Source organism: Gordionus sp. m RMFG-2023, chromosome 3 (genome assembly GCF_954871325.1).
Source record: "Gordionus sp. m RMFG-2023 chromosome 3, tfGorSpeb1-WG-v2, whole genome shotgun sequence".
Classification (NCBI taxonomy): Eukaryota; Metazoa; Nematomorpha; class Gordioida; order Chordodea; family Parachordodidae; genus Gordionus; species Gordionus sp. m RMFG-2023.
The window spans coordinates 6999870-7071958 of record NC_088777.1 but is presented as its reverse complement, the minus strand read 5'-3'; the positions used below and the strand labels follow the sequence as shown (position 1 = coordinate 7071958).

The window sequence follows — 72089 nt, the reverse complement described above, 5'->3', positions numbered from 1 at the left end:
TTTTGTTTTAACGATTTAGAACGGCAACCCTTGAAAAGTGGCTTGGCATTATAAATTAAATTATTACACATTTCCAATTTCGTAAACAACTTTTATCATCAGATTATTATAATCATTTTTTTCTTTCTGTTTAAAATTAGGTGTGCAATAAAAATATTTTAATAAATTTGTTAATATATTTGCTTATAATATTTTTCAAAAATTGAATTATTCTTATAAATTAAACATAATACATATAGAAAAATTTTATTATTCCTACAGATACGAATGATGAATTATTCAATTTAGTTTGTCTTACTAATCACATTTACACATTTAAAAATAAAGATATGTTCATTTATTTGAGTCTTACTAGTGAGGCTATCATTTTGTCTTTATTAAAATGTATTAATCAAGTTAATTTGAAATAATTTTATTCATTCAATTAATCATTATAACTTCTATTCTTAAAATTATAATGGTCACCCAAAATTCATTATTATTATGAAAATTAAATTTATTAGGTTATCACTAATCTTTTTTTTAAATATAAATTTATTACGTAATCCCGTTAATTTTTATATTGAACACTATTAATGTATTAGAAGAGTATTAAAAAAAGAAATTAGATAAATATATTTACACGAAATATAAAAAAAATATAATTTACTATAAAATGACTAATTAATAATTTAGCTATCGTGAACAAATAAATATTATTGGAATAAACCCCCTTATTTTTTAATTTGAGCTGAAAATGGAGAAGGATTGTTGGAAGAATTAGAGAGGATTTCACTAGAATCTATGGATGATCGGCTGATATCTTTTTCCGATTTTCTATTGCTTTTGTCATTGGTTCGATTTGAGATATCGCCGGGAATAGCGGATTTTGACTTATCCAGATTCTTATTCGGCATATTAACATATATGTCTTGCTCATCTACCATCATTTTGCTTTCATTGGTAGAAAGTTTAGTTGTTGGAATCATAGAAGAATTTAAATCTAGCCCCATTTTCTATACACCAGATAATATAAATATTATAAAAAAAGGGTTATTATGGGTGTATAAGAAAAAAATGATATGATTACAGTAATTCAATCTAAGATAGAAGGAATATCGTTTTAAAAAAATTGCTTAAAAATTACTTTTTCAAATACAAAAAAAATTATTCAGGCGAGAAATATTTTGAAAAAAATAAAATTTCCAGTAAAAATATAAATATACCTCTTTCGATTTTTGTGATGTCGAATGAAAGGGGGGAACGGATTTATCAAACTTTGCATCAGTCGGAGTGTTGCTAATCATGCTAACATCGCGACTTTGTAATTTATTTTGAGATAACATGTTAGTAGCCGATACTTGAAGTGGCCCACTTGTGTATTTAGTCTTTTTGTCTGATATTTCATTTTTTTGATTATTTGGGCTGTATCTACCACTAGACCTGTGATGATTTAAAAATTTGTTCAAGTTATTGCTTTTAAGGGGAGTTTCATGTATATCTTTTAGATCTCTTATTGGGGTTTTTACGGTTTCAATATCTAATCCAGTGCGATCTTTGTTGTGCAAAAGATTGATATGCTGTTTTTTATAAGACAAACCAGCTACTGAATTACGTTTCGCGTTTTCTTTGGTTTGTTTTATCGCTAGAACCTATTGAAGATGAGAAATAAATTATATAAACTCTTTGGAATATAGTTTTTTATTCAATATATAAGCTTTATTTTTATCCACACATTCTTTATAACAATTACAAACATGGTCGATAGAATCTTGATAAAAGAAGGTGGGCATCTGGTAATAAATATTTTGCGAAAATCAAAATAGTGTCTAGGATAGAGCTCTTAAAGATAATGATAGTAGAAAGAATAATTGCTTACTAAAGTGTGCTATTTTTTTATTTAATTATCAGTAACGTTCAATTAAGGAGGTTAAAAAATATGAAGCTTGAAGAACTAGATGAGACGTGAGGAGCAGTAAAATGTTGAGGAGAATGCTACGAGATCGGTGTAGGATTTTCTTTTGCTGGTGGAGTATAGGTGTATTACATAAAGATAAAGTAGGAATAAAAGTTGTGAATAGACTTTACAAGTTGATTATATAATATGAAAAATAAGGGTGTTAATTATTGAAAGTAAAGATAAGTTACAGCTAATGCAATGAGAAAGAGGGTGTGATATTAAATTCTAGAGACTATAGACTTTCAGAGCTTTTTGAAGCCTGAAGAGAATTTTAAGTAGGGGATTTAAATGTAAAAATAATAAGTATGCTAAAATAAATTTATGGAAGTTACATACATAAAATATAAGATTAGGAACAGATTAGAGTGGTTTAAGCTCAGATCGGAAGGAAAGAAGATATAAAAACAAAAATTTAAAAATAGAAATAAAAATAGCAGGTAGAATTCGGCTAGTGGGGATTTGACAATGATAAAACTGTCTTACAATATTGAGTCGGCAGAATTAAACAAAGAAAAAAAAAGAACAATTCCTAAGTGAATAGCAACAGAATTTAGTTAAGACCATTTATGTTTTTTAAAATCGTGTTGTTTTATCGACTATATGCAAGCAGCGTTTTAAAAAAATAATGGACTAAATCATCATTGTGTAATTAATCATCATGTTTTAACTTTAGGAAAATCAAATTTAGCTTGAACCAAATAGAGGGAGGTTATATAAACAGATAAAAACTTGGATAATAGATAAAATAGAAATATTAGCTAGATGGTAGAGATTTTGCAAAGTTAAAACTTAAGCCAGATAGTGCAGACAGAACTAATTGAGTATGAAAAAGGAAGATAATTTTTGACACTAATTTTTAAATGAATGACAACCTAGTTTAAATTAAGACAATTTATATTGTTTAAGCTTTTGCTTTTATTATAATTTTTTTGTTGCTGTATTTTGAACAAAAGTTCCAAGAAAGACTGGATGAAGTATCTTATGAAGTTAATGGGCAAAACCACCATCCTTGGATTGTTATAATTTTTGTAAATATTTGGCAATAAATAATGACATAATGAATATTATTAATTAAAGATAAACATATACCAGAACAACCAAAACAGCCATTAACAACACGAAAGCTAAAATACCGACAACTATAGACGTAGCCTTGTAAGCTGGATAGTATACTTTGGCCATTTTCGGATATATTTTATCTGAAATATAAAATCAAAATATCATAAAATTTGTAATGTTTAGTAATCTACGCACCATACAGGGTTATATTATCTATCGCGTACACACCACCCAAATGTGTTCCATTGATCAATCCATCCTTAAAATCTTTTCGAAGGATAACGCTCGTTATGTTATTATTACCAGGTGTTTCTAAGTTCAAATTCACAATAACACTGCCGGGTCTTGATTACATAAATAAAAAGATAACAATACTTCGAGAATATATAAATCCTTACTGAAAAGATATATCGTTTGTGCTGATCACAGATTTCCCATATTTTTTTCCGTATAATTCCTCCAGCTTTAAAAATAAATATATAAGAATTCCATTTAAAAAAAAATTATTTTAAATTTAATTCACCAATGATTTAATTATTGAACTGGTCCGATTGTATGCGAGACTCTCTGGGTTTAGCATATCTTTCTCGAAATTCATTCCGTCAGTTATCTTGAAGCTTAGTTCAAATTTTTTCTTAGACACCGGGCTCGCTCTAGTAGTGGAAGATGTAATTAACGAAATGGAAGAATGATTATTAGTGCTTCTCGGAACAATTTTTTCGGTTACCATAAATTCTTTATCTTTATGCGACATAGTCATGTTGGATGTCGTTGATATATCTTCCCTATTCGGGAGGGACCAATTTTCATCTAAGGTTTTATTTCCGATTGTCAAAATTACGATTAAGCTCTTATTTTGAATAATACTATTTTGGTCATTATTAATAATCGACTGGCCCATGTCTTCCCACCAAATAGCAGTCGATGATATATTTTTATCGACTTTTACCGCCTCCGAGACGGAAGAAGATTTTGAGAACTCAATAGGAGTAGAAATTAAAGGGGATACTTTAACCCCGGTATCATTTTTAATGGATACAATGTTTATTCCTTTTGTTTCCGGTAAGGTAATGGCTTTAGATGATAATGTACTGGAACTGGTGGTAGAAAGTGTCGTGACGACAACAGAATCTGTTTTCTCAGTAAAATTATCTTCCGTGCCCAGACCCTCAAGAGAGATATTATATTTAGATAAGGCTTCCTCTATAGTAAGCACTTCATTAGAACCGTTTATCACAGTGCTTTTATTAGAGCCTAGTGCTATTTTTTGAACATGCATATGAGTACCATTAGAAGATATCAATATCTTTATTCCATCTACATGATCTATTATTGGAGCTAGAGTTATGAAGAAAAATTCGGTTGAGTTGCTTATATCGTTAGCGATTTCTATATTCTCGTCTACAGGCACGATTGTAATCGTTTCTCCTTTAATTGGAACTGCATGTTTTAGACAATTATATAGAAAATTATGTTTTTATAAAATATGAAACTTATTATATATCATTTCTATTAATCGCTAGAATTGGGGTGCACTTTATGTAGTATATTTAAAAAAAAAATAAAAGGCCTGATGACGTCAAATTTTTAAGAAGGGCCCGAACAAGTTTTAACAAATTTTTCCCATTGATTTTTATAATATTTTTTGGGATTTTTGAAATTTAATAATTTTGCTTATATTCTGGCAATAGGTTTCAAAGGGAAATAATAATTCTGATCAGAAAATGAATGTTAAGTTGTCCAATATAAGATTTTACAATAGATTTGTCGAATAATTTAAGTTCATTTTTTTTTAAAAAATGAAAATTCGGAAAGTTCAGGACTAAGTTTTGGAAAAAAAATAAATCTTTTCAAGGCTCGGCTCGGGTAAAATTATTGTAGCGTTTTAACCTCGTTCCGATATTTTTAAGCCCACAGATCTCTGAAAATAATTGATCCCGAAAGATTAATAAACAATTATAAATATTATATTTTTTTTGCAAAAATCTGTCTTTAGCTTCTAGAGACAAAATATAATATCGTTTTATCTACACAATCTTTTTAAAATATAAAATTTTTATTAAGCGCACTCCAATTTCTAAATTGACATACACTTAATATTTCGAAGTAATGTAATTTTGAGAGATGTAAATTAACATTTAAAAAAAAATTACTAAGTGAACTGGATGATACTTTATCCTTAGATTCCGATAATCCCACTAATCTTCCGGCTAAGCCATCGTTGGCTAAACCTTTATAAATAATATGAAAAATTATTTATAATTGCTGTAAGATACTTCTTAAGAAAATTCTTAAAATTTACATTATGTCTTAAGTGAGTAAAGAGTAAATTGATCATTGCCGTCCTAAAAAAGTGATTATAATTTTCTATTGATTTCTCTCTAAAGAAAAATATTCTAAATAATAGTATACCATTTAATAATATATATATATATATATACTTATATCAGCTGTGAATATTATCCAAACTAAAATGTTCCAAGAAATTGATCTATTAAGAATTTTAAATAAGCATGTCGTGAACATAATACGCGAATTCATGATGAATTTTTATTTTGGGAAATATTAAAAGTAAAAATAGCGCAAAGATATAAAAGAATTAAGTTAATCTTTCTTTTTTTCTTGAAGAATTCATGATCCAGTTAAATTTAACCAAAGATTATGTTTTCTAACCTATATGGAATTAAAAAAAATTTGCACATAACATATTTACAAATTTATTCCACAATTAAGAAAATTATTAATAATTTAATTAATATATTTTTTTAAAAAAAAATATACATGGTTCTTGTTTACTTTTTCTTAAAATTATTTAGAAAAAAAAAATTTCCCTTATACAAAAATATATTTTCGTGAAATTTAAAAAATAAAAAAAATTTAAATGGTAATTTGATCGGTTTTCAAAAATGATTGAAAATTCGTAGTTATTTTAATATGTTTTTTATAACCTAAAGGATTATATATATATTTTTTATAAAACCTTAATATGTTTATTGTTTTTTTTAAAACAAAAATTGTCATTTTTTAATATAATACTTCAGTTTTTTCTTGTGCATAAACTAAAACGGATCTGTAGTTTAAGTTTATTTGATGAAAAAAAGGAATCTATCATGCAAAGTTTACTAAAACAGCTGTCCCCACTCTTAGAAGAACTAAGTGTACTCCTAACCCTAAAGGGTGGGAGGAGATATATTCTAATACTAGGGTTATTCTGCAAATCTGAAAGAAAAATAAAAAAATTAGGATATAATTTCCAAAGCTTTCTCGTTTATATGTCTTTTTTAAGAAATTTTTAATCTTTTTATATATATATATATATTTCGAATCGTTTTTATGGTTAAAAAACCCTGTTGTCGGTAAATGTACTCTTATATTAAATAGATATGTATATTTAGTTTAAATAAAATATTTAACAAAGCAAATGGGCTAAAATTTTTAAGCTCGCCCGCACCAGTTGGTTAATTTTTTTTTAGATCTAAGCCTGGCTATGGCCCTGCCTGAATTTTTAATTTTTATCCTAAAATATACCCGTCCCATTTTATCAGCCATTTTCCTGCAGTAATAGTCAAAGTTAGTATTGTTAAAGTTCGATTTGAGCCTATTTTTAAAAACGGCGAACTCAATATAGTAGCCAGAAAAACATTACGCAAGCCTGAAGATTTTGGTCATAGATATGGCACAATGATTGGACATCTATTGGCGAAATCTCGAGGTTTAAGCTATATTTTTCTGGCTAAAATATTGAGTTAGCCTGCCGTTTAACAACACGTAAAATTTATTGCTAAAAATGGCTTGTGTAGTTGATTTGAAATATAACATTTTCGATGCTATGTCTAGTATAATATTCCTTTGTACACTCACGTTCTAGCCTTCTTAAAGGATCTAGGACATCGCATTCACCTTCGACAAAGAGTGGCAATTATATATAATCGAGTTAGGTTTTTATCAAATTGGTATTTTGTTTATTTTGGATAGATAACGCCAATTATAATATATTTAAAAAATTGTGATTTATGGAAAGCGTCTGTGACCTAGTCGATATGAGCATCGCTTACCAATCGTTTCTGATGTTAAATCCTACAGATCATGTTTTTTTTTTCTGAACCAAAATGAAAGAAGGAAAGAAAGAAGGAAAGAAGGAAAGAAAGAAAGAAGAAAGAAAGAAAGAAAGAAAGAAAGAAAGAAAGAAAGAAAGAAAGAAAGAAAGAAAGAAAGAAAGAAAGAAAGAAAGAAAGAAAGAAAGAAAGAAAGAAAGAAAGAAAGAAAGAAAGAAAGAAAGAAAGAAAGAAAGAAAGAAAGAAAGAAAGAAAGAAAGAAAGAAAGAAAGAAAGAAAGAAAGAAAGAAAGAAAGAAAGAAAGAAAGAAAGAAAGAAAGAAAGAAAGAAAGAAAGAAAGAAAGAAAGAAAGAAAGAAAGAAAGAAAGAAAGAAAGAAAGAAAGGACAAAATATATATTATGTTTTCGGATTTGAATAATTATAACTAATCTTTATTTATGATCATAATCACTTAGCCCTAAATAAATACAATTAACCAATTTCTTCTTGAGTTTAAAAAAATTAACCTATACAATCATTTTCTAATTTTTAACCCATTTTTGAGATAAAATATATTAAATTTTAAAAATCACTTGTTTATACTTATTTACATTCTAAATATAAAAAAATATACATATATATATATAGAAACAATTGAACGAAAAAATAAAATAAAATTGAAAGCCTCGAGATTTAAAGAATATAATATACATAAAAACTTTACCAGTCTCCAGTTATAATTTAACTAAATCATTTTTTTTTACAGTAAATATCATATATTTTTTTTAAAAAAATATCAGGAAAAAAATATTCTTATCAACATTTTGTTTATTTTCCCACCCTCTACCTTAGAATTTTAAATGATAAATTTAAGCCTCGCCTTGTTATTTTGCTTGATTTTCTCTAAAATTGTCTATGGAATAAAGTTTCAATTGGGACCTATCAGCAATGGATCCTTTGACGCTTATAAGGAATGGGAGGAGGTAAGATTTGAATTGAATGATTATAATCCCTACTTGCATCCAGGGGAATATTCCGATACAAAAGGCTTCGAAGAATTGTAAAACTAAACATTTTTTATTTTGAAATTTATGTTACAAAAAATCACATTTATTTTCCCATTGTAAAGTTAATTATTAAAACTAATAATTTACTCAACTTATCTTCATAAATATATATTAAATGTTTTCTTAAATGTAATATAGTTTATCAAAATTTAAAGATTGATTTATTCAAATATTAATCAAACTATTATATGAATAAATAATCATATGAGTCTATTTTATGGTAAATAAGTCGGATTAGTATAAGAATTAGAAAAAAATAGCCATTTGATTAAGAATCATCTTATAATATTAATACTAGTATATATTTCAATAATTAAAAAAAAATATTAGAATTGAGAAAGAGATTATCGAATCAAAATGTAACACGATTAATCATCTCTGCCATTCCCCTGCATATTCTCTGAAGCACAACCTAAGAAGAGTTCAGACTATAGATTACAGGTAAAAATTTAATTTTAAATACATGAATTTATATAATTTAATGAAACCGGTAACTAAAAATTTGATAATCTGATCGTCTTTGTTCCAAATTTTTTGTTCTTTTGAGAATTGCTAAATGACTCTCTTATACTAATCTGCTGAATAATAATTCGTGATTCAACTAAAAGTTTAGTGTCTTTTGAAATTGATTTTATGTTCTAGGTCGATGGTAACCCTAAATCATAATTTGATGGCTGTAAGTTCAAAGCATTATATCCACACATGTTAAAGAGTAGTATTATCATTGTCCCTTTATTTAGATAAAGAAAAGATATCTGGCGCATAAATACTCTTTTCTTATAATGTTTAACTAAAGAGTAAAGTGAATCATATAACGTAAATGTCAAATACTAGTGGTGTGGCAAAATTGTGAAGACCTGGAAGAAAATAATTAATTATATTTCAAAATGCAATATTTTTCTGATCGGGGTCGAGCCCCTTAGTTTTTATTTGATTCAACCTACCTTCGGGCTTGACAGACCTACAATGTTTAGGTTCATTGGTTTTTAATAATAATATATATATATTATTTGGCAAAATAATATTTGCAGTTTTAGGGGAATGGACTGTTTTTTTAAAATATTTTATTTAACAGCTGAAAGATCGAAAATCAGAAAAGTAACCCGATTTTTCAGATTTTTATTTCATCTCAATGACAGTTACTTCTGCTATAGGGGTCCTTAGATTACCGGGGTTATAAATTTTTATTATCTCAGTGTTGTGAGACAATTTTATCCAAATTAAAAAATATTTTTTTAGATTTACTTGGTATTCTTTCTTGTCAGGTGAGGCAATTTTATTAGGTTAAAAAATGATTTTCAGAAATATCAAACTCCCTTTTTCTAGTAAAAGAAACAATATTATTTTTATTTTTTTTAAAAATCGATTGATTTTAATTAGAGAAGTATATAAACAAATTTAAAAATAAAAAGATAATTTATTTTTGTAAAACGTCAAACTAACTTTTATATTTTTCTATTTTATTTGGAAATTTTTCTGCCTTATAATTATATTCACATGAGTAATTATTAAGAATTAGCAATGCTTGCTTGCGCAAAATATAATTTAAGTTCATTTCAATTGTCAGCATTTGGAAGCGGATTAAAAATTACTCTTTTAATATTTAGCTTTATAGAAATTAATTAAGTCTTAGGAATTTGCGCATTTAATTGGTCTACTCGCTATATACTTTTGCGAGTATAACTAGTTCTCTCTTCAAAACAATTTTTTTTAACAAAAATCATCTTTCAGTATATTGGCTTAAGAGTTTTATTAAGTGTTTCACTACTAAAGAACTGAAGAATCATTAATTCTTATGTCAAAAATAAGATGTAACCAGAAGGTTTTAAATTAGTGGTAATATAAATCTAATAATAAATTATTCGTGTTTGAATTCTTTTGAAAGAATCGAATAATTTTCTATTCGTAATTATATCAGTCAACTAAGAATAGTATATTTCATCATTCATACGAATACAAATAGTGAATTATTTGTTTCATCCTAAATAAACTAATACGAAAATTTTTTTAAAAATCCTACCAAGGTTTGTGATTAAATGCATATGATAAAGAACCATTAACGTTTTAATAAAAATCAAATAGGGTTACCGGCGATTTCTTATCAAATAATATTTTTAAAAAAAACTATCATTTCTTTGAGATTGAAATTTAAATCAAATATGTATTTTTGATAAGAAGCTTAAAAACTAGTGTAAAAATGAAGATTTGTTTGGCTTCTTTTTTGTAAATTGTATTACAATTTTAAGTGATTTGTCAAGATCATATTTAAACAACTTAGTTAATTATTTTTTTAAAATTGTATATAAATAAAAAGAAAAGGACCAACATTTATCATTTCTAAGCAAATTTCGCTCCTTCACCCTTCCTCGAGTGAAGCCGTAATGAAGGACATTCATGCCGAGTTGGACACAGCTACCATTGACCAATCAATGGACGATCAAGGATTTGATGAATTCGATGAAACGAGTCACGATGAGAAGGAATTGGGAACATCTAATACAGATTTGTACACATTTCCTCATGGTGACCAATTTCATGTGATAGTTAGTCAGACTATAGCTGAATCCACATATCAAGTTATTATCTATCTTTTAAAATAAATATGATGAATGAGATAGGAACATGTTCTAACAAGAAAATATATTGGATATGAGACATTTCAAAAAATATTTTGAATTAAATAAACGAGATAAATTATTTTTTTTTTTTAAAAAAAAACAGTACCCATCGGCTCAGCAATATAATAAAATAATGAGTCATGTTTATAGCATGGATTCCCATTCTCAGAAAAGTGATTTAAAGCTCTTAGCTCACATTCACAAGCAACCATCATACGTGGGTATTCTTGCATCAGTAACTCGCAATAATGTTAAAGTCAAACCTATTTTTGTCTCTTCAAATTTCAATTTTTATAAATGGGCTCATTTTGAAACTCCCAATATAGATTCTGTCAAATCATCAACTTCTGCAGAATATAACTCTATGTCTGAACCTCCTCGGTCTTCGCCAATAATTGTTCCGGGATACTCTTTGGATAGTGCGGCTCCTAACTTGCTTAAGATTGACGGTGTTGGGTATGATATACCTGAAACGAAATTGTTTTTAGTTCTCTTGACTTCGACCACAAACACATTTAAGCTCCCTGGATCTCATGCAATATTAAACGGTACTCAAAAAAGTTCTGTTTATACAGAGAAAGAGACCTATTTAGAGCTTTATCAATTGATAACGTCTTCAGTCATAACTGTATCGGATAAGTCTAATCCGACCCATGATTCTAGCGATAAAGTGCTAACTAACGATGAAGGTCACGTTGATTTATACAAAAGAAAATTACTACCAGTTTGGATGGATAGCAAGAATATAGATAAATTTATTTTATTTACACTTGAATCTACTATGGCAAGTATAGCTGAGGAGTCTTTACCAAAATCCACTCCTAAAGTAAAAGAAGGAAGTGGAACAAGTTATCCTAATAAAAGTTCTGTGATCATAAAGGCTGCATTAAGCATAACTTCTACTAGTCTTACCCTAAGTGATCTGGCAAGGGTCTTTGTCGTTATTATAGGTACACGAACTACTACTTCCTTAAATAGTCAACAAGAATCTTCAAAGCCTGGTTCTTATTATGGTCCAGTGAAAGTAGCTAAAAAGAATGAGAAAGAGATTCCAACCTGCGTTTTGTCTATATACAAATGGAACCATAAAATTCAAGATTTTGCCAACATAGTCAGCGAATTCGATTTGCCCGATGTGAACATCAATTCTAGGGATGACGAGGAAAAGATTAATTATGACTATAAAGAAGCATCTGATGATAATGAAAATCTTAATGCTGAAGAAGGGACAATGCCTTTAGATAGACTGCTCACTGTTAAGCGTAATGTCAACATTAAAAGGTATAATCAAAAGGTTAAATCGGCGAAGTTAATTACATTGCCTTCTTACGATTTGGACAAGGAAAATGCGAATTCGATATTTGTTTTGATAATCCAAGAATTGTGGGAATCAAAATATGAAAAGGAATTGAAAGATGATCACGACGACATAATGAGAAGCAGGAGCAACTATGGAAATTTTGGAAGTGAGACCACGCGAAATAGTTACTATGCTACATATTTATATATTTTGGACTCAGCTAATCAAATGAATTTCGTACAGAACTTAAATATTCAGAGACCTACAGAGGTCTACGAGATATTCACAAGTATATCGAATAAGAAAACATTAGAATCTAGCCTAATTATGAAAGATCAAGCCAATCTACTACATATATTTAAGTTTAATTTTAAACTATATTTACATTATTTAGCTATCCAACCACTTTTTCTAATTCATTGTATCTAGAATATTTCCTATAATATTTTTTATATGGCTTAAACTATGCTATCCTCTTTCTATATGTCCAAGCAATATTAGTCTAACAACCAATGTGCTATAACTTTGTTTTTAATAAACAGATTTTTATTAACAGGAAAATCTCTACTCAGCACATCTTCATTTTCAAGACTTGCTCTCTCTTATTTTTCCATTTCCTTTTTTTAAAAAAATTAAAAGTAATTTAAATTTATTTTCTAATAAAATACATATAGATGGGATGGAAATAGTTTCCACTCTTCCAAAGTGATTAGGAGCGAAGAAAATAAAGGATTATCACAATACATGACTCTACTCCCAAATGCACTAAACGCTAATAGAGATAAAGGGCACACTAAATATTATGGCGATGGCTTATTAATATCCTTGTTCAAGAATGAGAAAGCGTCTACCTTTAGAATTGATTTCAGACCTTTGACTGATAATGAGATGACGAATGATAAAAAAAAATTTAAAGGAAAAAGTTATCTTGCCAGAAATGCAAGATTAGGAAAAATCGAGATCTCATACCCATCAAAGCTATCACGATAATGACGTTAAAATCGATAATATATACATCCTTCAAAACAAAGTATAAAAATAAACTAATAATTTCGAAAATAAACTAATAATATCGAAAATAAAATAAATTAATTTATTTTAATTTCTCCTAGGTTTATTTCGTGTTGGAGAATCGCATATTGAGTAAATCGACGAAAAACAGAGGGCCAAAAACGAATTATAAAAATGACTTATTAGGCAACATATGTGATGCGGATAAATTTTGGACATCAGGAAGAAATTACAAATGTTCGAGTACTGATTCTTTCACGATTTTGTCACTTGATCTTGAAGACAAGCCTTCTGTAGATCCTATTTCTGTAGAAAATTTGAAACTGTTGGCTCTTTTGGAGTCCATGGAGAGAAAAATAATGTTACTGGAAAATGAAATTACCAAGACCGAGGCTGCTTTTCAAGATATCTATTACAAGAGTAGTTCCCCTAATGATGATGACTACAGTGACAATAGTAGAGAAAAATTGAATTTATCTAACAAAAATTTCTTGGGCAATTTGGTGATTCGTGGAGTTGTCAAGACATACCCCAATTTAGAATATCAGCAGGGAGATTCCAGTAGACCTTCTATATCGGTTAATGGGAGTTTATCCTTCCTTCCAGAATATGCGCAACCATTATCCGACTATTCTACTTATAATGGAAATGATAACCAACCTCCCGTACCCAGCATGATATCCTTGATAGGGAATTTTGATTCTTCTTTGGTTAAAAAGGCTAGAACAATTACCAAGACTGGTCAATCTAGCCTAGACAAAATAGTCTCCAATCGCGATAATGTAGTACTGACTAGCGATAGAAATGTCAATTTTTCTCCTAACTCTGTTATCTACTTAAACAACTCAGCTAAATTAGAGATTGGTTCTTATTTGAACGTGGTAGACAAGCCTGTTTATTATGGCAACAAGAATCAAAAGATAAACCTGACTTCAATCAATGGTGTTGTTCTGAGGGATATTGAGAAGTTAAAATATTTGTTTATAATTTTTGAAAAGATTATTATAATATTATCCATTCAAGAGTACAGTTAAATTATAGGGTACAAATGATCATTTTATTTTTGTTCTTAATAAAGCAAAACTAAAGATTAAGGGGGCCAGCATTTCTAGGGAGTGCCACTTAAAAAAAAATCATTTAAAAGGTATAGGGAATTTTTTAGTCATTTGCTATAGTTGGTTTAGTAAAAAAATATATAACTTATTAGGGTAATCAAAAGTATTTAATAAAAATGACTATATTGCAAATCATCCTTCTAAATATTAATAAATAGGTTAAAATTTGATAAAGTTACATTAAATCCAAGTAAAACTTTCTCAGCCCATAAATAATTAAACACCATAATAATAATATAATATTATTATGTAATATCTAGCATTAGTTCAGCAGATAACCTCTCAAAGAAATGAGGGGAGAATTCAGCAATTTTTCCTTTATTTTTGATAGTGGGTACATTAGAAATTTACCTCTTTTTACGAGGTTTGGATCAGAAATATATATTTTGACGAAATTTGAGTCAGAAATCTGTCCATTATTTTAATTAAATATATTAATGAAGTATATATATTTGGTATCTTCAATATAAACAAATATTCACGTTTGTATATATACTTAATTTAAAATATCAATTACATTTTTATCTCAAAAAAGTGTTTACATCCACAATCTAAAATCTTTTCGACTTCATACTTCATTTGTATTTGCATCTATGATATAAAAAATTGACCTCAGCACCAACATTCAAGATCCAATAGTATGATCCTAATCTCTTGGAACTAAAGTGTGTCCGTTTCTTGTGATATTACTTGCCCAAGATCGTCCTTGACAGATTTTTTTCCTACCAACTCCATCATGAGAGTAGAAAACTTGATAATCAATAAATATAGCCATCTAAACAAACCCATTAACCATTATGTTTTTCTACATGTTGTATACTATTTGGGCCCCAAAACCTAAAATTATTCAAAACAATACGATCAAAATTACAAAGATTTTCTATAAATATTTAAAAAAATATATATTATTAAATTACGTTAAATCTTTAAGTAAAATAAAATAATAAAATAATATGCAATGACCTAGCTGGGCCTGGTTGGACTCGAACGTGTGGGAAAAATTTATGGGAAAAATTGCCGGCCGGGCAATAAGATTACTTAGAATATTTGGATTTTATATTATATATATTTATCTATCTATCCTTTAAATAAAATATTTGCATTTTATTCATACGGTCGAAAAACCAGAGCCGGACTAAGTGTGGAAAAGTTAATTTAGGGAGAGACAAGGAGGAAATTTAGTGGGCATAAAAAAAATATAACCCTATTGATGTTTCGCCGTTTATGTTTTATGATGATAATCTTGATATTTAATTTTATCAGGAATTAGGACATACACATGTAATGTTAAGCTGATAGAAGTAGGAATTCATAAAGTAGAGCGTTTTAATTTAACCCGTACCCAATATTATTTATAGTTGCTTATATTTTGTGTTCAATAACATATATTTCGGGTTAGGGCCTTGTATTTAAAATAACAAGGCCAAACTGGGATTTGATTTTTTCAGAAAGCGGGCTGGGCAACCTTAATAAAAAAATTGAACTGGACTAAATTCAAATTTTGCCGAAAACCAAATTCTAACAGAGCCTGACCGGATCTGAGAATTTTTCTATTTGCTATTTGCAAACCTCTGATATGTCGTATTGTGGTATGAAATTCATGGAGGATTTGGAATCTCTCAATTTTATGTCATTTGCTGAAAGAAATTTTTAGATTTGAAAAAAATCTGATTTTACTGGAATTGTTTTCCAGCATATCTAGAACCACCTACTCTATAAATTAAAATTTTTTGCTATAAACCTTTGAGTACCTTTTTAAAATTTTTTTGAATTAAATCTATATACAGATATAGATTAAAAATGTTTCAACAGTTCAATGCAAAATTGTCTAAAATTTACAATATGTGTAACCCCTTATTACAATTTAGAGGCGGGGCAAAGAATACAAATATTTTAAAAAAACTTTAAAATTACAATCATATTCATAATAATTTTATAAGGAGCGTCAAGCGACACCTCTTGCCCCTTCCTTCGGGTGCCCATGCTAAATAAAAAATTTGCTAAAAGGGCAAAATTTATTTATCCTTACAAAATTTGATGATTACTTATATATTAATTAAATTAATCTATATAAATTCTTAAAATAAGGTATATGATAAAGGCTTCTCACATCGACCAATCCGTGATCATTAATAACCCGGTTATATTTGAAAACGAATTCATAGTACTTGGTGACATTGAAACGAATAATGTAAACGGTTTAGACTTATCGGAGACAGCTATCACTCGAGACACTGCCCAAACCATCGATATTCCTATAATCATTTTAAAAGGTTTTTTTTTGTTTTTGAATAAATATAATAAAAACAAGACATGAACAATATAAGTGAGATGAGGCGGTCAACTTAGTCGCATGTATCTCTGGTTATGCTCATGCGAAGGGGCATTTTTAGGTAAAAATTTGATCTAAAAATTTCTGATTAAAAAAATATAGGATATAAATTATTTAACTCTGTATTAAGTTAAACCATTATTTTAGCTTAGCTATATTCCACCCTTTTTTTTTATAATTGCAGCTATTCTCTCTGACATTTTTAACATGTTTAGATATAGGTTGTATTAAATTACATATTTCTTAAAATATATATATATAAAGAATTATAACGAGTTTATATCATATTATATGATAATATATTAAAAAACCATAAACATCCTCACACCCCCCCCCGCACCGCCGAGTTTTTAAACAGTACATCACTGTTTCTAGGCTCTGGTTTAAGTAAGGCCCATATGTTTTCAACAAGATTGAAATCTAAAAAATATTAACAAGCGAATATTATGACCTTGCAAAGTATATATATATATACTCCTACTCATTTTCTGGCTCCAAAACAGAAATTTAATATCTGTTTTTTGCGTTTTTAGTAAATTGTAATCTTTAAAAAAATAATTAAAATTAATGTTACATAAATTATTATTATATATGGGCGCAATTCGGTCATAATAAAATGCTTACATAATATTAATTTATATTCTTAGCTATCTATTTCTCGAATACCACTTTAAAATTGATGAGACATTTAGAAAAGGATAATAGAAAGAATATACAATTTTTTTTAAGTATTCCCCCCCCCCTACATTACCACCCAAGCCAGCATTTTAATTTTAATAATCTGGATAAGACCGAATGATAAACCGCGAATTTGATGGAAAGATATATCAATTTGTAAGATTTATTAGAAAAAAAAAGAGAATTTAAAATCAAAATAGGCGATCATTAGGGATATTGAAGGGGGGGATACAATCGGGTGCCATTCCTGAAATCAACCCCTTTAGGTGGGTTTACACCCAATTGAGGAGACGGTGATCATGTTCTAGACCCTGACCAGAGGGACCTCCCTTAGCCGCCAGAAGACGTTGTCACTCCCCCGTCTTGAGGCTGAAGGTGAGATAAGATGAAAACAAATGTTAAGATAAAAGGGCTAAAGATCAATCCCGGTGACAATTGAATGAAAAAAAAGAGAAGAAATTAGATTTTATCAATTATAAATATTATAATAAGATATGGACTTGTTGTAATGCTATATTATCATTATGTCTCGATTTTAAAAAATTATTATATTTTATATTATATAGATGTCATAGTTTCGCCGAATTTACAACTGGATCACGGAATCAACGGAATAGAGTTATCGCAATTCTTAGATCTGAATCAAGCTCTCAAAGAAAATAGTTTAAACACAAAAAATATATATATCTAGATTTATTAGCCAAATTGTGTCTATTTTTAGTCATCTTGTCTTTTTCCTTCTCGCCTAGTTAGCATTGAAAAAGGATATTGTGCAAAGTTTGAAAATTTTTTGAAGATTATTGGCCCAAAATCTCTAAATGATAAAATCATAGATTATGCACAAAAAATCACAAAATATTTATTTATAATTTTTTTTTTACCAAATATGATTAGGTTATTTTAAGGTAAAATTTGATTAAAGATCTTCTTCTATCATTCTATTCTCAAAAATATCTTCTCTCAAAAAGATCAAAAATTTTTTTGATTTTTTAGAATATTTCAAACTCTAACACTATGTGACTGAAAAGGGACAATTTACCTTTTTTATTTTATTGGTCTTTTGTTTAAAAAAAATATATTTCATCTTGATTATGTTATATTTTATTTTTTAAATTGAAACCATTTTTTTTAAAAATAAAATTATTCCTAAATAAAAAATATAAAATTTTTCATATTAATTAACTATCAAAATATATATATATAAAATTTTTTTTTAAATGATATTTTCTTTAAATAATTTCTATACCATAGAAACTATAGTGTTCGAGAGATTGGATGTAAATGGAAACATTTTTGTAGATAGCGGTATCGTCAACGGTGCCAAATTCGTGAATTTCTTGGATAGCCTAGTTTTAACCGATAAATCGCCGCAACAAATTAAAGGTTTTAAACCATAAAGTCGGAAATTATGAACCGATAGCCATAAAATTCATATAAACTATTTCGAGATTATTTTAAATTCTGTCGATAAAATATTAATTCAGACGAGTAAAATAAAAGTTAATGTTGATTTAAAAGTAGCAAATTTTGGGTGAAAATATGTTTAAATTTTTTTATAAGCCCCATAAGGCTATTTATGATTTATAAACTATATATATAAATTAATCTAATTTTTTTTCGAGAAAATGGATTGGTATAATAAAAGTGCAAGATTAGTGTAATGGCCTAAGCCTCTCCCATAAAATTACTTTCGTCATCCATAACAGCTAACAGTTATTAATTTCTAATTTAAATTGGATTGAGGTTTAAAAAAAATTTTGTTTATATAACTTAAATATGTAAATTTAAATTTCTAGGAATTGCGAAAACGGGAACAATCTTATTATAATTATAAAAAATAAAATTATTAATATACGTTAAATTTTATTAAACATGTGTATTAGATGTCACCACGGGCCATTTAAAACCACCTTGGGAAATTTTTAAACAGGTGTTTTAAGCCCAGCTTAAAAAATTAAATTTTCCCCGGACCGCAAAAATTGTTTTTTAATAGTTATAGGGGGCATTGCCTTAGTTATTTTTTTTTTTAATAAAGACATAAATTTTAATTCTAAATATTTAAAATATTTTTGTAAACTTCACGACCGGCATGTACAACTATTTTGCACAAGTTGTTCGGCCCCGCTCCGCGCTTATCTATAATGTAAATATATATATATTTTATTATAAAGGACTCAAATACTTCTCCCAGCCCTGTACCTTTAATCAAGCTATAAACGTTACTGGAACTTTGAACGATAAAAATTTGAGGGAATCAATAGACTCGGCTATAAGAATCGACAATGGTCCAATCGATATAAAAATATCCGACATAACCTTTCAATCGCCTGTCGAAATCAATCAAGATCTGAAAGTCGGAAATCTCTTGAATAAATTTAATTTCAGGGAATATTTGGTTACACGAGGCATTCAGATATTTACCAGTAAAATTTTACAAACATTGCAAAATTAGGTGTTAAAAATAAAATAAAATAATATATTTTATATTTGTTGGCATTTTTTCTTTCTTCATGTTTATTAGTATTTATAGATAGTAAATAATAGTTAATTCCAGCAATTGGCCTTTGCTAAATTTATTATTTCCTCCTCATGTCACACAGATATAATTGTAGCATTTTTCATTTTAATTTTTTTGTATTAATCAATGAGCATATTTTACCCATGCAGCTTTACCTCAAATCTTCTATGTTTACTTGATAGTCTAGAGTCATTACAAAACCTAAGGAAAAAAAATATATGCTTAAAAATATTTTCAAATTGCTTTTTGGCTCACTCAGAAATATTTATGACATAGAAAAGGACTATAAATTAAAAATATTCTTAAAATTTGAGCATTTCTTTTTGATAAAAGGGTTATGAGCCACTGTCGTTTTACCCCAATTGTCTTTTAGCCCATGTCTTACATAGTTTTAAGATACCACTTTATAATTGAAATTACTTTTATTTCTTAATTAACTCTTGATATTTCTATTTCTATTTCTATTAGTTCCCATAACATTCGACAGGGACGTTGAGTTAAGAGGTCATGTAACAGTACCATCGTATGCTAAGACGTCTGGATTGAGCTATGAAAATGATCTTCAACAACCCTACGATATTATAAAGAACGACGGATCGTCTGTTATAACTTTGGATTCCTCTAAGATATTTGAATCTGAGGTCAGATTCGATTCAAACATTCATTTATCTAGTATTGGAAGTTCTTCTTATTATGGTGCAAACACTGTTTCTAGGGGAAATTTATTAATAGATGGAATATCGATTGATCAGCTGAGAAACGTATTAACCCATCGAGATGGCGTTGACACATTAGAATGGGCGGGTGACGCAGAGTTCGAAAAAGCTGTTACCTTTTCGGGTTCGGTCAACACTCTGGGTGGAACGTTTAACGATATAGATCTAGCTTCTCACTTTCAAGCAGCATTAAATAAATCGGACCTCCTATCATCATCTAAGCCGGGTGGTTATTACAGCGGTGCGAATAGCAAAAGTAATAAGGGCATTACCTTCACAGGCAGTAAATTCGTATTCCAAGATAAGGGGAAAATGAACGATATCTTATCGGGAATTAGTTACCCTTCTGGCAATGGCTACGTTGCCGTGCAAAGTCCGATTGAAATGAAAGATACTTCCACAATCAACGGGTTAAATCTTGGTTCCGATTTTTGGTTGAAAAAATCGGCGGACTCTAGATTACCAACTATATTATCGGAGAAATTATTATTCAACGTGACTTTCTTAGGTCCTGTGACATTCAAATCTGACCTGGATATTACTTCTAATCTGAACGATATCGATTGGAAAAGATTTCTTACTCATCGCATTTCTCTGTCGAAGTCGCAAGAGATTGGTTTCATCGACAACCAAGTGCCTACCAAATTAGTCTTCGGCGGTCATGTAAAAATTCAGGGAGATACGTATTTCCATTCTCATATAAATGACCACATCAATCCTAACACCTGTTTTATGCCAAAGAAAGAAGCGACGGAAGAAGATTACAATTCCTTCACATTATATGGGGATAAAATCTTTGCTTTACCTAATAACCATAGGGGACATGATGATGATTCAGACACGGATGGCAAACTTTATATTGGACAAAAGTTGTTGGTTATCGGAGGTTTAAATATAACTAATATGGAACCTAAGTATAAGCCTAACTCTTATTATCAGGAGATGTCGCCAGAACAGGATATCATTTACGATGGAATAAATTTAAACGATTGCTTCGAAAGGCGGTTTACCCTCAGTACCGATCAAATCTATGACACTTCTGCTAAAAATAATCATATACTCTTTGAAGATGTTAGATTATTAGATGACCTTGATCTTCGCAAATTGAATGGCAAATACTTTGATAAATTTGCTTCTTCTACGTTAACCCTAGATACGGATCAAACTTTTGAAAGTCCTTCGACTAGCAGCAGTAATTCAATATATTTTGAAGAACCAGTTATTATAACTGGAGAACTTTTGGATCCTAGTGGCATAATCAACGAGCAAAACTTTTATAAACGTATCTATAACTCTATTAACTTGACTGCACCCGATAGCTCAACTCCTTTAATAATCAACGGGAAAGTCATTTTTGCTTCAGATCAGGTTTTAAAGAGTGATTTGATCTTACCTTCTAGAGGAGATAATACGGCCTTATTAAATGAAGAATTTTCTTTTGTTCCCGGTGGAAAATTGGTTGCTAGATCGCTGAAAACGGATGATTTTGTTAGGAGTAGCGTTACTACAGGGAATACTCATATTGGAGGCAAAAAGATCTTTCAAGAAGGATTCATAGTATCAGGTGGAACAGTGTCGGTATCTAGTATAAATGGGATCGATTTTCCGGCAGGATTTTTACGTACACATTATAACAAAGGAGATGAATACTCTGTGCCATCATCATCTCATGATTATAAAACTCTAGGTTATGAACCTATCCACGTCCCAATTGGCTCTGAACCTCTTTTTATAGTATATTCTAGGCCTGTCCTCGTCAAAGGTAATATCATTTTAAAACAGGCTACAGGTGACCAATATGACGGTAACAATACTACATATCCAGAAATCAATGGAAACGATTTTACAACTCTATTCGGGCAACCCTTTTATCACGAAGAATTCAACAAATTGTATAGTCCGGAGTTTAAAGTGTTCGATAGAAAGAAGATAGTCTTCAAAGGCGATGTGAGAATAGTCAATACCCTGAGAACAGATCACAATATAGATGGGGTTAATATATCTAATTTTATGAGTAGCGTGATCTTATCTAAATCCCCTTCTTCTCATGATACAATCCGAATAACAGGCCAAAAAACGTTTGGCTCAGCCCAAAATGATTATGACACTCCCGACGATATAATAACTTTCACCAAGGGTATAACTATCGAACCTAACAAAATGTTAAATGGTAAAGATTTAGTTTCTCTTAAGGGCGATCTTGTGCCATGCATTAATAAAGAGAATCATCCTATATCCATAAATAGTCATGTGACAGTTACCGGCGACTTATTGATTGACCGTCCCTCTAAAGTCATATTTAATGTCGGTACAGTCGAGAAGAGAGATCATAACTTATACGACAATTATGTCAATATAGTTCCTAAAACAACCTTAATGATAAATCATTTGAAAGACTCGCATCGTGACCTCAATCACATTTTGAATGAGGAGCTCATATATTTGGACGAGCCAATAATAATTGATAGACCTATAACTTTTGAAGGCTCTAAATTTGTTATTAAGAAAAGCCACGATTTGTCCGCCCACCATTCAATAATTATAGATGGTACGCTTAACAAAGTCCCTTGCGACTCAAAACACTATTTAACCACGGACAGAGACAGTATGGATTACGGTAGCTATGATTTGCAAGAAGATAATCATGAAAACGATAACGTCAAGAAATTGTACAATATACCGGCTAGATTACGCTTCGAGCATCTAACATTGGAATACGGGTTTTCGGGCATCGATCCATATCACATGCACTCTAGTGACAGAGAATTTTTTATCAACGGAATATCTCTTCGTAATTTATCCAAGGTTACGATTAAAAAGTCTAACCTAAACGATATCACACAACGTCTGGTGTAATATCACGGTAATTCCCATCATGGAGAAAATGGCAAAACAATAGTTATATCAGGTTCGTCCATATTTTATTCGGATTTAAGTGTCACGGGTGATATAAATAATGTGGCAAGTTTTAGGGATGAAGTAATATTAATCCATCCTCCGCAAGATTATTCAAAAAATAATAAAAATGAGCAAATTTTGTATGGGAAAAAATGTTTCAAATCATCTAAATTAACGATAACTGAGACAGGATCTTTGAAATTAAAGAAATACAAAAAAATATTCGGAGTAAATTTGAAAGCGCTAACCGAATCTGTTATTCCTATAAACCTGGAAACCAATGTTAATATACCGATGATTGGTTTTACATTCAATGGTAACGTTACCTTCGAAGAGGATCTAAATATGATTGATGGAAAGATCAACAAAATTAATATTAAGGTAAATTCTATCGAATATTAATTGTTAAATTAAATAAAGAATGAATGAATTACTGATTAATTTAAAGAAATATATTATAGAAAATTTATTTTATTTTTTATCTAAAAGGAACTTAGCGCTGCCATAGAGGAATATAACAAAATGGTCAGGTTTAACTTGAAGAAATCGGCCAGAGAATTAGATGCTCAATGCGAAAAAAAGACAATTTTGGAAGACATGTGCCATGATTCAGTTTACTATTTGTCCCATTTTACAAATATGAAATCTATAGACACCAGTGATTCCATCGATTTTACAATCCTAACGTTAGATTCTATGACGGTGGTGTCCTTTAAAACCATCATAGAGAATAATAACAAGCCTGGGGTCTATTATAAAAACAAGATTGTATCTTTCGTCCATGGTATTACTCAAGATTTGTTTACCACGAATGAGTATTGCAAAAACTCGCCACACTACAAGAGTAACTCAGTAGAAGCTATTAATATCATATTGTCCCACCTAAAGAAAAATGTATTGAACGCATATAGCAATGATCAAAACTTTATGTTACCTTTTAGGAAGCCAGTTTATTTCAAAAATGTTATAAAAGGATCTCCTTGGATTGAATTTGATATAGACATTGCGAATCAAAATGAGGATCATAACAAGAAATTATTAGCTTTTATGGGTTGTGGCCCGTTAAAAATATTCGAAATAAAATTTCATAGCTCAAATATTTCCTTAACATATAAAGCCGATATAAAAGACTTGACCCATGTGGAGGCCATAACTGTCATCAAGACTTACCATTATTCCAACGTTAGTTTATTAGAGATTTCTTGCACAACTTGTGAAAATCCAATGGAATATCATTCTCAAGGCACGAAGGGAGACGATATTTTAGCAGTCATGCGGGAAACTGAAATTGCGTCAAATAATAAGAGAATCATAAGTTTATACAGCGTCCTTATAAATGACGACTTATATGATGATTATTCCTCTAAAGATGATTTGGGACTTCAATTCAAATTAATAGATTCGATCAAGCCCATATTGGCTGAGGAGAACAAAAAGGTATCCAACCAGTATCTCAATAGCCATCAAAACGAAGAAGTTGAGGTGGAAGATAGTCAAAACGATATAACAGGTTTCAAAATGTTTACTCTGCTGGACTCTTTTGACCCTTCAGTATCTAAGATAGGGTATTTTTCTTCTCTCAAAGCACTTCGATTAATCACTTGGAGCTCTTTTAGGATGAAAGTTTTAGCCCCCAAAGCTTTATTGTACAACGTAGATCTCTCGATCATCAATGAAGATAAAGGCGCACCCAATGTGTTCTCTATGTCTCAATTATTTTTATCGCATTGCATTCGGGACGTTGAAATAATATCATACATATCGGACGATGTTTTGCTCAACAAAAACCCCCATGGTAAGCGTTCTTTCAGTTCTTCTCAAAACTCAGAAACAATTCAGAACATTAGAATAGTAATGGCGTCCGAAAGGTCAATACCTAAATTCAAAACAGAACCTATAATTGATATCGAAATTTACGAATATAAAAATTATGGTAACATCAAGGTTGGTTTACCAAGTCCATCACAGGATGAAAGATATTTGAGGTCAGAATATATTTTTTTAAAAAAAATATCAAGTTTCTCTTTTTGAAAATTTTTATAATGTCTGTATTGGTAATAAATTTTTGAGCAGTTTTTTTAAATAAAAACAAATTGGCTGTAAAAATTAATTACTTTGTGCTGTATTTAATTTAAATTGACAGGTATAAAAATAAATTTGACGGGTATTTAAAAATTTTTGGAAAGTTATTAATTAATTTTTAAGTTTTTTTTTTAACTTCTGCCGTACTCAAAGTAGATAGGAAAATTTTTTTGGCAAGTTATTAATTATTTTAAAGTATTTTTATTGACCTAGCTATGAATTTTTTTAATTTAAAATAGAATTCGAACGTTAACTGCAAAGCCGCGGATATTCATTAATTATATATGTTAGCGCCAATTTGTTTTTTCCAGCAATGTTGTTATTTTTTTCAATTTTAAATCATTTTTTTGAGCTCGTTTTTTTTTAAATTTAAAAATCTAATTTTTTCGGAAATGTATTCCATCATGTTTGGAATAGCTACCCTATAAATTTCAGACAATTTTGTGGCCAACTTTAGAAAACTTAATAAAATTTATATTAAATTTTCCATAAAAATGACTCAAAGGTTAACAGCAAAATTGTCTAATAATTCATAAGATAGGTATTCCAAATCCAAACATGATGGAATGTATTTCCGGTAAAATCCGATTTTTATTTAAAAATGAAAAAAAATAACACATTGCTAGAAAAAAACACATTGATGCTAACACATAAACGATTGGATTCATTTTCTTATAATACATAAACAATTTATTAAAATTAAATTACTACTGGATATTATTTTAATAATAAAGTATTAAATTAATATTTTTTTTCATTTAATTTTTAATAATAAATGTTTTAAATCTTTTGATATAATTAGATTCAAAATAATTTGAATAAGAAAAATAAGAAATCGCTTATATTTCTTTCGCAAGGTGAAAGGTTGTAAAGTTCGCCAGATATAGGGTCGGGTTAATAAAATTTTTAATAAAATTGGGAAATTTTTTTTTAGAGTAATTTTCACTTCACTGATTATAACAATGAACCTTTAATTTTTTTTTGGTAAGTAATTCAGGATTTCTAACGTTTTTAAATGATTTTATTTTATATATATGTTAGCCTCAATGTGTTTTTTCGGGCAATGTGTTACTTTTTCAACATTAAATCATTTTTTGAGCGCGTTTTTTTTTAAATTTAAAAATCTAATTTTTCCGGAAATGTATTCCATCATGTTTGGAATACCTACCCTATAAATTTCAGACAATTTTGCCACGAACTTTAGAACTTAATAAAATTTATATTAAATCTTCCATAAACAGCAAGAAAGAAAGAAAGAAAGAAAGAAAGAAAGAAAGAAAGAAAGAAAGAAAGAAAGAAAGAAAGAAAGAAAGAAAGATATAATTCATAAAATAGCCAAACATGATGGAATATATCTCCGGCAGAATCAGATTTATAAATTTTAAAAAACGCGCCTCAAAAAATGATTTAAAGTTGAAAAATTAATACATTGTCGGAAAATTCATATTCGAATTATTTCAAATTATAATTCCATAAAATTATTAAACAAAAGGAAAACATAATTACTACATTATTAAATAAATATTATCCAGTAATTTAATTTCAAAAGACTTGTTTTTTTTATTTTAAAAAGGGAGAAAAATTCCAACTTATTTATTAGTGTATGTAAATAATTTATGCCTGCAGCATTCGAAATTTACCTAGAAACTCACAGTTTTGTCAAAACTCTTGTGGGAATTCAAAAAGCAAAATAAATATTTATATATATAAAAAGGCTTTTTTAGGCTTTAGTTGAGACATGAGCTTGATTCATTTTATACAGGATTAACTCTTAAATAAAAACTGGAAATTCTTTTTTAATCAACTAAAACATTTTTATTTTATTTTCTTACTGTTAGAGTTCGTTTAATGGAATAGTATTGATTTAGAAATATTCAGTTTTGGCTTGGTTAATTACAAGTTCAAGACTGTCATTAGAAGCCTTAATAATATTGTTAGCCTTTACCACCTCTGCAAATTCGCCAGAGATGACCCCATCATCAATATACCATAAATTTAGGGGCAGCTTTATTTTAGTTATCAAATCATGAATTCCTAGACAAAATAATATCCAGGGGATCACCCTGCTGAATACCCTCAGAGGATAAGACATAATGGCCAATACCAAATGGGATGGTCCCTTATAGAATGAAAGGATATAGTTTGTAAAAACTGGGAAACTTTTTATGAATTGCAAAATGATTACTTTTCTGTGAATGCTATTGTAAGCATTTCTATGATTTTAACAAGGTGTTGAGGATAACTAAAATAAAAAATGAGTGCTAGCTGCCCCTATAGTACATTGATGATGATGTCATCCGACGAGTCTGATGAGGTGGAAAAGTCTGTTAATATTATTAGGGCTTCCACTGACAGTCTTGAACTTGTAATTAACCAAGCCAAAACTGATTATTTCCAAATCAATACAATTCCATTAAACCAACTCTAACAGTACGAAAATAAAATAGAAATAGTTAATTGAAAAAACATTTCCAGCATTTTTATTAAAGTTATCCTGTATAAAAATGAATCAAGCTCATGTCTCAACTAATCAAAGCCTAAATGGTTTTAAGCATATCCCCTTGAAAAATTTATCACATTTGGGCTTTCCCATTGGTGAGGAGTCAATGAATTCTTTTTTTTTAGCAATATGGACGATATTTTTGAAAATTTAAACCGCATTCTTGTCTCTCGGCTCACAAGGCTCTTTTTATAGGAAATTTTTCAACATCCCTAAAATCCTTTACTCCCTACGATAGAGCCCATTATTTTTAGAGAGGGTGTATCTAATAATATTCGAAACCCAAAAGAGTCATTCTTAGTGACTGCTTAAACATCAAATTTACAGACATAACTTGGTATCAAGCCACACTTCCTACTAAACATGGCGGTCTTGGTATAAGATCCTATCGTTTTAAATAAGGGCGTTCATTGCTAGCCACCTTCAAGAAAGTAGATATTGACCAACATCTGTTAGTCCACGATCCTTTTCTGAATACAGCTAGGATGGAGTGGGCAAAATCCTTCAGAACCACAACACTATTCTCGATCTCAGTAAAACAGAAGGATTGGGATCTACCACTTGTGAAAAACTCTGTTGATTACCTTATTTCGAGTCTTTCTTTGGCTACACATTCATTGAACTAATCAAGGATCGGGGATATTAATTTTTGAATGTTATTCCATTCAGCAATCGCAAACTTGAATTGGAAAACCACGAGCTTAGCTATATTCTATGTAACAGGCTCAACATTCCTTTCTAATTACTATAAAAATGCAGCAAATGTCATACTTATGATATGGCGCTTAGAGAACTGCACGGGCTGTCCGTAGCCCGACCCGACCCGACCCGGGACATCAAAAAAAAAATTTCTCGGGTTCGGGCTCGGGTCGGGTTGTAAAAGCTGTCCCACCCGAAAACCCGACCCGACCCGAAAATATATATAATAATATTAATATCTTAAATAGTTAGTATAATTTATAATATTAATTATAAAATCATATTATTTAATATTTATCACATTTTAGGATTAAAATGTCAATCATATTAACATGTCATGTCATTATTAATTATTATTTTATAAACCTAACAACCGGATACCAAACTATTTTATTACTAAATTGTGTTTCTCGTAAATTACAAGATAAGACATATTTTATGTAAGTTTTATTTATTATTTATCTAGCCTATACATTGTCTTTTTTTAACATTTGTTTTAACCCTTCACTACAAAGGTAGAAAAAACTCCCTTAACTACAAAGGTGGGGTCTATTTTACCCCAAATTTTGATTAGATATATCTCAAAACATATTAAAAATTGAGATCTAAAATTTTGAGTATATATTTAAAAAATATTGGAGATAATAAATACAAAATCTTAGATTAATATTTACTTCCAAAAAAAAGTTAGACAAATTTTCCTAAAATTACTGAAATAAAATTTTCTTTTTCAGTACTTCCTTTAATTATTTTATTATCACTAAATAAAATTCAAAAAATTCAAATTTTATTAAATCAATGTTGATAATGATAATTACATAAATTTTATAAAAAAATATCATATATCAAAAAAAATTCTGGTTTTAACAATTCACCAGTTGTTACATCAATTTTATTATCATAATGTAGTGTTGAAAGCAACACTACATTCTTATACCTTTTTGGTATATATGAAACTATAGTAGTATTTTCTTTGATCCAAATAAACTTGAATATATATCTCTTTTTTTATTAAAAAATAATGCAGGTAACTGCTTTTTATTTTTTTTAATAGTCCCTACTATTGTTAGGGAATGTGAAGATATTAAATAATTAGCTAATTCATAGATAGTAAACCAATTGTCCATTGTAATATTTCTATTACTTTTTGAAATTGGTTGAATTAGTCTTTCAACTACATCAAATGGCTTGTTTGACAATTTATATGGCCCTTCTGGCTGATTTTGCCAGTATATAATTCTGTTTTTAATGTATAAAAAGTTCTAGAATCAACTAGAGCATATATTTTCAGACCATATTTTGATGGTTTATTTGGCATATATTGCCTAAATGGACATTTTCCTTTGAATGCAGGAAGCATTTCATCAATAGTAACATATTGTCTAACAGAATAGTATTATTGCAATTATCATTAAAAATATCAAAAATTTCTCTATTATGTGTGGCTTTATCAAGTGCTTTCCTTGTATTTCTTGTATTCATATCATCAAATCTAAACACTTTCAATAGAAATTGGAATCTATTTATATTCATAGTATATCTAAATATATCAACACCAAATCCATCCTTGCTTCCATAAATCTCTTATATTTTGATGACTGGATTTATAAACTCCGACTATCATTAGTTGAGGCTTTCTAATGGTGATTTTGCATGAGATTTAACCCCTGGCAAACATATTATATTATGGGATCTTGTCCTTTTTTGTGTAGGGCATTCCATATTCCATTTAGTTTTTCCATCTTTACCTTCATATTTTTATATAATTTATTAAAGACTAGCATATTTTACTGTAACAAAACAATATTTATAGCTATCTTCACACACATCACTATCTATATTGTCCTTTCCTGTCTCAGAGTTGTGACTGCTGTTATACAAATAATCATCATCTGACTCAAAATCTACTTCACCTATATAAATTTTATAAATATTAAATAGAAAATACTTCCAGAACTTGATGATATTAAATTTTCCATATGCTAATTTTATAGTATTCATTTTAAATATTTTTTTTAGATTTTAGACACAGCCACATTAAAAAATTATCTCAATGGATGCAAAATTAAAAAGAATTGGTGAAAAAATCAAGACAAAAGAGTATGAAGTAAGGGAGAATCTTAATGGAAAATCCGATGTATGGAAGAAATTTTCATTTATATATGATGAAAATAAAGAAAAGCTTAATTATGTCATTTGTATTATATGCAAATTTATTTACGTATATAATTCAATAACAACAGGTTAGATATTTATAAAATGCAACTTAATATATATCTTGAATAGATTATGGCCGTCAAATAAACTTTTATTTAAGGTGGCTGAACTGAATAAATACACATAAATTTTTTTTTGGTTATTATAATATTAAAACTTAAATTGCAAAATTTTATTCGGGTCGGGTTGGATTAAAAAATGTGTGCTCGGGTCGGGCTCGGACAAAAAAAATTTTAAATTCGGGCTCGGGTCGGGCTCGGGTTGCGAAAAAATTACTTTGCAGTTCTCTAATGGCGCTGTCCTTTACATTGAAATCGTAATCCTGGGCGGGAAACTCGACACTCGAGGTGCAATCAAATCATATCTCTAACACTTAGGTCAGCTGGTTTCCTACCTCATTGGAGCCTTCTGATCTTTTATCCGATGGTAGGCATTTTGATGGAATCACACGAAGTCCATGGTCATAAGGAAAGTTTATAATAATATTAACAAAGACGTTCTGAATAGAGCGCAAAATTTTAAGATCACCAAATACGGCGCTGATTTTTCTAATTACATATTCGTACCAATCATTTGCTCCAATATGGTAATTTGGTTAAAATGTTTTTTGAAGTCGATGGCCGCCTAATCAGGAAAATTTCTGGGGAGCCTCACGAAGACTTTTACTTAAGGCAGAAAATCGTAATAGCCATTTTTAATTTGTTTTATCAATTCAATCTCTCCTGATGATTAGAGGAGCTAATTGTGCTGGTGGCGCTTTTATTTATTTTGTATTTTGTATTTTACATTATTTTATTATTTATGTTCAATATTGATTTTTTGTTATTATGACTTTTTCCAATTCTTAATAGTTTACTAACTATATCTATATTACATTTCATATGATAGTTATACATTTTTATATTTTAAATTTGTTTATAAGTACTTATATTATTTCATATATCAATTCATAGACATTGATATAATTCTAATATAGGGGTCAATTTTCGCATATAGAATATATTTTAATTTATCTGGATTTTTTAATATAAAAAAGATTTTAAAAACTTTAAACTGCTTAAAACATTAATTTTTTGATATTAAGAATACTGCCTATTTTTTTGATAAATTTACTGCCCAAAATTTTATGAATACTGCTCATAGTTTTGTTAAAAAAACCCTATTCAGGTCTGCTCATAAAATGTCAAAAGGTTTGGGCATTCATTTGCCAAATTTTAAGTTTAACTCAATTTATGACTAATATTAACCGAGTCGTTTTTAAAAATTGACTCAAATCGGGCTTTTTAGCAATAGTAGCTGCCCAAAATATTAACGTATTTTAGTGATAAAGTAAAAAAATAATGCCAATTTTAATTTTAATTACTGCCTAGTAAAAAAAATAAATAATAGTATTAGGCAACATGCGTTCAATAAAATTTTAATAGAAATAAATTAATATATCATATGTTTTCGGTTTATTAACTTTACAATCTGGACTTTAAAGTAGTTCGCGACACGTGATTTAAAAAAACGTTCCGGCTTACAATTGTGAATGCAACTGAGCTGCGCTAGGTTTTCCTCAAATCCATCAAACTGTATATTTAAAATAGTGGAAAAATAAGGAGCCCTTCACAAGATTGCGGGCAAGCCGCGCGTACGCGTATTAGTGACTTTAACTAAACATCTGTGGACTGATTAAAAAGGAGTTGGGCAGAAAAATACAGATCACACCCATAAATTGCATATATATTTAATTACTTTATAAGGTGAGGGAAAGGGCGGCTGATTTTAAATTTTAAATTATTATATATCTATGTTAAATGAATAGATTTTGTAGGTTGGAAATACCTAGCAAATAACTTTATACTATGTTGATCGTTACTAGTATGAATAAATCAAATGTAATGAATATAAAAGTGCGGTATAAGGATTTGGTTTGATACAAGAAGAAAAAATATGTGAAATAAGAACAACACAAATTAAACTAGCAGAGATAATGTTATTAAACGGCTTGTTTTGAGCCGATTTTTTAAAACGACTAACTCAATACTTCATCCAGAAAAATATTACCCAAGCCTAAAGATTTTGCTCATAGAAGGAACAAAGGTCTAGACATATATTATCGAAATCTTGAGGCTATGGCAATATTTTTCTGGCTAAAATATTGAGTTAGCCATTTTTAAAAATCGGCTCAAAACGAGCCGTTTAACAACAGTAGTCAGAGATAAATAAAATCGACTTTAAAAAATAAAGAAAAAAATGTATAATATATATGAGAATGTTTAAAAATATATTATGTTATTAGTAAATTTCTATTTTCTCGGTGATGCTATAAATTAATAAATAAATGTAGAAATTGAAAATAAATCTGCTTCCCTAGAATAGATTCCGATTAGAAGGAATCAGAGTTGTTAAAGGATCTAGATCCTGTATCTAGATATAAAAATTTGGTATCTGTATCTAGATATTTTGATTAAAATATCTGTATCTAGATATTATTTTAGACGATGTATCTGTATCTAGATCCATTTAAAAAGTATCTTTTAACAACTCTAGAAGGAATGATTAAAAATATTTTATTTAATATTATTTATTTTTTAAAATTTTTTTTTTTTGATTTTTCAAAGTTCCTCATTCGTTCTGGTTCAAAGTTTCGAAGAAGATAAAGTGATAGACATAGCTCACTTTAGGACAGGAATCTTTCCCGACGTATTCATAGCCATAGCAAAATCGGATAATTTTATCCATATTTATCATTATAAAGGTTTGTAATTATATAATATCAATTAATTGTTTTAGAAATATTTAATTTTTTTCTAAATTAAATATTCTATTTTAGGAATATTAGGTTTCCAACTGGAACTAATTTCCCGAGCCGCTGGTGTCAAACGAATTCAACCATTTTTTAATAGTAATACAAATTTTTTTTATAAAAAATTATCATTAAATCTAAGTTTTCGATAAAATTAATCTTTCTTGAAGTTTAATCTCACCATGAATGAGGGTTAAAATTTTGTATAATTTAATTTTAAAATAATAAATCCATTTAAAATATTTCAGGACATTTAAAATATTTTTTATATAAAATTGAAGGTGATAAAAAAAACGAAGAAAATTGTGAACATTTTTTTTTGTAAAAGAAAATAACGGAAAAAAATAAATATTTTAAACAAACTTTTGAAACACTCAAAATTAAATTTTTTTATTTAAAAAATTTTCAATAAAATGCTGGTAAATTATATTTTGTAGTGTTGTTAAACGGCTCGATTTCAGCCGATAAAAACGGCTAACTAAATATTTTAACCAGAAAAATATTGCCTAAGCCTGGAGGCTTCGCTAATAGACGTATAAACAGTTGTGCTATCTATGACCAAAATCTTCAGTCTTGTGTAATATTTAATTTAGCTAAAATATTGAGTTAGCCGGTTTCAAAAATCGTCACTAATATTTTGTTTCAGGATTCTAATTCCATTTTTTTTAAACAATGTCTGTTTTTTTAAAGAAAACAAATGATTCTTTTATTTTCATACCCTATTTATAATCGAGTTTATTTTTCAAATTATTTTTAGATGGTCATCTCTACATGTCTATATTCAAGGAGGCTAAAAAGAGTGAATATATAAAAAGTTTTATCCTTAAAGGAGTGATGGTTGGTGCCTCGTCTAAGCCAAGTCAAATGGTTTGCAACTTGAGAGACAGAATTTAAAAATTAAGAAGAATGATTATATATTTTATAATTTAAAAAAAAGAACACTAATCCCATTATATTTATTTTATATAAAATTATTATATTTATTTTATTTATAAAATTATTACATTTCAAATAATTAAATAAAAATTAGTATAAATTATATGTTTTATTCTTTCCAATGCATTCGCTGCTTGTATCTGCTACTGTAAAAATTAGCTGATCATCTTAATAATATCTAAACTTCTAATTTTCAGTGACAGTCCGTGATTTTAAGATTAATTTAGATAATTATTATCCAATATTTTATTTGGTTTAAAATTTTGAATACCGATTAGATTAGTATGGATTATAAAATGTGGCATTCATCAATATTTAAAAAAAAAATGTAAATATTTAAAGCTAAACTAACATGACTCATGTTTCCATAATCCTAGATGAGACACAGACCCAGAGCACATCTAAAAATGTAGTAAAGTGTCCAAACAAGATATTATTTCCATAGGGGAGACCGGACAAAGGCCAGATGAACCAGTAGGAGGTGGCAAATCATTTGGCCACATTCTTTCATAAAATTAAAGATGCTAGGTTATTTAGATTTCGCCCTTAATATAAATTTTAATAGTGCGCTATAAAAAATATATTTTGAAATAATTAAACCATCAAAATATTTTATACCAGAAATAAAATTTTGAGATGTTAAATTTTGATTTGTTTTACGAGTCAAGATTCTAATTTATTATTAAGTTTAAAAAAAATATATTTATTAATATATAATTTAACTTTTATTATCAAAATTTGAAATTTCTTTTATAATTTGAGAAATATCTATGAATATTTATGATGTATAGATATTATTTTAATCATGATAAAGTAAAGAGATTGCTAATGAAGTACACGAAATCAGGTACTTTTTGAACTCCTACCGCAATGAATCATTATAAAAAATTTTTAAATTTATCTTTGTTTGTGGATCATTTATATATGGTGATCTTTAAAAAAAATTCAAAAAGTCTAGTATTTTATATGTCCTTACATGTGTTTAAAATTGTCAAAATTGTGTAAGTTATTTATATATTATGTCTCAATATTATCGTATAATTAGTGTTGCGTAATAAGCTGGATAAATCGGCTAAGCGTTAGCTTACAAATATGTTGAGCCTAATTATAACTAGCCTAAAACAGCGGCTAAAATTAAATGAGCTTTTTCAATGAATCTCGCCTAAACCTAATTAGGTTTTCAATAAAATTTAAAAATTAATTACCCAAAAAAAATAAATATAAATATTATAATTAATTTTTTTTAATGTATAATATAAAAGATGACCAATATCTAATTTTTGGGGAAATATTTAAAATTTTAAGTAGGAATCGAATAAGTAAGGTGTAAAAAAGGAGATCGAATTCCGAAATGATTTAAAAAAATTAGATTTAATAGAATAAATTTAGTATAAAAGGTGAACACTGCCCTAAACGCTCATATTTTTATTTCAGGATTTTCGCTGGGGAGTTAAATTTATTCCAGCATTGTTAACAAATATACACTAATATTATTCTGGTAACGGAAATCTTGAAGAGATTACTATTACAGCCCTGATTTTAATCGAGGATAAATCTGTGATGAAATTTGATTTAAGAATAAGTTATCCATAAAGTTTCACCGGTTTTTGTCTTATAGGATGTTTGTTAGTGGCACTTAATTTTAAGGGATAGAAGATTCAACGTTATAAATAAATTAGTCGCATTTAGAGATCCGCTTATAAAAAGTGATACAATAAAAATGAATTGATTCAAAAATTTGGTTAATAAGATTATTTATTCAGATAATAATGCGCTTGCTTAAATATTTTCGAAAAACCGCTCCAAATAACTACGGGTTTCCCTGAAATGGGAATAGTAGAGATCAACGTTGAGAGAAAATTCAAAAGGCATGATATTTTTTGGGGTATAAAATTTTCAGTTGTGTATGTGTATTTTAGTTAGAGAAAAAAATTAACGAGGGGGTGGGCTTATTTTTTTTTGGGAGGGGGAGGGGAGTTGGGTGGATGAAAGTTGTGAAAACTTTGGGGGGATTTTTATTTTAAAGTAGAAATGTATAATATTATTTAATGATATATGTTCCATACATCAAAATTTAGTTCAAAAATAAATTAATACTTAAATTTACCATGTGTTTTCAATAAATCAACGAATCGGGGCGCTACTTCTAAATGAAAAAATTTGGCTTATTATCGAAATCACATAGTAATGATTATTCATAAGTTCTTAGATCGATAAAATAAAAAATTATATTTATCTGCCTTTTTATATTTATATAATATATTGTCCTCACTGGTTCTAATCAACTCAACTTAAAGTCAAAATTACGAATATATAAATTTCAAATTTTATCAATGAAGCGCGGATTTCTATGCTGGGTTTGTTTGAAATTGTTCTGTGAAATATCCTATATTGAATCAGACTCTCAAAGTAATATGATGAAACTATATTTTTTGCGGCTTTTTATTGTTATATATTTTTTTTTACTAAAATATATGTCGTAGGGGAGATTTTTAATTTTCAGCAAATTTTAATAAACATAGTTCAAAAAGCGCGTTTTATTTAACTATAAAAACAAACTTCTCAGGAATAGTATTCCAGCAGGTTTAGAGGACATACTAATCTACCATGTAGTGTACTTAAACTGCTCGATTAGAGCCTATTTTTAAAAATGGGTAACTCAATATTTTTTTCAGAAAAATATTACCGAAATCTGAAGATTTTGCTTATAGATGGTACAGAGGTCTAGACATCTATCAGCGAAATCTCGAGGCTTAAGCATTATTTTTTCTGCCTAAAATATTGAGTTAGCCATTTTTAAAAATCGGCTCAAAACGAGCCGTTTAACAACACTACTACCATGTGAATTTCAGACATATTTGCCGAAATAATATTTTTAAAAAAAAATATTAATATATTAAGGCTAAATTTTTAAAGAAATTCATGGCAAAATTGTTAGAAATCACACAGGGTGCAGATACTTTATACATCCTAAAATAAGATTTTTGGGATAATTAATAAATTAATATTTTTTAATTGAAAATAACACTTCTTCATAATCGCCAAAACTTTACTTTAACTAATTAAAAATCGGGTGGGTCAACAAAAAACAACATTTTTTTTTTGAATTATATATTTTCTTTTCCCATTAGGGAATTTTTATTTTCCTTTTATAGACCGGAAAGCATTCTTTAATAATACATAATTATTAAGGCTTCGCTTTCGCTGAGGATTCATTTTCAACCTCTAAAATTAAATTTTTATAGATGGAAGGAAAAATATTTTATTTATTATGGCCGATGATATGAGACCTGATTTAGGTTGCTATGGCAATGAACAAGTACATACGCCTAATTTGGATTATTTAGCTTCTCGAGGGATTTTGTTCCGGAATGCTTATTCCCAGGTTTATATATAAAATTTCGTTTTATTTATGGTCGTGATATATAGTGTTTTTTTAAAAGGTTCGATTTGAGCCAATTTTTATAAAACGGCCAACTCAATATTTTACCCAGAAATATTTTACGCGGGCCCTAAATATTTTGCTCATAGATGGTACAAAGGTTCTGGACTCTATAAGGAAAATCTCAAGGCTCAGGCAAGATTTATCTGGCTAATTTTTTTTAAAGTTACCCGAAAAAATTAATATTTAAATTTAATTTTTGTGGTTTTAAATTTTTACTAAGATAGTGAAGAATCTCTGTCTTATTTAGGGATGTAAAAAAAAAATTAAATAAAACAAAATAAAAACAAACCTAAATATCATTTCAGATTCGATAATTATTAACAATTCATTTCTTATAAAAAGTTAGTTTTAAAAAAATAAATAAAAATAAACTCAATACAAAATGATCGTGAATGTGATAATGAATAATTTGCAGCAAAAAAAATTCGCAAATAAAATATTGGGACATTTACCAAGAAGGATTATAGTTATAAAAATAATAAAAAAAACAAGGTTTTTTTTCGCTTGTTTTTTTCCCCCTAGATCAAACAGAGGTTTTACCGGAAAAAAACGGTTTTTATTCCTTAATTCCTGTTTCAGCATTTATTCTCATTTAACATTTCAAATTTCTGGCCCCATTTTAGAAACTAAAGATCCAGCTTTTAAACTCGTTTTAAATATAAAACATTATATCTCTTCTTTTTTTCTCATCATCGAGCAAGCTTTATGCGCTCCTAGTAGAGCTTCAATTTTTACCAGTAGATTGCCAGAAAGGACCAAGGTTTTTGATCTGCATACCTATTGGCGTGTATCGAGTGAAGGCAATTTCACCACTATGCCTCAGTACTTTAAGGAAAATGGTTACTTTACATACTCCATCGGTAAAGTATTTCATCCTGGTAATTTAATTTAAATTATTTTCTAAACGCAAAATTTATATTTATTATTGGTATATATGTTAGCGGCAATTGTCTTTTTCCCCGGAATTGTGTGATTTTTTTAATCTTTAAATCATTTTTTGAGCCCATTTTTTTTTAAAATTTAAAAAAATTTGATTTTATCGGAAATGTATGCCGTCATGTTTGGAACCCTACGAATTATCAAACAATATTTCCGCGAATTTTTAAACTTAATATAATATATATTAAATTTTTCATATATTTTTTTATACAATTTATAAATGACTCAAAGGTTAACAGCAGTGCATTTCATAATATAGGTATTCCAAACATGATAGTAAATATTTCGGGTAAAATCCGATTTTTTTAAATTTAAAAAAACGTACTTCAAAAAAATGAATTAAATTTGAAAAAAAATAACACATGACATTACCGGAAAAAACACATATTTTTTTATTTATATAATTATTTTAAACTCTAAAATATTTTCATTTGCAATAAAACAGGTTTTTTTTTTAAAAAATTTCAATTATTTAAAAATCCTTTATAACTTAAACGATATATAATCTTGGGTTAAAACGTTATATTTTAATATATCATATCTAGGGAAAGCGTCTAATTTTAGCGACGATTATCCTTACAGTTGGAGCCTTCCTCCCTATCACCCACCATCAGAAATTTACGAGAATAAACCGGTACATTTTATTTTTAAATTACTAACTTGAATTATTTTCCTAATTTTTGATTTGTTTAAAGTGATATTTCTTACAATTACATCGATTCTGAGAGCGATTTCTTTCACGATTCCGTATTATCCTCCAACTCACTCACTAAATTATTTATACAAATTTAAGAACTAATATTTCATAATGCGCTTATTTTTTAACTGGTTGACAATAAAAATTCCTTTTAAACTCTCAATATCTCTAGTTTTCTAAAAAAATAATTCGAAGATATGTAATTACATCGAATAAATATTGTATTATAATTTTTAAGCCCGATCTGCCCCAGATCATTAAAAAAGTTGATCAATTTTACGACACGGGCCTGGATTTTTTAAAATGATATTATAACCTTATATTTTGTTTATGATTGTAAAGAGGGAATTGAAAGAAATTCCCTCTTTATAATACTTCAAATGGTTTTGATATAGTTTAATTTTTTTCCCCATGATTCAGCCCCTGTTCTGGGCTTATATTGAAAATTTTTTTTAGGCCCCATACTCGTCCTGGAGTTTTAGAATCATAGCATTCTTGTCAAGAATCTTGGCCTGGTTCTCTTATATATAATATAATGAATATCGAAACAGTTATTTTGACCCCCTCATAAAAAAAACAATATTAATTAAAATTTTTGAATAGTCTGAAAAGTGAAAACAAGTTGATAGAGTTGATTAAGATCTCAACTAATTAATTTAATAGATAAATTTTTTTTTTACATATTGATTAAATATATTTTATATTCTTATAAATTTTTTAGACATGTTCCGATTATAACCTCGAAGAAAACATCACGAAAAATGATTTTTTCGAAAGTAATATAATTAAAATGTATTCTGATTGAAAATTATTTTGGATTTATAATTTGGAATTTTTGCAGCTAGAAAGTTATTTATCAGTGAAAATAATATCCTAAATATTTATTAATTTTATTATTTTTTTTTAAAAAAAAATCATATTTATGATGTATGCACGTATACATAGTCAACTCGACTAATCATTTAAAACGCAATGCTATTTGCCCAGTGGACGTTCATACTCAACCCACGAAAACATTGCCAGATATTGAGATGGCTAAGCACGCGATAAAAATTTTATCGAAGATATCCAAATCTCGTAAAAGCCCCGAAAACAATATGTACAAGAAACCATTTTTCTTGGCTGTAGGTTTTCACAAACCTCATCTCCCTTTAAAATATCCCAAGAATTACAAAAGTGCTATTATTTCTATTTTGTTTTATTAAAATCTAGTATATAAGTATATTTAGGTAATCTGATTTCGAATTAATTTAATTTATATATGAACTAATCTAGCTATCTTCTTTTTTCTATTCTATGATATAATGATTAAAAAAAATAGAGAAATGTATATAATTAGGAAGAACTTAACATATTACTATATACAAATGTTATCGATAACAATGCAAAGGATATTACCCGCTCGATAAGATAATATTACCTTCGAATCCATATTACCCTGCTAATTTACCAGAAGTAGCGTGGAATCCATGGTTATCTTTACAATCTAGAGATGACATAAAGAGATTAAATATATCCTTTCCTTTTGGTTACTTGCCCAACGATGTACAGGTTAAATATTTTGATACATTTAAATATTATTAAACGCCATATTTTTTTTAAACTTATAATATTTTAATGATAGGCATTTCCGTGTGGGGGAGGGGGGGGGGCGGAGGCAACGATTTAAAAGTTTTCCCCTGGCCTAATATGTTTGTACAATTTTTATAAATTCAAATTAAAAACTAAACAAACCTGTATAGAAAAAATTTATAATATTTATAATACAAGCTATCCCATAGGCATCAGGGGGAGGGGGGGGGGTTAGATATTCATTTTGGAAATTTGCCTCCCTCTATACACCCTCATCTCCCCCAAAAATATATACAAATTTAATCCCTATAAACAATCATTTGATAGAAAAACTGTAACATAGCCAAAGGCCTGAATAATAAAATTTAAAGGGAAAACCCTAAAAGAATAGTATTTACCCCTCCCCCTTGGCAGAATTCTGGAAACGCCTGCTAAATTAAAGGCATAAGCACCGTATACATAGCTCATAAATATTCACCACTTTTATATATAACTAACTTTAATTATTTCCTACTATCATTATTCACCCAATATCTATATTTAGGTAGGAGGTGATTTATTTTATATTTTATTATAATTTAATTCTTTTCCATTTATAATGATAAAAAAAATCTATTTACAAACAAATAAAATACAAGGGTCAACTATTTGTCAGTTTGGTTCCCATTAAGGAACCAGTTAATTACTATAAACATAGGTTATAGTTTGTTGTTACATAAAATAATTCATGTAACGAACTGACGTAAAATATAATTCATTTAATTCGAATTTCTTAGCATTTATCCATTTCTATTGAATCTCCTATGCTGTTTGATTAATAGATACTATATTTTTTGTATCAGTATTGCTTAACTCTAAATCGAATATATATAATAGCAATTTTTTTTCCTGAATTTATAATCTCCCTTTAGAAAAAATTTGGGATACGCCCATAATATATGATTATATATTAATTTGAATATTTAGTCATAAAATTAAAATTTTATTTATTTATAATATTCTTATTAAAACTTTAACACACACATATCCCTTCAAACCTTTTTTTACAGTATTCCATTCCAACCTTATCCAAGAGGGTATTTTCAGAATAAATATTGTCCTGGAAGTCGGTTCTTCACTCCAAACCTCTAACCTTGTGAGAGACACCGCCACTAATAAAAATTTCTTTTATATTAAATTTAACGCGCTGGTCCTTGAGCTGCGTCCGCAAAAGAGTCTTAGAGAGACAAACATCTGTAGTATCCTTGGGATGCAATCCATCCTATATTATATTATCCTTCCAGTCTTTCAAGGCAACTTTAACTCATATCTCTTCTGACCTCTTATATTTAATCAACCCCGACCAAGAAGTTGATTAAGGATGTTCTTGTGTGAATAGAACCCGAGTCTTCATTTATTTAGTCCATATCTCTAACCATGTGAGCGACAAACCTGATACTTAAAAAAATCTCTTTTTTTATTATATAACGAACGCTGCAAACCAGTCAAAAAAGACCTGGGATAATATATATATATATACAGATATAGAGAGAGAGAAAAGATCAAACACAGAAACATCCGTTTCGTCCTAATATGACCTATTTATGACGACGTCTTTTAAAAAAGGCAGGGAAAAAAAACTCTGAAATTTTAATAATTATAAGAAGTTTTATTTTAAATTGAAAAATAAATTAATGATAATGCTCTTATAGTATGGAAAGAGAACAATATTAATAGGCCCTTACAAGCCGAACTTTACACCTAAAAAAAGGGGGTTTAAGCCTGAATTCACAGTTAGCGCAAATCTCAGTTTAAAATTTAGATCATCTTTGTTTGGAAAGGGCTTGGCACAAGAACATGAAACGATTAATAATAAATTTTGAAATATATATTATTTATTTATTATAATTATAATGTTATGAAGTAGATAAATAAATTATATAATACAAATTAAATAAAATATGTTTCCATTACTAAATTATAAGGAAAAATTGACTGGTTTGGACTTAAAGGCATTTCCGATATAATGTCTTTGACAAGTCTCAGCCAAAGGCTGGACGTAGGAAGTCTGACATTCAGTAGGGCTAGGACAATATGAATTTGTGCTCAATAATACAAAATATATATTATTATTTCTTATATAGCATTTTGCTCTACCTTAATTTTTAGAGGTTGCTGCTTCAGAGTTATTTTGCGTGCATCACATATATCGATTCATTGGTTGGTAAAATCATAAAAAAGCTTATACAAGACTCTCTATTTAATGATACTATCATTGTTTTCACTAGCGACCATGGTTGGCAACTAGGTTTAAATTTTTTATATGACTAAATTTATTTTAAAATAGGGGAACATCAGGAATGGGAAAAATATAATAATTTTAGGATTTCCAATCACGTCCCATTAATAGTTTCATTGCCGAAGGCTTTCAGTGAATCTCCAACATCATTGGATGTTCATGGTGGGAGGCAGAGTGATATGTTAGTTGAATTGTTAGACATTTTCCCAACATTAATAGATATGACATTTCATAATAATCATAATTATACCATGACAAATATCTATAAATCCTACATAATACCAAGATGTAATAACCCTTATAAAGAAAAATTATGTACGGAAGGTAAAAGTCTGGCGAATTACATTAGCGCATTTAGTAAAATCGATAAGCATATTTTAAAAACATCGATTATAATAGACCTACTACTTCAAAATAATAATTTAAATTGGCAAAAATATTATTATAATAATACTATGAATTTATTGGACTTTAATATTAATTCACATAGACTTGCTATCAATCAAAACAAGGTGAATAGTTTTCATCGAAGGGGGGACGGTTATGACTTGATTAAATATGTATATGGGATATCATTTGCTAGATGGCAATATCCGCGACCTTCTATTTCAACTCAAACTGATTCAGATAAACCTATTTACAAAAACATAAAAATCATGGGATACTCAATAATGACTCCTTGGTTTAGGTATTGTCAATGGGTAGATTACAAAATTAGCAATACCTATATTAGTTACCCACTGTATACTATAAGAGCCGAGGAATTATATAGTTATTTTAACGATTGGAATGAAAATAATAATTTAATTGTTTAAAGTTGTTTTATAATATATTCCTTTTTTGATTTAATTTTATTCTAATTTTCAAAATCAATTGAGAATTCGGATACCCGTTGCCTAATTTTAATATAGTATAGAGCTACTTGGCTAATAACTCACTTTAGTTTTAGAAGAAATTATAAGTCTTGATAATTAAACAGAGTCATCAAATAAAATATAATAAATTATTAAGTTTAGTATAAAACCTTTATAGTATTAAAGGTAAAATTAAAATTATATTCTATAATTTCATTTGCAGCTTCAATGCAATAATTAAAACTCATGCAATGCGACTAAAAATAAGAAAGCAATAAGATTTGGGGAAATTGAAAGTATTTTCATATTAAATGATAATTGTTTACCATACCTGTAACAGTCAATTTATGTTATTTCCATCACTTTTAATATCACAGAACATATTTTTTACGAAAAAATAACATTACGCAATTCAAATTCTTAATTAAAATAACTATTTTATTAATAAAACAATTAAACGAAGGTTATTGATGTGTATTCTGTCTTAGGTAGTAAAATTAAAATAAGGTAAGCTAAAATTGGTTCATACTCCATATATGATTATAAAATCCCTTATAAACTTTAATAACTATATTAGGAATAATGTGATTATGGAGTATTTTGTAATATCCTTATCCCCTATTTATTTTTGGCAGGGGATTATATTTAGTTTTATTCATGTTTTTTATTATTTTGGGCAAAGGGTTGAATCCCATGTGGGCTCATTACTGTACTATTTGGTACAAAGAAGTGCCAGCCTCTTATTTTTATCATGAGACAAACCAATTATGTATGGGTGTCAGTCATGCTTTCACCTTATCGTGTTGCAACAGGAAACCCTTATATCTTTATACTTAAACCCCTTTCAGGACATCTATAATTCAAAATTCTTATTTAATTTTAAATTTTTTTACACAATTGATCTTTTCAGTGTAAATGAAACGCTCTATCTAAAATAATATGTTCAAGTGATATCCTCAAGAAATCTTCTAATTTATACTTTTACGTAAACTTATCACAAATCTCATTGCTTGTTCTTTCATCTTGTTAAGCTATATCATATCCCAAGTAGTCGAGCCTCCCATTCATTTTTATATTATAAGTATAGCTCAGGTTTATAACTATTACTGACTTGCGAGCCACAAATTCTGATATATGGAATAATATCTATGTTCTATTGTGTAATAGTATATTTATTTTTGCTAAGTTACACTAACTTATATTTATTAACAAAACAATCCACATAAAAGCATTTTTCATAAGTCATCACTTTGGGTTTATCTTATAGAAACACTCAATATAATTTGAATTTCATCATATGATTGTAGATTAACAAATACAGATTTCATACATAAATTAAATATAGATATGGTAATGATTAATTTTTATAAATTGGCTGATTGTGACTTTGAAAAGGAATCCTTACACATGTAAGTATTACTAATATATTTTGATAATGAACGATGGATGGAGGGATTTAAAACGAATTTATTTTTATATTATATAATAAATATCTAGCTTTATATATTATTTTAGGATATAAATTTGAATAAGAAAAGTAGGTTAAAAACTAAATTGATATAATTGCTATGTAGTGTTGTTAAATGGCCCTAATTAAGATTTTAGTAAAAATAAAGGTAATTTTATTAATAAAAAAAATACCAGGTGGCATAGTGTATTAATTAGACTCGCATACTGAAAGTAATTAATGTTTTGAAAAATTATCTCTATCTCAAACTATTAAGTCAGATCTCGGAATAACTATTAATTTTTTTTCGAAATTTAAGGAAATAGTTGAAATTCCATATTAACAAAAAGGGCCTGCATTATACTTGTCATTACTTTTCAGAAGTGAACTAGAAAGGCATAACTAATAATTATTTCACCTAAGAAAAATATAGTTAAAAAAAATTGCGACACTATTGCCTGGTTGCGATCAGAATAGGGCAATGCTTGATGCAGATCAATAATTCACATGACACTGATGTTCTAAATTTTTGAAGAGAAAATAAGCTCGATTTTGAGAATCTTACCATGATAGCCAAAAGGCAACTAACAACATACCTAATAAAAAATTTTCTTTACTGCTATATTTACTTTGAATTTAAGATCATCATTATTTCCAGTAAGATAAAAATATTTATATACACAACTAAAAAATTATAAAATTGAGTTATACTTAGTAATTAATATAACATTTGAATGCTATAAGATAAAAATTCCAAAAAATCCTAGAGTTAATTCTTACATAAGTTATTATTTGGATCATAAGATTTCTGCTTTTAAAAAATTAATATAATGTACAATTTTACTTCAAAACTTTTAAAATGAAGATAAATAAAATATGCATAATTTACCATTAAATGATAAAAATATTTTATTTAAATAATATACAATATAAAATAGAATATATTTACAAATATTACTATACCCAAAATTATAGTTTTGTATATAATATAAAAAATACAGAGGATATTTAAAATAATAAATATATAACATGAATTTATAAAATTATCGTCTTCTATTATCCCTTCTGTCAGGACTAAAACGTCTATCAGAAAAATCATAATCTAAAAATTAAGATATAATTATTGGTTTGTAATTTTCACTAGTTAGTAATGACTAGATTTTAGGGTTTAATAATTTTATCCTCAAGATTCAACTAATTTAATATATAACTCGATTATTTTATGGGTTGGCAAAAATGAAATCAAATTAAAAATTAATTTTACTTGGAGAAAAATAAATTAAATAAGAATGTTGAGTTATTATACCAAAAAATAGATATTTCAGGATTAACACAACATATAATTTATAATAATAAAATTTACCAATTAATAATAAAATGTTCATATTGAACAAATAAAAATTTTGAATAAAAGCATTTAAATCATAATTTTATATTAAATCGTCGTAATTATATTAATTTGATTTAATCATGCCAACCTTATTTATATAAAACTATAATTAAAATTTTACTAAGTTTATAGATAACCTCTTTTCGTTGCTGCATCTCTACGATAACTAAACGAATCATATTCTAGATCATTAAAATTATCGTTTCCTATTGATTATAAAAAGGGTTAAATAAAGCAGCATATATTTTGTGTTATTAGAAATTAGAATTTTTTAGTCTAAGTAAAACTATAAAAAAAAATACAAAAATGTAAGAAGCATTTTATCCAATCTAAAACTAATGATTTAGGATGGTCAAACTTTAACTTCTATTAGTTTAGCAAGTTATTTAGGATAGAACAATGCTTGAAATACACTGCCCTTGCTGGATAACCTTGCTAAATATTGTCTAAACTAAGGATCAAATTCATAACAGCCATTTAAATAAATTATTAGCATAATAATTAAATAAATCATCCTGCACTAATCTCCACCAGCCCAACAGCTTCAAATATTACAATTATATGAAATAAATTAATAAAAGGCAGTTTATCTGACAATCTTTCTAATTCAAAAATTATCAGTTTCATATACAATCAAAAACTTACCCATCATCATACCACCTCCACCCATCATGTTGTTAGGGGCAGAGCCAAGCATACCTCCTCCTGAACCCATATTCATGCCTTGGTTACCATTAAGTGCTGCATAGCTTGCAAAATTATTACCACCATTGCTTTTATTCATCATAGATGATCCACCATTCATGTCATAGCCTCCTAAATTAATTAATATTTTATTGTGATATAAAGTAAATGTCAAATAAGCAAGAAATTGAAATTTTCTACCATTTATATTTTCAATAAAAATTGTAACATTTCATACATGTTCAAGTTTGATTAACAATCAAATTTTAGCTCGTTATATAGAATAAGTTTACAAATTGATAGTTTTTAATTAACAACTAATTATTTAACAGTGACTAAAGGGTTAAAAAAGGTTAATTATAGCCTAGATTCCAATTATCTCAAATAATGTAAATTTTAACAAGATAAAATTTCGTTTCTATATTGAACATGCTTATAAATTTCTATAAAAATTGAAAAATGGGCTCAGTTGTTTCATTTGATATGGGATGATCCTATATATTTCATATGCAATTTAGTCATGTAAATACTCACCCATCATACCACCTCCCCCCATCATGGTATTGCTTGGGGCAGGGCCAAGCATACCCCCTCCTGCACCCATATTCATGCCTTGATTACCAGTAAGTCCTGACATGCCTTGATTACTACTAAGTCCTGTAAAGCTTGCAAAATTATTACCAGTATTGGCTTTATTCATCATTCCTAATTTATTTGGATATTATAATGTGGGTTGATTAACATTTTATTTAATAAGTTGCATTATCTAAAAAAATAAATATTAAAATTTGCGTTTTATGCCATCATAAAATTATTTAATATTGATTGCAATTTATACGTTTCCACATTTTAAATCAGCCATGTTGGATCTATTAGTGAGTGTTTTAGTGGGCAGTATTTCTATATTACAGTTAAGATCAAGTACACCAAAATACTTCATCAAAGTTTGACTCTTTTCAAAAATTTAGTTTGACACACTTCATTAAATTATCTCTTCATGGTTTATTAACAGTTCAGTTCACCATGGAGCCATATCCATTCCAAGCTAATTATTTTCATGAGACCCTTTGGTATTTAGGTGAAATTTTGTAATAAACTTAGTACATGACTGCAGTATAAACATTATGGCATCATAGCTCTTATATTAATAGAAATTAAAGGAGTTGATTCCATCTAAAGACTCAATAGGTACTCATCCTGATTTGTAAATAATTGCTCAACTAGTTACAAAAACACTCAACAAATCCAACAAAGCTTTAATCAACATGTATGGCCAGGTTTATAAAATTATTAGCTACACATTCTATAGCCTGGCCTGTAATTATTTTTACAATGAAAAAAAATATTTCCTAATTCAATTGTCTGGAAATTTGGCCTGTAGACAAGATAGATTCCTGATTAATATAAATAAGAAACCTGCAGGTCTAACCTGTATTTTAGTTTTTAAGTATATTTGGGCCTGGCAATTTTTTAATCCAGGCTGGGCCGAAAACGTTTCAAATAAAAAAATCTGTGGAGGGGAGAGCAAAATTTATATTTTTAAAAAATCTGGGCCAGGCTGTACAAATACCTCTGCAGGTCTCTGATATAAATGCAATGTTTTATGGGCAGTATAAGATAACAATACCTATAATTAATAATTCACTAAAAAATCTAATTCCAAAAAATAGATCTAACTAAATAAGTCATTCCATGTTAAATTAATCAAAAACATAATTTTTGGAAGACCCCATTTAATTTCTATTTGTTTACAACTAAGGTTTGTGCAACCTATATTTGAACAACATTTCAGCCTATTGGCTGATATACTTTTGGAGTGAGATATAAAACTAGCTTTTAAATGTCGGTTTTTATTTAATTAATTAATGATTAAAACTATTTTTGTTAACAAATAATTTAGCATTAAAATAAAATGTATATTTGAATAATTAAGGCAATTTCTCCTAAATCTAATTTTGTTAAAATTTTAAAAAAACTTACTACCATTTTACAATTTATAAAAATTATTTACATAAAGATTAACTTTCTAATATAGATTAATTGTCTATTTTTACTTTGTGCTTGGCCCATAAAATTTAAGTACAACTTTCAAACTAAGCTGTACAGGCCTCTAATATTTAAAATACATCGTATATGCTTTTATTGAGTAATGAAGATAACACCTATTTTTTTACCTGCACAGCTTAATCCAATGCCTCAGAACTTGGATTTAAATTAATAAAAAATTTAATCTAAGACAAATATAAAATGTTTTTCTTTTATTTTAAAATTTTTATCAATATGATTTGAACTTAAGGCTCCTCCCTAAATTTATTTTATATATATATAGAATGGCAAAAGGGCCTTTTGAAATTATTTAAATTGGAGTTACCAATCCATTATATAAAATTTTTAAATATTGTTATGGGAAAAATTGCCCAAATTTTAAACTTCTTATATAGTTACTTGAGAATTAGAATATCCTAAATCCACTGTAAATCTATAAGGATGGATAACATGTATCGAATTTAATTTGAGTACTTTATAAATATTTCAGATTTTTCCATGTTAATAAAATGGTATAATTATAAAAAATTGTTTTATGTAGAAGTCATTTTTGGTAAAAAGTAGATATAGAATAAATAACCTAATTCTCAGGCAACAACACATTATTTTAATAATAAATTTTTATAAAAAGAGTTTATGCTTCTACCCAGGGATCCAACCCAAATTTGAGCCTTATAATCTGTATTATTTAATGAATCTAAACCTAACCATTGAAAATTTTGTCATTTAAATCTAAAATTCTAGAAAAGACCATTTGATATCCAAATGTTTTTAAAGATTATCATTCAATCTTGATTGATCATTTAGTAAATGCCATTTATATAAGAAGGGATCTAATTGCTCTTTAAAATCAAATAAAACCCTGCACAAATTTTTATAAGAACCAGAATTCAAGTCAAACTGATAATTATTGCAATATGAATCTCTGCCATCTCCAAAAGTATAATCAAGCTTATACTTTGCCCAAATATGAGTTAAATAAACAATAATTTGTATTCCATATAAAAAATCAAATTGACATGGAATTATCTACCTATAATTTTTAAAATTTACATAAAAACTATATAAGCACACAAACCATCAACAATCAGTCTTATAATTTAAAAAAATTAAAGGTCTGTAATTCAAAGATATTTTTAGGGATTGCCTAACCAGGTTTGGCTTTAGTGAAGCGTTAATATTTGATATGCTCAAAACTTGGCTCTGCTAATAATCAACATTGATAGTGCTAAAATATTTTATATTATAAGTTAGTTATTTTAAATATTATCACAAGCAATACATAATCAACAAAATTAGAGACCTACTCATCATAATATGATGTAATATATATTGCCAGTAGGAACATAACTTAAATCAATAGGAATTACCAAGGTTAGCAGGATTATTTGCTCCAGTCCCCATACTCAACATAGATACAATGTTACTCAGCATGGCATTTGGGTTACTGTTTGCTGCCATACCCCCTCCTCCCAACAAGGAATTAACACCAGCAGTATTGGATAACAATGCTCCACTATTAAGGTTAAGGAGATTGTTAGATGCAAGTAAATTCTGGAGCATTTGCATGGGATTACCAGCATTCAGGTTACCTGGGTTAGCTTTATTGCTAAGCATGGCTGCTAATAGGGTGGCAGGATTATTGCTGTTTTGCCCCAATAAACTGGGAATGTTGGATTTGGAGAGAAAATCGTTAATATCTCTCAAGCCAGTAGGCATCCTGTTGAATATGTTTAAATTTTATCAATAAAAGGATAATAGACAGTCAATATAATAATTGAGATAAAAATAGCTGTGGAGTAAAATAAAAGTTTCTTTTGATTTGCATTAAAATCATTGCTTTAGCAGAGGGATGTTGATGTATTATTAAATATAGCTCGTGACATTATTGAAAAAAGTAATTAAGATTGAGTGTAATAATAAAAGTAGCATTACCTTTTAGATGTGTTACATATTCTCAAAATAATTTATTAATTTAAAATTTTTCAGGTTTAAATTCAACCTCATTCCATACTAAATTAATAACAATTCTCCTAGACCCAATTATAATTTGGGTGAAATTATTAATAGAAGCTAATGTCAAAATAACTATGCATGTTCAAATTTCATCATCCAAGATTAAACATTTTTAAGATATCTAGACTTTAAAATCAATCTTATAAATTTTCATAAGATAATGGATTTGCTAAAAACTATAGAATTATAAATAATGATGTTAATATATTTTCATTTTAAAGTTTAATTTTAAAATTTTAGGTTAATGTCACAAGCACCAATCTATATCTGGATGGAAAAAAATTCTGATAATAATTTTGCTTTTATGAGAAAAATTGATATTTTGCTAAGTTACAGGTAGCCTACCAAATTTTCTGAAATCCCAAGGTATAGTGAATACAATGTTATTAGATCAATATCAAGTAGGACTATACTTAGCTATAATCATGAAAAGAAACTTTGGAAATTACAGCTACTTAAATAATATATCATGACATACCAGGAGTGAGATTAAGATAACTATAAAAATAAGAGTTGAATTGATATCACATATATAGCACTGGAATCAGCAACATTTTTTATTTATTTACCCAAGATAATAATTTATTATTAGGCTTATATTTAAATTTTTATTTAAAATATATAAGTTAAACATTTTTATGAAGATGAGTTATGAATTACTAATTATTTTGTCTTTTGTGGATAAATTTCAATGATTTTAAAGCAATTTTGCAAGGCTACAATTCCTTATATTAAATTGATTCTTTATTAGTTTTAGATGTATATCAATTTTTTAAAGTTCATAACATAACTGAGTATATTTTAATTATTTAAAGTAAAATAATGTTGTTACAGCTCAATTTAGCTGATTTTTAAAAATTGCTAAATAATTTTAGTCTATTGAAATTTTGCCACCTAATCTTTCTGCCATCTATAAGCAAAATATTCAAGGTAAATACTATTTTGTGAAATTCTAAATAATTTTAATATATTGAAATTTTGCCACCTAATCTTTCTGCCTGCCATGTAAGCAAAATCTCCAAGGTTGAGTAATCTTTTTTCCTAAAATTCTGAGTTTACCATTTTTAAAAATCAGCTATAAAGAGCTATTCAGCAAAATTAGTCAATAACATCTGTATCCTGGCATCCCCGATTAAGCACATAAATTCTAGCATAAAGCACTTAAAAATTACAATAATGTCATAACTGTTGATCTAAAACTGTGTATCAAACAAATTATATAGCATATAATAATCTTGAGTATATCACAAATTAATGTATTTAAGACAAATATTTTAAAGGAACTAATAGGCAAATGGACAGGATGCCTTCCTATACTCCTCTGAGCCAATGATGTTACACCTTCTGAAGTAAAACATAAGATACTAAATATGTAAACTGAGGACAGAAACCAAAAATGTCAGTGACAAATTTTCATACCATTCTACATGTTAGAGGTTTCTTGTCTAAGAAACTGTTTAAACTAGCTACTAAAAATTATTAATATCTTATAGAAAAACTACAATACACAATATTAACTTTACAGGCCTTACCTATTATTGTCAGCAAAGTCATCTCTATCATCTCTCCGATTCCTCCTATTTCTTGGAGGGCTATCATCATATCCTCCCCTTCTATAGTTATCTCTACTTCTGCTTCTCCTTCTTTCATTTGATCTTCTGTTTGATGATTTCCTGTTACCCCTCTTGTTTCCTGGGGAATTCTTGTCATCATCATCATCTCTACGCTTAATAGCTGTTGCCAATCTAATTGCTCTGCCATTCAGCATCTTTTGTAAGAAATTTTAAATATAAACTTGGGATTAAAATTTTACTATATAAAAATGGATATCAGTATTATCTAAAACAGTTTAGAATGAAAAAAACTATCCATTAAATATGCAATAGAAATGGCTTAATAAATTAGTGCAATTTTAATTAAGAGCTAAAATCGTATTTTAATTTAAAAAATTGCTTATCCTTACAGAAATATCAGTGAAAATAATTCAATATGTCATCATCAAATTTTGTCAACCTAAATCTAGCTATTAAATTGCTCCAAATGTCAAAATATTTCAGTTTCTTTTTTGTAAAAATATTTATCATCAATATATGAATTAAAAAAGAAAGTAAAAATATTTCAGTTTCTTATAAAAATATTTTAATTCATCAATATATGAATATAAAAAAGAATCATAATAATAAATACCTTTCCAGTATGTTTTTTAATAGCTGTTTCTGCTGCTAAATTAGTTTCAAAGGTTAAAAAGCCAAAACCTCTCGATTCCTTGGTTTCTCTACTTCTTAATATTTCCACTAATTTTATATTATTATTAAATCATATAAAAGATATTTACCATCGACAACTTTTCCATAAATGGAAAAAACATCAGTAAGCTTTTCTTCATCTACATTTCTCTCAAGATTTCCTATAAAAATACGTCCTGCTACTTCTTTGCCCATTTGATTTTTATAAAATGGAGGGTTTGAAGTTTATTTAGTTGATTTGTTAAGTTTCGAAAAATTATATATTTTTAAATTCATCAATTTCATTTTTTGAATAAAAATATTCGATTTGAAAAAATATAATTTACGGTTATCAAGGATAAATATATTGTATCCCAAAAATAATTATTTATATTAACATTATTCTTCACAAATATATATGTTACAACGTCTAACCAATGGTATATACCATTCTAACTATTGTTAAATAATTTTATATTCTTAACACCAATTAATTAGGAATGATTTCGTATAAATTATAACAATAATTTTAATATTTAATGAACAAAACTTAATAAATATAAGATTAAGTGCATAAAGTTATCTGTTTAATTTTATTTTCAATTCAAGTAATAAATCACTTTTCTTTAAATATGTTTGTTGTATATACGCAATTTGTGGTAAATGGGAATAATGTTAAGGTTAAATTTAACTCTGGTTTATAAAACTATTCTATAGTTTAGAAACCCCAATTATTTTCTGTTATATAATAGGAATATTAATAAATTAAAATATTGATTAATTATATATTTGGTCATTAAATAGTAAAAGTTGAAATTTTATGTCACGCAATCATTAAATTAACTTTACCCAGTGACGAAGCGTCAAGTTCACTAATAGGTAAGCAATCAAAAATTTTTTTTTATTTTATTTAAGTCAAACTCAAACCATAAAAACATTAAGATTTATTAATAAGTTATATTCGTCTTTGTTTTTGAGTGAAATGATTAATTATGCAATATACAAGTTAGCGCTAGATTTTAAATTTTTTAATAATTTTTTAATAATTTTTTTTCAATCGAAATCAAAGATAGATTCGATAATCTATTTTGGCCCATCCTGTTTCTGCAATAAGAATTGATTCTTTTTAAAGATGAAAAACTCAGTTCCGCACTTGCTGTTGTTGAAGCCAAAGTTAAGATGAATTTGCATAATTTGAAAAATTCTAAAATTTTTCATCAAATCGGTGCATAATAAAAATTCAAGTATTTCATTAATATTCTTTTTCTTTCTAAATTCATCGTTCTGAAATACTATCTTTAATTCGGTTTCCAGATTGTGTAAGTCAAAAAATTGAGAATAAGTGTCGTTTAAATTATCTATAAATATTTTGGGAAATTTTGATTAAATATTTGTAATTTACTAATATCTAACAATTCGACGAATTTGATATTTTTTAATGTATCGAACCGAAAATCAATTTCATTGATTATATTATCTGTTATTTTAATTATCAAATTTTTATAAAATTCTTTTGTATTGGGCAATCTGGGTCTATTACGTTTTTTATCTTAAATTGTCTTCAATATTTTTTTTACATTTTTATTTCTCCAAAACACATCAAAGTTTTCTATGTTTGATTTAACTGAATTTCTGAAATCGTTAATACTTTTAAGGCAATAAGATATATCGTTAATTTTAGTTTGAAGTATATCAAATAATAAATCAAATTCTCGAAAAATTTCTTGAAAAAAATATAATAAAATTAGAAAATTTGCATCATTCAATATATTTAAATAGCCACAAGATATTATTAGAACATCATTATCCCAAACAATATCAGATTTTCCATCAATCATATTTTCAAAAAAAATGACTAGATTCTTCAAATAATAGAAAACTGTTTGAACCAGCTGACGATTGTATTCCCATGTTGTTGGGGCTACCCATGGTAATTTTTTTTTGACACATTTCCCAAATTCCGCTGTTCGCTTAGATGTTAAACTGGCTAAATCAGATAAAGTTGCAAAAAATACCTTACATTCTTTAATTTTGTTACAAGATTTTGATAATATAAGATATAACTTATGGGTAAAGCAATGAATATAAAGTGCTGAAGGATTGACGTCTCTTATTTTCGCTTGTAGTCTATGTGAATCGCCTGACATAACAGCTGCGCCATTGTAATTTGACCTATTAATTTTTTCATAATTTTTTTATCATTCAAGAATTTAATGACAAATTTTGAAAAAGAATTATCATCTCGATGCATAGTAACATAGAAGAATTCAATAAATCTTTCATACAATGTCCCGTTATTTAAAACATATCGAAAAACTACAGCCAGTTGAGATTTATTATTGATATCTGTTGTTTCGTCTAATATTATTGATATAAATTCCGTTTCTTCTAATACATTTAATATTTTTTGGTATAAAAAAATGGAATTTATTAACCAATTTTGAATATCGCTTGATAGTCCAATAAAAACTTTACTATTTTCTAAATTATGTTTCAATAATAAATTTTCTTCCGCCAGCAAATAAATTAATTCTATATAATTTTATCTATTTACTGAATTAGAAGATTCATCATCACCACGGAATGCAAGCTCCTGAATTCCAAGAAAACATATAGAGTTGATCAATTTCAATATTTCTCTATTTGATTTGACTTTTGAATTATGCTGTTCAATTGATATTTTGCGCATAGAATCTATCATATTTTCAATACGATTTTGGCCAAATGTTTTTAATTGAATCATCGACTGCAAATAAGCGGTTGATCCTTCATGCTGTTTAACTACCTTTGAATAATTATTAATATCCGAAAATCCTTTATAATTCCAAACATATTTTTTCTTTGGGAATAATAGGCATGACCAACAATATAGAGAATTAGAAAATTCACATCCAGTGAGCCATTCATTTTTCATATTTATCGATAGAAAAATTACGGATGCAAGTTTTGATTTCTTTTTTAAAGTTTTGTATAATTGGTTTTAGTCTTCCTTTTTTAATAATCATTTTTTCGCATCAAAATTTCTTGAGCTAAATGATAATGTTAATAAATTTTCAATAATAAAATTACAATTATTAAACATTAATTAAGGATTTAAAAACGAAAAAATTTTTATTTTAAAAAAGTAAGGAAAAAAATATTATATAAAAAAATTTCTTTCTCTTTTATTTTATTAAAAAAATTAAACATTTTTTTATTTGCTTCCCCAAAGCTTATTTTTGAATGGAAAAATTACACAATACTATGGCATGATTTTCTTTTTATTTATTAAAAAAAATAAGCAATATTAAATCTGCTTCCCTCATGTATTTTTTTTTAACGTAGAAATAATAGTAAATTTTTTAACGTAGTAAAAATAATAGTAAATTTTTTAACGTAGTAAAAATAATAGTATTTCTTAATATAGTAAAAATAATATTAATCTTTTTAACATTATAAAAATTATATTAATAAGTAAGTTTAGTTTATTTAACATAGTACAAAGATTATATTAAGTTTATTTAAGAATTTTATAAGTAAAATTTCAATGGAAGTAATGCTTCCCTTGCTTCTATGGACGCCTCGTCACTGACTTTACCTCATTAATATTTTGTGTATTCTAAAACTATTTTTATATTTTATTTAACCTTCGTGTTAAATTATCCATTCAAATTATAAATGATATGTATAGATGCAAAACACCTTTAATTTTAAGACTTATAATTTTAAGTTATTTTAAAATAAATTCAGGTATAGTTTGACACTTGGTATACTAATTTTACATTTTCAGAATTTTATTAAATGTGATGTAACACGGTAGGGTGATAGAAATCCTCAAAGAGCTATTTATAGATAAATGTTAGAAATTTTTGTGAATTTTGTATTAGATTCGACAAATTTTTGTTTAGCAATTTGAGTTTCCATCGTGGTATGATTGTGTTTTTTTTATATTCTTTTAAAGGGAAAGTATTTTTTACGAAATTCTATTAGCTCAAAGATTTATACTCTAGATTACTTTAAAATATCAAAAAGTTTAAAATTTATTAGGTAATTTTGGCCATAAGATAATTTAGCCTGTGGTAGTCATGCAACTCAATCTAACGGTTAAATCAATATAGGTAAGCTAAACAAATATAGACCTCGAGATTATTATGCTAATAAATGGTAAAATGATATGGTCCTCTATTGGCGAAATTCATAGGTATTATTTGGTTGGCTAAAATTTTAATATAGCCGACAACAACATTAATATTTGTTATTTGTTAAAGTTTTACCAAATGATCACCTCAGGGGCGTCGCTAGCCTTCGCAATCTCAGGGGGCTCAACTAAAAAAAATTTTTATGGAGGGGGTTCGCCCCCATACCCCTTAAAGGAGAAAATTCTGGCATATAAAAAATCACATAATGCAATAATATAATTCTTAGCAACTTACATTGACAAAAGGTTATCAAACAAGTATAATTCTCTATAACCATTTTAGACAAAGTTTTATAGAATGGACTAATAAGGAAAAATTTATAGGCCTAAACCAAAATCAATAATTTTTGTAGGAGAGAGTATAAACGACCAATCCAAATCATAAAACTATATGGTGGTTAGAGCTTCCTCTTAGATGACATTATGGAAGCTAGATAAGTAATCGAGAAAATTATTGTGAGATATTAAATTTCTAAAAGATTATCATCCATTTTAAATGATATATAAACGACTACACAGTTGACCATTATTGTTTATCTAAAATATGCAATTATATGCTCTCAGCCGTTATAGTAATAATCTTAAATTACTTAGCAACACAAATAATAGATGCTGGTTAATTTGCAGTAGCCATGACACTCACGATGTAAACTACTATCAGAATTTATTATGTTGGATAAATTGATTAAATAAAAACACTAATAATCTTTGGAAGAAATAATTATGCAAATATATTGAAGCCTGGAGTTATTTACACGGCAATGCCATATTAGAAATGAAACATTTTCTAACTACAAAATAAGGACCAGAATGATATGATGAAACAATTAAGATTTTATATATTGTCGCACCACCTTGATATATTATATCTTAAAATAATAATAGTTTGTAATAATATCAAAAATATACTTGTATTAAAAATTTAACTCAAGACTGTTTTTAGAAAAAGAAAAAAATAGCTTTCCTAAAAACACGTAAAAAAGAGAAGAAAAGATATCAAATTTATTACATCTATTGCAAGATGAATAATAAAATGTTTAATTTTTAAAATTATTTATAACTAAATAGATGGCGTTAAATACTTGAATTGTTATTATATTTATTATCAAAACCATTTATTAGAAGAATTTATTATAATATTAACTGTAGTATATTTTATAACTATCAAATACGTCTATAAAAGTGGCATTATATCTAATATTTTATAAACAACTGTATATAGTAGAGGATTATAAACTATATGTCTACTTACTTTTTATAAAGAAATCTCTTATACTTATTTGGACCTAGAAAATTTTTTTAAGGTATGATAATAAAATTTCAAAATAAATATACAGTTGATTACTCATTTTGAACTCGGGTAATTACAATATTAAATTTGTTAATTTTCAAATAATGTATGATTATATTTATTTAATTAGGGTTAAATAATAATTTAAATAATAAAAGTCAATTAAACTTCAACTGTTAAAGCTAAATTAATATTTAGTAAGTTATTGATATTATATTTTTAATACAGAATTTGATTGCAAGCTGACATAGTGAAAATATAATGTGAAAATATAATTTATATGTATTAATCTAATCTAATAATTAAAATAATATTCATTTAATAAAAATTTAAATAGTCTTATTAATTTCTAAATAATTAAATTATATCTATATATTACTTATTGGAATTATAAAAGAAATCATTCAGTGGGCAATCAAAAAAATTTATTATTAGTTCAAGGGGATATTAAGGAGCCATTTTTGCTTCAGGGGTCTATTCAAATTTTTCAAGGGGCTCGAGCCCCTGCGCTCCCCCCTAGCTAAGCCACTGTGTATAGTACAGGTTGCAGTGTGGTCTTTTAAATATGTAAATTTTCACTCTTTTATTTTTGAGAATACTAATAAAATTTAATTGAAGAACCTGGTTGTTGTATCTGTTGATTTATAATTGACATTTACGGACGTCATTTAATATATTGAGAAGTAAATTAGGGTTTTTAATTTTTTTTTTTGATTTTTGTTGTCATATTTATATAAAGAAAATAAAGATAATTTAAACAAGTTGTAATATTAATATTTTGATATATATATATAATCATATGATGCAATATTAATATTTATATGAAATAAAATCGTGGAATGAAATTGGTATATATGAAATATTTATAAATGTGATACTACTGGTAAAGTCATCCTTTGAGATTAGGATTCATGATTATTTTCCATGGATACGTTATAAAATAATTATTAGAAAGTGTATTGATAGGTTACATATCTTGGCACAACAATATAAATATATTATAAATTTGTTGATAATCAGTAAATTTTAAAAGAATATTATATATTGCTAAAAAGTAATAGAATTACATAGAATTACTCATCTTACATTTGAGAAATATAGAAAATATTGTGTTATTGTACCGCTTTTACCATTTTTAAGTTATAATTAGGTATTTTGTAGGTTATCTATTCGATATATTTCGCTTATCCTGCATCAATGACATATCGTCGGTCTAGAATTGGAGTGCTTCACTCAACATTTACAAAATTTTTAAGTTAGAAGTGGATAATAACTTATTAATTCCCAATATATATATAAATAAAAAACTAGATTAAAAAATATTATTTTTAGCCAAAGGTCAAAATTGATCAATAACTTTTTCCTATATTTCATTTTAAACTTTAATGTTGATTTTCTCATTTTAAACATTCAAAATTTTTAAGTTAGAAGTGGATAATAACTTATTTATTCGCATTATATATAAAAATAAAAACTAGATTAAAAAAATATTAATTTTTGCTAAAGTTATTGTCAAAATTGATCAATTTTTCCTATATTTTAATTTATGTTGATTTTCAAATTTTAAACATTTGCGCAAGTGGAGCACTCCAATTCTAGACCGTCGATAAAATAATACCTAGGCTGACGATGCATTCATTAAAATGTACACCAATAAAAACAGCTGGGGACCATTTTGATTATCCATATCATTATTAAAAATTTAAAACGAGAGGCCAATTTATTCGTATTTTTGGCGCAAACTTTATTAAAGAATTGCCTTATCATTGAGATAATAAGGAAGCAAGTGGACAATTGGTTATTGTATATGAAATTATGATCTCGGTAAAATTTATTAAAATTTATAAAAAATCTTTAACTAATGGTCGTAATAAAATGCATTAATCGCCACAAGATCGTATAAAATAATATTAGAAATTTTACGTAATTTTAGTTGACTTATTTATACCATTTAAAAAAATTTTTTTTTTAATATAAATTATAGAATATTTTTAATACCAAGATTTTATTCATTTTTTTGCAATATTATATAAAATAACTTACAAATGGAATATTTAGAAATGAAAAAAATTAAATCCTTCTTAGTTAAAATTTTGAATCAAGGATATAATCGAAAATTTTTAAAAAAAATCCGAGCCAGGCCGTATATTTTAAAACCAAAGAAATCGCCATTATTAGTTATAAAAATCAAAAATAAATATAATATATTTTTAAAAATCCGGACCGGGCCTGAAAATTTAAAAAAAAAAAAAAGCCGGGCCGGGCATTGCAAATGGTACTTCTGCAGGTCTCTGACATCAATAAATAAAAAAGTAAACTTAATTTAAACAATGAAAAAAAATTTTGGAAATAAATGATGAGTTATTAGTTTTAATTGGAAAAATTATACTTTTTTAAAAACAATTATTGATTGAAGATTTTACAAAATTTTTGAAATTTTGGAGAATAAATTAAATATTCTTTATATAAGAAATTTTATTATTTTTTGTGGTTGAAAAAATTGTGATAATATTCCCAGCAATAGATAAGACCTGGATAACCCTGATGTTGTTGTTATTATTTCTAATTAATTATATGTAAAATGTAGTATAAAGCTGATATTTTAAGGAATGCGAATGTTTTAACAAATAAAATTAAGAAAATAATAATTGAAATAAAATTACTAATTTACAAGTTAACAAATATAAGTTCAAAGGTTAATTTAACAATCATAGTAAAAAACAAAGACATGAGAACCCTAAAAAAGATATATATAAAAGCCCATAATATTTTATTCAACTTTTATATAAAATATTTTAGAAATATATCTTTTTGATAAAATATTATAAAAGATATTAATTAATATTTTTTTAAAAAAAATTATAAATTTAAATATCATTAAGGTTATTATGCTACATAATTATTACCTATTGGTATTTGACATGATTTACTAACGATTCTTGGATTTTCAGAAGGTACTTAACTCTTACATTCCTTATTACTTATTAGAGAGTGAGAATGAAATATATTAGAGATCCGCAAAGTTAGGCCCGGCCCGTACCCGGCCCGAAAGGGCTTCTGGCAGGGCCGGGCCTTATATTTTTAAAAAAAATTCGGGCCGGGTCGGGTCGGACCTTGGAATTTTTTTTAAATATATCTAAATTTATTAATTTTATATTGAATTTTTTATGTAAAATAAAAATATTTGATTTTATTCATTGAAACTAAACGACATATAACATATGTCTTTTATTTTGAGTAATTATAAAAATTAATTTCTATATTTAAATAAATTCGGGCCGGGCCAGGTCGGTAAATTTTTTTTAAAAAAATTTCGGGTTTGGGCCGGGCTTGAAAAATTAGGCCCGATGCAGATCACTAATATATATCAAATTTTCTAAGGACAGTTTATTTTATATATTACCACAAAGGGGGACATTTTTTTAGGGGAGTTGTGGGGGACAGATTCCCCTCCCCATGCTTAGATAAATTTTTGCCGGCTTAAACGGAATTTATGCAAATTTAAAATAAGCCTTCTATTTGTCATTAAAATTACATTTAAAATTTTTTTAAAAAAATATAGAAATCCAAAGTCACAAAAATCTGGCATGGATATAAGCAAGAAAATTTCCTGATTATAATTTTTTTAGGATGGGCATTTTAAAATGTTTTCTCGTTCTCGTATTTTCAATCTGAAAAAACCGTAGAATTTTTATTAATTTATCATCACTCTACTAAAAATAAATTGTAAGCAACTTATGATAGAATCATTATAGTATTCTTTAGATAAATTGATGATTTTAGGTTATAGAAGTCGGTATGACACAAAATTTATAAGTTAAAAAATAAGGGCGGCAGACTAGGCTGTTTTCTATATCCACTTTAGAAATCATAATTTTTAATAATCGTCGCGGTTTAGATTTCATGACTAAAAATTTTGGGCCGGGATAGGTTTCGAAATTGGTAAACATATTGGGGAGATTGGACTGACAAAATAAATTGAACCAAATATAATTTTTTATATTTAATAAATTAATATTTCCTATCATAAAAATATATATTTATTTTTACACAGCCGATAAAGAACTATTATAGTAAAGGTATGAATTATAAAATTAAATCACATATATTGCTAATTAAATATGAATGATTTTTCTAAAAAATATTCTTAAACAGTACAAAGAAGCAGAGACCTGCAGGCCCGATCCTAAGCCCGGCACGAACCGGGCAGTACTTTAATTTTTGAAAATATAACCGAGTCGGGCCCTAAAATTTTTTATTTTAAAATGCTCAGGCTGGGCCTGAAAATATAAAAATAAGGCCAGGCCGGGCCGAAAAATATTTTTTTAAAAAAAAATCGGGGCCGGGCCGTGAAAATGGTACCTCTGCAGGCATCTGCAAAAAGTATTTAATTGATTTATAAAATTTCTATTAGACTGTTATTTGTTTCTCATCTATTATATTCAGTACTTAAGTCTTAGGGTGTAGTAACAAAAAATACAATAAATAAACTCTTCGGTATTTTAATGGATTTATCGGCAAATATATTTTCTTTTCCAGTATATTACTAGTAAAATGAATATAGATTATTTAAAATTATTATCAGAAATTCTACAATTAATTATACCTAAATTTTAATTTTAATTTATATTGAAATAAAAATATAAATTAATATTATCACAATTGACCCAAAATTTATTAGCTATTACAGTGTTTTCGGTTGTTTTCCATAGACTCCACATTATAATAACACATAATTAGTTTTGTTAAACGGCCCGTTTTGAGCCGATTTTTAAAAACGGCTAACTCAATATTTCATCCATAAAAATATTACGCAGGCCTAAAGATTTTGCTCATAGAAGGAACAAAGATTTAGACATATATTAGCAAAATTTTGAGGCCTAAGCAATATTTTTTCTGGCTAAAATATTGAATTTAGCAAACACTACACATAATATGTAAATAACATTTTTTCCCCATTTCAATTCGAAAAAAATTTGGCCTTCCATACGGATAAATTGGTTTTTTTTTAAAATAAAAAACTGTTTAAATGTGAATTTTTATTTTATAGGGGAAAAATATCTCAAATTTCTTTGTTAATTTTACCGGGTTGAATTTGTCATATATATTTTGGAGAGTTTAAAAAGAATTTAAAAACAAATTTTGAGATGTGTTTTAAACAAAATAAATCTTGCTCGATGTTTAATAATTGAATTATCTAATTGGCATGAAAAAATTGATTTTTTAAAATAGAAATCTAGGGTGTACTCATAGTTATAACAAACATATTGTTATGAATATATTGTGTTTATTATATGTATTTCACGAATAAATAATATGTTATTTAAACTATTTAAGATTTTTGTTTTTTTTGATAATTAAGAGTAGTGTTGCTAAACGGCTCGATTTAAGTTTATTTTTATAAACGGCTAATTCAATATTTTAGTCAGAAAAATATTTTCTAAGCCTCAAGATTTCGCCTATAGATGTCCAAGCCATCGTGCCACCTATGATCAAAATTTTTAGGCTTGCTTAATACTTTTCTGGATAAAATATTGAGATAGCCGTTTTAAAAAAATAGTAGACTCAAATCGAGCCGTTTAACAACACTAATTAAGAGAATGATTTGAAATGAGAAAAATGAATAGGTAAAATTATTTAAATATAGACAGATCAATAGAGACCTCAAGTACAAGACGCCTTCGAGATTTTGAACGATTCCATATATTTTCTACTTATTTATAAAAGGAAAAAAAAGAAGCATTTTCTAAACCCCCCTATCTTCAGAATTTTTTGCGCGTTTTTTTTTAAAAAAAATTTGAAAATATAATTTTGCCGAAAATATTCCGGCATATGTAGAAAATGTACTCTTGCGATTTAAAAAAAATTTAACCGTTAACATTTGAGTTTGCGCGAAAGAGGTGTGAAGGCGTGATGCGTTGGGTTTGAAACTGTAAAAAAAATATAGACCGAAACAGATTCAGGATCACGATTGGGAACTCTTCTGGGAATTTCTAGATACCTGAAGAGAACTCTTTTTTTATAAATTTCTAGGAATCGTGAGACTAATTTTTATAGTATAGTGTATTCGAGATGTTGCTTACAATTTATTAATAGTTTTTCCTTAGATTAATTTTCTTTTGAAAGATTTAAATATTAAAAGGGAATTTTGTCCAAAATTAGGGTAGGTATTCAAAATATGCTCGAATAAATTTCCGGTAAAATAAGATTGAAAAAATGTTTAAAACGTGCTTAAAATTATATTTAAAGTTAAAAAAATAAATAACATATTGACTGAAATAACTAGGGGTTTGAACCCGATATAAATATAAAACGAGTTTGGTTCGGTTTAACGCAAAAAATTTAAGTGCTTTGGGTTTAGCTTGGGTTTAAATATATTTGAATTGTATATAATTTTTTAAAAATATATTTAAATCTTTTATGATTATTAGAAATTCTATTTTTTAATTAAAGATATTCATAATTAAAAAAACTATTCATAAATTTGCCAAAAAAAATGAAATTTTTATTTTATTTATAGGCAAAATATATTTAAAAAAATACGAAGTTTAGTCATTTATAAATTTTTAAAATTTTAGTTAGATCTATTATCATAATATCTTCCAAGGGTTGTTCGCTCATCCTATATTTTTTTTCGGTGAAATAAGGAATAAATATGAAAAAGATTATTCAACGCAGGACAAATAAGATTCTGAATAAAATATATAAAAATCTGGGTTCTGCAGCTTAGCAGGCTCCCAATACAAAATATTTTCTTTCTTATCCAATCTTTTAAAATTTTCCAAATTTAATAATTATCATTCTACTGTTTTTCTCTGCAATCGTTTGCCCTTTTTTAAAGTATCTTCCCCTGCCTTTCTTTAAGTTGTATCAAATTAGTTTTCCTTCTACCTCTTTTAATATTTTTTACATATTGGATTGGGCTGTTCTATTAATGTTTCGAGATATATTTTCTCTGTTACAGAATTGAGTCCAGAAAAAAGTGAATTTATGATATTTTGAAATCAAGTATCCTCAATAATTGATAGAAACCGACAATTTAGTGTAACAAGTTATATAATAGAACTCATCAAATCATTAGATGTTAAATTTATATTTGCAGATTTTTTTTAGAAAAATGTTTTTATATCTATTTTGGGTTTTTTAGATCTTTGCCTATATTTAGACCTGTGCGCCGACGAAACTATCGGCGGCCGGCGCAATTTTCAAAAATCTAATCGACGGCTGGCGGCGCGCCGATTTTTAGCCGCCATCAATAAAATCGGCGTAAATCGGCGCAGTTATAAATTTTTTTAATTGCTTATTAATTTAAAATAACAAAAACAAATAAATATACACTATTCTACAGATATCTTGGCATATTTTTTAATATTCATTTAATACTTAATAGAAAAACTTATTATATCCAAAATCGATTTCGTAATTTTATAATATCATGTATAAAAATTATTTTATTTAAATTATCGGGACATAATGATGATCCTTGAATTTAACGTCAATCCAGTGGTAGAAAAAACTCTTTCACTAGGTGTGCTAGTCGCTGGAATTCAAAGAATTTTTTTGTTGAGCCTGGAAAGATTGAGAAGTTCACTCTTCTTTTCTCTCCAAAAATTTAGAACGTCCATATCTTGTGAATGTCGTTTTCCAAGAAAACTGTGGCATTCTTGTTCTAAGTCACCTAACTTGGAAATCATAATTTATATTTGTTGAATGTTTATTTGCCAATTTTGTCAAATAACTTGAATTTAATAATTCATCTTCATCCTCATTAGCTATATTTACTACCTGATTATCATCATTCTCTATAAGTTTAAGATGTTTTATTATAAATTCTGAAGCTTAGCAATTTTGCTCTATTAAATACTTTGACACAATTGTCAATTTTTAAAATCTTGGGTCTAAAAGAGAAGCCAATACCTAGATGATTTTAAATAAAAAATAAAAGAATATACTTATGTAATAATACTCGCAGATTACAAACTTGAAATCGTAACGCAAGTTTTTTTTAGTATATTTTCCTTAAGTGAAATAATTTCAGAACTATCACTATCATTTACTATTAAATGTGTTTTAATTTCACTTCTAAAAAGTAACGCCAAGTTTAAAGTAGGCCCTTTTTGTACTGAAAGAAATTCGACAGTTTCTTTAAATTTTGAAAGAAATGCTAATAATTCTTCTACTAGTTCAGATTCATAATTTGAGAAGTGCTTCCCAATTCTTTTCAAAACATTATTAATTAAATCCTTATTTAATCCAGATATGCTTTCTAGCATAATTAATATACTAAGCCAACGTGTTGGGCTTGGGACATTTAATTTTCAGGTTTTCATATACGTGGAATTATTGTTATTATTATCATTAGAATTGCCAATTTGAAAACGGATACCAATCCTGATTGACATTAAAAAATTACAAGAGTGATGTTGACCAATTATTAGAATAAAAAGGTATAAAATATGAAAGAAATTTCTGCGCCGGCCGTGCGCCGCCGACATAAAAATCGGCGGCACGCCGGCGTGATTTGTTTAAACAGCGGCATTTTAGGCGTAATCAAATAAGGTCCAGCTCACAGGTATATATATTAGATTTTTATAAAAATATGAATTACAGTCATTATTTTAAAGAGTTACTAACTTTTGCTAATTTTTTTAAATACTTTTTATATAACATATTTTAAACATTGGAGGAAGGGGGGGGGGGTTGTAGGGGAATTTTTTTCTTAACTAAAAATGATATTTACAAAAACAGGTAAGTAAATTTGCAATGGAAAAAAATCCCCCACCCATCCCTGCTAAACTTATGTTTTAAAATTTAAAACGACAATTAGTCCAGTTTTTTCGAAATATTTAATTTCTTGTCAGTTTTTTATATATTTATATTTGTTTGTCATATCTATATTATAATTTTCCTATGTCCTCATTACGTTATCGCTACGTCATGTCATTGCTACGTCATGTCATCGGTACGTATTTATTTTTATTTGTTGATTTTATTTATTTATTTTATACAAACAGATGAATGGAATTTAGAGAATTGATGGTGTACACATACCTAAAATGGATTGAGAGATTTGAAAAATCGTCTTTGAATTGATATAAGCAATATTCCCTCAATATGAATGAAATAAATGATGTGAATAAAAAGATTCAGGCTAATATTTCACTTAATCCTTTCTTTATTTTTTAGATTACCTTATCAATTTTCATCTCATATAATCAATTACACATTAATGAAATCTCTACAAGATACTCAACTTGTATATTTATTTTGAAAATACTCACAATTTTTGTCAGTTACATTACAATATTTTTTACTCATATTTTTCTTTCATAACAATAATTAAGAAGATAATCAAGTATATTCAAATATTTAAATATTCTTATCCTAACTTATTTATAATCTCCAATCCTTATAAATAACTCTTTCTTTATTTTTTTCCCCTTCCTTAATGAATTTTTATCCTAAATTTTATTATCTCATACTTTTCTTTCTATCTCTATTATCTGTTAACCACTATTTCTCAAAACCTTATCAATTCCTTTAATTTAATTTAATTTTTATTATTTTTATATTATAATAATTTATACCTCCCCCCTCCCCCTTTTTTTAATTACCTTACAATTAATGTTTGTATAATATCAACAATAGTTTATTTATATTTTTGCCTGATTTCTTTATTTGTCTAGGCTAACTCTAATCCCTCACATTGCTACATAACATGATGAATCTATTTAAAGATAAGCAAAGAAAATAATGACGATTAAACAAACGCCTTACCCGTTCTAGAGTTACTGGTATACAAAATAATAAAGAACTACGCTTGAAATGAACTCATCTGATTATTTTTTTATTTTTTATCTTATGTTTTATATCTATGTTTAATTTATTTTCACCCAGTTCCCCAAATGATATTTCTATCACCACTACTACAATCCCTATGCCACCTCCGCCTATTTTTTAACAAATATAAACATTTAATTCTGTACTATCATACACTTCACTAGGAGTTAATGTAAATATAACTTTATCCGATTCTCTGAGAAACTTTCATGAATATTTAGAGGAATGTTCAAACTTGAATGTACAGTACAGTCAATTTCATCAACTTTATTAATGGGAAAATATGCAGTAGTTCTGTCGTGGCCTTTATAACAATACTTACGACCGTTTTATGGTTGAGTTAACATTGTCGTTCATGATTCTATTTTAGAAGGGGATACCAATGCTGACATTGACAGAAATATCGTTTTGCGTATTCAAACTTGAATGTAAGTACAGCCAATTTCATCAAATTTATTAATGGAAAAATATGCAGTAGTTCTGTCGTGGCCTTTATAACAAACGACCGTTTTATGGCTGAGTTAACATTGTCGTTCATGATTCTATTTTAGAGGGGGATACCAATGCTGACATTGACAAAAATATTGTTTTGCGTTCTTCTTTTACAAGTATCCCAAGGCATAGGCTAACAAGCTGCATTTATTTACCCAATTATGTTTGGGTTTATTATAATAATATATTTTGATCAGAAACTATGTTATTAGATATTCTAAAAAAAACTAATCAAAACAAAAATTTTATATATTTTATTCTACAAATATCACTTTAAGATATTAAAATTATTCTGCTGATAAATTGCAATGATTAAATAATCAATCAAAGTTTTTTTTAAACGAATATATGGGCTCTTTATTTTTTTTCCACCAGCATTGAGCTTCATAACTGAGAAATCCATAATCACACAGATTTTTTTTCAAGGATATTAAAGAATTTTATTTTCTCATCTGTACATACCTTAGTGTTTACAAGTTTATTTCTGCTATCTGCATGCATAATTTCGTCTAAATTCTTTGTGGTATAAGAGTGTTATATGCTGTGACCACATATAGATATAAATAACATTTTTCATACTATTTTTATTTTATAATAAATATTGTTTATAAATTGAGTTTGTTCCTCGAGGTCTGTCCGAAGAACCTCTTATACTAGTATTCTACTTAATAAAAGCTGGAAACATTTTAAAGCTCATTATTTTCTAATCTAATTATCAACTCTTTTCCTCTCACTTCAATCTTTCTGTAATGTATTTGAATAAATTGATTTTTATATTTGCTTAAAGCTACAATTTATTACAATTTATGAAAATAGAAAAACATATATGTGTTGTATTCCATATTAAATCAACCAAAAAAAGTCGATTCTCAACCCGAACCCCTTCGATATTTTTAAAAATTGGCATGTTGGTAGTATATACACTAATAAAAATGTAAAATTTTAATTTGAAAATCGCCTTACTTCATGAGATATGGCCATCTTTAGAAAGGCGGAAATTCCAAAATACACTATATTTAATTTTAAATATCTCAAAAAGTATTTAAGCTAAAGACATGATTGTAATTTTATTAAATAGTTCTAAAATAGCTCTTTATTATGATATAAAATTTATTTTATTAAAAAAAAGTCTATTACCAAAAACCGGAAATTGAAAACCGGAAATGGCCATAAAATAAAAATTACTCTTTTATTTTCTTTTAAATTTTTTTTACATGTAGACATTATACTTCTTAATATTGGTACAAAATCCTAGATTGGGACGAGTACTGGGCCAAAAGTTATTACACTTTAAATATAAGTAGTATGGCTTAAATCCTATATTATACTAAATGTATAGTAATTTACGAAACAAATAAAAAGAAAATTCGTTTGGAATCGGGTCGGATATATTTTTTTATAAATCTTTATGGCAGTGTTGGAAAAATTAGGCCCTATGCAAATCACTAGTAGACATTGTGTCATATTTAGCACATAAGTTTGGCTATTTTATTTTAGAAGGAAAATGTATGTAAAAATATTTATAACTTTATTTCGCTAATTAATGGGAAATTATATTCTAATAAACATATTAACGTTTGGCCATTAAAAATCTATTTTCAAGATATGATTTCCATTCTTAAATATTCTTCGTTGCTAACAAGTATATAATTAATTCCCGGGATATTGATTCTCGCATAATTATATAAGTCAATAGGAGTTATTATATGATTTTCACGAGGACGTTGCAGACTTGCTCTAGCCGCCAACCTCTTAGTAATTCCCCTTAAACTATCGCAAGGAGTTTTGCCATGTGCAGTTGCAAAAAAATCCCATTCTGCCTTGATCCCAAAATAATTATAATGGTTGTAGAGATTTACAAAGTTTTTTTTGTTTTTATACTGGGTAACAGCTCCATCAGAAAAATAAAATATTATTGAAATCTTATCAAAACTTTCTTTCAAGAATAGAATTAATTTTATTTGAAATAAATGAAAGGAACAAGTATTGTGTTTGAGACAATCTGATATAATCACGTAACTTATGTTTGATGATATCCCCTTAGCGGTAATAAATCATAAATGGATAAAGTGTTGCCTGATTATTCCAATGGAAACATTGAGCGTGATCTTGAACTACAAAAGCCTAGTTCTCTGCAAAATCGGATATTTATATATTCCCCATCTTTCAAATTCTATTTTAATGA

At 27.4% G+C, this 72089-nt stretch overlaps 2 protein-coding genes across 4 annotated transcripts; one reads left to right on the top strand and one right to left on the bottom strand.

The window, feature by feature from the left end:
* The first annotated feature begins 37762 nt into the window (after positions 1–37762).
* Positions 37763–42670, top strand: LOC135926171 (iduronate 2-sulfatase-like). Of its 2 annotated transcripts, none has more exons than XM_065461918.1 (7): positions 37763–37896; positions 38654–38834; positions 39441–39529; positions 40314–40368; positions 40538–40768; positions 40983–41143; positions 42214–42670. In XM_065461918.1, exons 1-7 carry the CDS (start codon positions 37783–37785, stop codon positions 42253–42255), a joined length of 873 nt encoding a protein of 290 aa, XP_065317990.1. In that variant the 5' UTR covers positions 37763–37782; the 3' UTR covers positions 42256–42670. The 2 variants fall into 2 exon arrangements, with proteins under 2 accessions (XP_065317990.1, XP_065317991.1); XM_065461919.1 differs by having other exon boundaries at positions 37821–37896; positions 38658–38834.
* Positions 42671–46634: 3964 nt separating this feature from the next.
* Positions 46635–54374, bottom strand: LOC135925645 (heterogeneous nuclear ribonucleoprotein A1-like). 2 transcript variants are annotated; one of them, XM_065461042.1, is made up of 8 exons: positions 54215–54374; positions 54067–54173; positions 53412–53647; positions 51234–51583; positions 48352–48522; positions 47779–47949; positions 47255–47339; positions 46635–46845 (listed from the first exon to the last, which is right to left on the bottom strand). In XM_065461042.1, exons 1-7 carry the CDS (start codon positions 54318–54320, stop codon positions 47260–47262), a joined length of 1221 nt encoding a protein of 406 aa, XP_065317114.1. In that variant the 5' UTR covers positions 54321–54374; the 3' UTR covers positions 46635–46845; positions 47255–47259. The 2 variants fall into 2 exon arrangements, with proteins under 2 accessions (XP_065317114.1, XP_065317113.1); XM_065461041.1 differs by having other exon boundaries at positions 47271–47339.
* Between the last annotated feature and the right edge of the window lie 17715 nt (positions 54375–72089).

What these genes read in the sequence shown, in the direction of transcription:
- LOC135926171 (XM_065461918.1), top strand. Translation starts at nt 37,783, where the DNA reads ATGGCCGATGATATGAGACCTGATTTAGGTTGCTATGGCAATGAACAA. An exon ending in AAATTTACGAGAATAAACCG is followed by an intron (nt 39,530 to 40,313) that starts GTACATTTTATT and finishes TAAATTTTTTAG; the next exon opens with ACATGTTCCGATTATAACCT. An exon ending in GAAAAATGATTTTTTCGAAA is followed by an intron (nt 40,369 to 40,537) that starts GTAATATAATTA and finishes ACGTATACATAG; the next exon opens with TCAACTCGACTAATCATTTA.
- LOC135925645 (XM_065461041.1), bottom strand. Translation starts at nt 54,320, where the DNA reads ATGGGCAAAGAAGTAGCAGGACGTATTTTTATAGGAAATCTTGAGAGA. An exon ending in TTAAAAAACATACTGGAAAG is followed by an intron (nt 53,648 to 54,066) that starts GTATTTATTATT and finishes TTCTTACAAAAG; the next exon opens with ATGCTGAATGGCAGAGCAAT. An exon ending in GGGGGGAGGTGGTATGATGG is followed by an intron (nt 47,950 to 48,351) that starts GTGAGTATTTAC and finishes TAATTAATTTAG; the next exon opens with GAGGCTATGACATGAATGGT.